General features: G+C 31.4%; 2 protein-coding genes across 7 annotated transcripts; one reads left to right on the top strand and one right to left on the bottom strand.

Moving 5' to 3' along the window:
• Window positions 1–12734: 12734 nt before the first annotated feature.
• Window positions 12735–28297, top strand: LOC113862863 (FHA domain-containing protein FHA2). 2 transcript variants are annotated; one of them, XM_027496122.1, is made up of 3 exons: window positions 12735–13494; window positions 21976–22133; window positions 27085–28297. In XM_027496122.1, the coding sequence occupies exons 1-3, from the start codon at window positions 12888–12890 to the stop codon at window positions 27292–27294; spliced, it is 975 nt and encodes a 324-aa protein (XP_027351923.1). In that variant the 5' UTR covers window positions 12735–12887; the 3' UTR covers window positions 27295–28297. The 2 variants fall into 2 exon arrangements, with proteins under 2 accessions (XP_027351923.1, XP_027351924.1); XM_027496123.1 differs by having other exon boundaries at window positions 12755–13464; window positions 27085–27462.
• Window positions 28298–41916: 13619 nt separating this feature from the next.
• LOC113862668 (ethylene-responsive transcription factor-like protein At4g13040) lies at window positions 41917–51804 on the bottom strand. Of its 5 annotated transcripts, none has more exons than XM_027495781.1 (8): window positions 51472–51804; window positions 50758–50927; window positions 50284–50421; window positions 50042–50172; window positions 48086–48170; window positions 43380–43563; window positions 42449–42570; window positions 41917–42364 (listed from the first exon to the last, which is right to left on the bottom strand). In XM_027495781.1, the coding sequence occupies exons 3-8, from the start codon at window positions 50324–50326 to the stop codon at window positions 42243–42245; spliced, it is 687 nt and encodes a 228-aa protein (XP_027351582.1). In that variant the 5' UTR covers window positions 50327–50421; window positions 50758–50927; window positions 51472–51804; the 3' UTR covers window positions 41917–42242. The 5 variants fall into 5 exon arrangements, with proteins under 5 accessions (XP_027351582.1, XP_027351583.1, XP_027351584.1 ...); XM_027495782.1 differs by having other exon boundaries at window positions 50284–50422; window positions 50864–50927; XM_027495783.1 differs by lacking the exon at window positions 50758–50927.
• Window positions 51805–72089: the final 20285 nt, after the last annotated feature.

Below are 72089 nucleotides of genomic sequence, written 5' to 3'. Positions count from 1 at the left end.
TTGTTTTATCAATAAATATCTACAGATTTGATTTGCTTTAAATTTTAGCAACAAAATTATTGGGGGGGAAATTATTAAATGAAATATTAGAGTCTGGAATTGAAGATGGCTTGTAGTCATACAGTCGATTGTCAAAAGCAAGGATGACATCAAACACGTACGATTAATTATCAAGAGTATCCATTATTTTGCATTATTTAACCCTTAATTTAGCTTGAATTTTACGTACTTTTCAATTTGAAATAAACTAAAATAGCAAAAATAATTAGAAATTTATAATCTTTGACGTGACAAATTAGTCTTGCTCTAACTTGTCAAATAAAATGACAAGCTTAACTTACATTATTTTTGATAAAATATTTTTGAGTTAACTGAATTTAATTTTTAAAAAAATCATATATTTACCAACAACAATAACAATCAAGTTTTATCTCATTAGGTGAAGTATGTTATGTGGATTATATGATTGTCGCTGAATTCAATCAAAAATTAAATTCTTAAAAATTTAAGTAATTAAAATGTCTTTTTTAATAATTTTGTTTAAGGATCTTTTGAGTTTTCTTTGACTCTTCTTTACTACACTAAGAGTCATGAATTCACTTTTTTTACTAGTATCTTTAAATGTCTTTTTTTGCACATAATTGAACCACTGATTTTTAGTTATATTTCTTTTGTAGATGTTAATATAATATTCTTTCGTATATTATCATTTTGTATTATATCATTTCTTGTGTGTCTACTTATTTACTTTACTATTCTTATTTTTGTCATTTTTACTTTTTTTTTTTCTCATGTTGTTCCTTTAAGACTTAACATTTATTACCATATAGGATAGGTGGTTGTATTGCAATATGATAAAACTTTCCTTTCAGCTTAGGGTATTTTACGATCACAAATAATTTCTAATACCTTTTTTTACTTTTACCACTCAGCTTGTATTTAGAGTAACATCTTCATTAATTCCTTCATCATTCTGTATAATTGATCCCAAGTACTTTAAACTAAAAACTTATGACATAATATCATCTTCAATTTTAACTTTTAATGCATGATCCTCATTGTTTTTTGCTTAACTTACAATACATGTATTTTACTTCTACTCAAGCGAAAATTCTTATATTCTAAAATTTTCCTTTATAACTCAAGTTTAGCATTAACCTATTCTTTTAAATCCTCAATAATCACTATATCATATGCAAAGAGCATGCACTAAGGGATAATCTTTTATATATCATTTGTAAGCACATATAAGACTAAATTAAACAAGTAAGGGCTTAAATAGAGCCCTGATGTAGACCTATTCCAATTAGAAACTCCTTATATACGCCTCTAGAAGTTCTTACACATGTAGTTACCCCTTTATACATGTCTTGTATAGCTCGAATATATGCTATATAGATCATTTTCTTTTCTAAAGTCTTCTGCAACACTTCTCTTGATATATGATCATATGTCTCTTTTTTTATCATCATCTTTCATAAAAGATACATAGCTTCTGTTATAGACCTTCCTAACATAAAATTAAATTAATTTTTTTATGATCTTAGTTTCCTCATGTTTTTTATATTCAGTCACTTTTTCTCACAACTTCATAGTGTGATCCATGAGTTTAATCCCTCTATAGTTTGCACAAATTTGGATATCACCCTTATTCTTGTATATAGGAGCCAAAATGCTCTTCCTCCACTCATTTGGTATATTTTTAGATTTCAAAATCTCATTAAAGAGCTTAGTGAGCCACTTCATTCCTTGTTTTCCTAAACTTTTCCAAACTTTTTTAGGGATATTATCAGGGTCAATCACTTTACCACTCTCCATCCTCTTAAGAATTTCTTTTACTTCTCCAACTCAAATCCTATAGTAATATGCCAAATTTAGATAATTTGCTTGTTCTTCTAATCTTGTTAAACTTCCATTTGCTCCTTGTCTCTCATTAAACAAGTTTATAGAAGTATTTCAACCATTTGTTTTTTATATCTTGATCTGAAAACAAAAATTTTCTTTCTTCATCTTTAATATATCTAACTTAATCCAAATCTTTATTTTTTTTATTTTTTTTACTTTTGACAAGTTTATAAATCTTCCTTTCATCATACTCTCTCCCAAGATCTTGATAGAACCCTTCAAAAGCTTTAGAAAATGCTTCCCTCATTGGTTTTCTTGTCTCATTTCTTGCCTTCCAATACCTTGCCTAATTTTTAGCACTATTACATATATGCAAAGACTTAAAACACATAATCTTCTCTCTAATATTCTCTTGCACACTTTCATTCTACCAAATGATTCTTTGTCCTTTGGTCTAAAACCTCTGGATTTGTCTAAAATTTTCTTAGCAACTTTCCTAACCTTTTTAACCATATTGTCCTAAATGATGTTAGCACTACCTTGTGTCACTTAGCTATCCTCTTCTACTATTTGCCTTTAAAAGTCCAATTGTTTCTCACTTTTAAGTAGCCACCTCTTAATTCTCAGAACACTAACTTATCAAATTCTCTATTTACCCGTCTTAAAATGAACATCAAGGACCAAGATCTAATGTTGTGTAGTAAGAGGCTCTCTCCTAAAGTTTAACAATTCTTACAAATACTTTGTTTAGATTCCTCGTAAGAAAAAAAATCGATTTGTAACCTTGAAATTTCACTCTTAAAAGTGATAAGATGTTTCACCTTCTTAAAATAAATGTTTATCTTAAAGTTGTAAGACATTGAGAAATCAAGACTAAATTGTCATTCCTCATTTAACTTTCCAAAACCAAAACAACCATAAACCCTAGTCAATTGTTTTGTTTCACAACCAACATGTCCATTAAAGTTTTCACCTAAGACCATTAAAATAGAACATATATATATATTCCAAAGCACAATTTCTTTGATGAAGAGATACGCTTTGAAGAAATAAACCAAAGTATGGATGACTGGACATTTCTAAAAATTCCACATGATACATTATATTTTCTTGAAAAATAAATCAAATAGAAAAATAGTTCTGATTACATAATCAAAACTATAAAAAGTAATATTTCTTTATGTCAAAATATAGGGGAAAATTTTCATCTATTATCAAAACACCCAGTAAATGATCACATTAGAAAATATAAATACTTGCACATTAGGTGTGTACAAGTAGTAATTAAACCCTTAATAGATATGGGAATAGATGTTGCAGCCTTAATGTCTCTTAGAGATATTAGACACAATAGGTTTAAAGATTCTCTAATAGGAACAATAAAAACTAGTCTTGGCCAAAGACTAGTTTATTTTAATTGTTACACAAATAAAATCGTGAGTTTAATTGATAAGAATATTGTAGAATCTTTATTTTTAAACATCCATTTTAATGGCCTTGACATGAAAAGAAGGTCAATTCTTGTAGCCTTAATTTATAGAATCCAATATAAGGTGATAAACTCTTGAACTTTAAGAGTCTTTCTTAAACCACAAAGAGGTTATGCCTTCTATTCCTAGACCTATTTCACAAATTCAAGAAATTAAACAAGATAATTTTGACAAAGTAAAAGAAATAACTTTTAATAGGAGAATCTCTTTCTCTTCTAAAATTAAAGCCTTAAGATAATCTGAATGTGCATCCGCTAGAAAATCACTTCTTAGTTCATTTGCGGTCTTTCCAACCTACAATACCAATAACGATAACTCATATTCCATTCCATATAAACCCTCAAGGTTTAGATATATCTTCTAGTATCCCTAGAACAACCTATCAAAATAATAATAATAATGAAGACTGACAATCTATCCAATCTTCAACTTATTTCTCTCTTAGTTATTCTTATGATATTGTTACATAAATTCATTATAGATAAAGAATCTTTTAGAAAAAAAAAATTTACTCGGAGGATTAGAAACCCGAGAGATAATGATTGTTCAAAAATTATAAGAAAATTAATAGCAAAAATATTTAAGAAATTTTATAAATTTGTAGAAAAGGTAGAAAAGAAAATTCCATTTTTTTATTAGTTTCATGTTTATACCATAAAAAATAATATTGATTATCCATGGCAAGTTGACATTACAAGTGGACCATCTACTAATGTTATTTCAGCTTGGCAAATTAAGGGGGATGAGATAGTTCAATCCAACCTATCTCCCACCACTCAATTTCAATTACCCAAAGTGAAAGATGATAGTAAAACCCTGTTATAGCTATACCTTTCAAAACAAAAAGTTTAGATGAAACAATACCTCCTGAAGATATTAAAGACCTTACGGAACAGACTAATTACACTAATAAACACCTTCAAATCTTAGAAAAGAAATTAATAAAGACAAAAAATTTTACAAAACCTAAAGATGATGAGTGTCAGATCGGTGTATTTTTGTATACTCATTATTCCATTTAAATTGTGTTCTGTATGCTTAAAGTGTATGACTTATTCATATATTGAAATATAAATATAAAGGTTATGTAATTGCCGGATAAGGAACAATATATTCATAAGTAATGTGTGATGATGTTGTTAAATGTAAAGTGCAGTGCAAGTCGGAGAATGATTGTTAGGTGTGTTGTGCATAGGATAATCTAGGGAGTATGGTTAAGAGTTGGTATTATCTCACTCGAGAGATAGATTGGAGTTCTGGGTGCAGGGTGTCTGGCTCAGGCGAGGGTAGTCTTGCTCAAGCGAGAATAAGTCGTGCAGAATTAGGCATTCTAGAGTGTTCGCGCTCAAGCGAAATCAATCTCGCTCAAGCTAGAAAAGATAAGATTACCCCAATTGTCTCCTCGCCCAAGCGAGAAGGGATCTCGCTCAGGAGATATGTGACCTTGCTCAGGCGAGAGGTGTTTGCTTAAGCGAGGAGTCGCAGGAAAAATGGATAGCTCTCTGGACCCAATCTCGCTCAGGCGAGATGCAGCTCGCTCAAGCGAGGTGTTTCTCACTTAAGCGAGAATAGCAGAAATTTGAGAGGTTTCACTGTCTAGTTTTCTTGCCCAGGCGAAGGTGAGCTCGCTCAAGCGAGGATTAGCTCACTCAAGCAAGAGCATGCGGGCTTAGAGGAGTATTTAAAGAGCCTTAGCGCTTAAAAATATTCATTTCTCACCAGACAGCTTTCCTCTCTCGTTTTCTCTCTGTTCTCTCACCATCTTACCTTAGAAAAATCTTCTCAAGGCCAAATTTCTTCTCGATAATAAGAATCGCTGTTTAGTGTGAATCTAGGTGAGATCTCGAGATCTTAACCTTTAACTCTGGGTTTTATTTATTAGGTTCCTCTTCTCTAAAGTCTCTAATTCTTAATAGTGGAAAAAATCTAAATCGCAAGCGTTATTTTTATACTTGAAGACTCACGTGAAGTTTGATCTGAGAAAAACTCATTCTAGGTAAGAAGAACTTAGCTAAGCTGGCTTATTTGCTTAATAAATGTTTAGTTATCTATGAATTTAGTTTTGTTTTAGCCGAAAATAAGTTGTCGTATGGACAGATACTAGGTTAGAACCCATATTATTATGGCTGAGTAGATTTCTCTGTTACTTAATGAGTAATTAGAATGCTATAATAAGACATGATATGCGGAAATGCTGTGATATATGTGCTGAGAATGTTAATGTATGCTGAAAAGTTTTATTAAATGTTGTGAGTTGATTAATTCATTCTGAAAACGTATATATGATTGTGTTGTTGAGGTAGGATGAAAGTATATACATTGTTGTATTGTTGAGACTGAGAATAAATTTAACCGTGTCGTATTATATTGATTTCATTGTGCTGCATCACATTCATTTTCATCATTCTATAGCTGAATAGGATGCTAAGATGTGCTGTGTTTGGACCCAAATACCAGAATAGGTCGCTTCCAGACCGAAAAATAGTTCTTCTAGATTACTTAGGCTGTGAAACCAGATGAAACTAATTCGTTGCATTTGCATTAGATGGGCTGAGAATAGACTGAATATGTTGCATCAATTGATTGAAGCTATTTTGCTGAATGCTGTGAAATATATGACTTGTTCAAATCATTTTATATATTCATACTCTACAATTATGATTATTAATTATATAAGTTCACCCTTGCATTTTCATTATGTTGATGTGTATGCTGCAATGATCGTAAGGTGGTACGTGAGTAGAAGGGACAGGTAATGCGTCTACTTCTCAAGCTAGAAGATATGGCTACGGGACGACAGGATTGACATTTTTGAAGAAATTATAGCATTAATTATTTTTGTCAGTCTAGGTTTTAGTAATAGGTCTAGACTGTTTGGCTATAACTTTTCAAGGAATGTAATTATTGTCCGAAAACTTGTATGTTGAACTCCTCGCTAAATAGCTGTCATAAATATATAAATATATGTAAATTTTTGGTATTATATGAAAATGCACTTGGGGCTTTGTTATTTTATAAATTTGGATGTTGTTCAATTTCTGAAAGTTTATACTCTTTTACTTATGTATGCACCATCTCATAAATTAATAAATGAATTAGGAAAGGTAATGTGGGGTGTTATTGATTCTTTACAAAAAAAAAAAAAAAAAGATCATGATAATGTGGTCACCTAATCCTAGACTCAATTAGAAAAACTCATTTTCAAACCATTTAAAATTAGTGTAAAAGCTAAAAAGAAAATTCTAGCAATTAGAAAACAATCTAAATCTATAGAAGAAACAAGAAATAATAATAGTGAACTATTAAGTAAAATTAGTAGTTTACTTAAAATTGTCCCAGACACTCCTTAACCTTCAGAAGAATCATCTTGATAAAAAACTAGGCAAGCATCAAAAGTAGTAAATGTTATTAGCAGAGATATGGCTCAAAATTTGAATCCTTCAGAAGAATCATCTTGATAAAAAAAAACTAGGCAAGCATCAAAAGTAGCAAAATGTTATTAGCAGAGATCTAGCTCAAAATTTGTATCAAGCATCTAAAAATGATTCAGTTTCTATCATAGAAATAAACTCAATAATTACTATAGGAAAAATTGGAGAACTATTTAAATTTTATTACCAAAAAACTATTGTTGCTCCCGATCTTTTACTAGAAGAAAGAAATGAGTATCATTTTAAAAGTTTTACGGCAAATAATATTTATGAATGGAATATAGATGTTCGAACAAAATATAATATTCTAAATACTCTCCAATACATGTCTATAGTAGCTACAACCTACCAAATAAGTCATGACTATTTTGAATAGACAATTGTTAACATACTTGCATGTTGCTGGTTTCTTCGGTTAACTTAAAGGTTAATGAGATAATTATTTTATTAAAGAAAAGAAAATACAGATCTATCAAGCTAATAAAATTGAAGTTAATAGAAAAATTAGAACAAATGAGGACTAACAAATCCTAAATGCAATCAATATATTAATTTTTAGAACAGCCCAACTTTTTATTGGAGATTTATTTTTATGAAAAAGATAAGTCTGCAAAATTATTATCCAACCTTAAGCCTAGAACTTAAGCAGATTTTAGGTGCTATAGAGATATCTTCTTACCTAAAAAGTATACACCAGGAAAGATAGCCAATAATTTTTTTTGAAAGAAATTCCACTCTTTCTAATTGACATGCGAACTTATGTTTGCATGTACTTAATATAGGGGATTGATCTGTGGGTTGTGTCAAAATCAGTGCTTTATTTTGAGTTGTATTTTAAGTGTCATTAGTATTGGTCTTTTCTACGTGTGCTTAGTTTTATCATGCTCGTTTATTTATTTTTCATTATTGTAGATTTTACTTAACAATAATGATATCCTTTAAATTGTATCGATGACAAATAAAGGATGATATTTATAAATTCCTTGAGTGGATGATGGAAATTGCTATACATGTGTTTATCTTGTAATTTAAAGACTAGGCGCTGAAACAGAATGTAGAAACAGATAATTGATGTGCATAGAAAAGTTGATTGCATCATGTGTATATATGTATCATATAACGTGTATATCGAGTACATGCATGTTGTGAACTTCTACTCTTTCATATAAAGAGAGTGTATTTATTGACCATGTGTATGTGATGTTATATGCCTTTTGAATTAGAAATAGGAGTGTTAAGATATGGATTCCAATAGAATTTTGCAAGTGTTGGAGCCTTGCAAGCAAAATGAAGAATCCATGGACTATGGATGTACATAATGCAAGAGTACATTTTTTTGTTTAGATGAATGAAACTATAAGGAAATAAAATAAATACAGACCCTACTAATAACTACATTAGGCAACACTAGATAATTACAGTGTTTTTCTTATTATTAATATATTTCTTAACTTAAATTAAAATATATTTACATTATATTTAGTAGATTAGTATATCCAAATGTAATATATATATATATATATATATATATATATAGTAAAATTTACATTATATTTAAACACATCAATAAAACTTATAAAGAACAAGTGCCGTGGAGAATTTACAGGAAGACCAAATCAAGATTACAGAAATAATATAGTAAAATTAGTTTTATACAAATGACTCAGGTGAAAATTATCATTCACATGTAATAGAATCTCTTAACAGATACAATTTATAAAGCACAATCACACAAAATCATAGTATATGCCAATGCAAAGGAGGGAGAAAGACATAAGTCATAATAACTTAAAAATATACTTTGGATCACCGATCACATGGACTAGTAGGGGTGGAGAAATGATTGTGAAGTTTCCCTTTTTCTATTTGTGTCACATGCATTGTCAATTGCTTATTAAAGGTAGAATAGGTGGTTGTGTTTTGAATTCTATTTAATTGATCATGACAAATATAAAAACTACATAAAACAACACGAGGCATAATTGTTTATATCTTTATTGCATAAAATTTATTACTTACAGGTTTAGCTTAAAGAAAACTTGAAGCCTTTAGCTTCTAGTATAATAGAACTAAGACTAATAAATGAGTGAATCATCTATTTGATATGTTAAGTGCCTGAACCTACACTTGCTCATTTTATATGCTTTTATTAGGCAAGCATATGTATTTATGAAAAGATGAATAACAGATTCTTGAATTATAGAATGTGTTTTTTTTATTAAATACCTTCTTCTTCAGCTCTGTATTTTCTTCTAATTTAAGAATGTTATAATATAAATTAATTTGTGTTTATGTCTTTGATCAATATTTACCCTCTTTTATTTAATTTTTATTTGGTTTTATACACATTGATGTTTACTTATTTTTAATATTCCTTTGTGATAGATTATAACTAATGTTGATAACAATGAGTCAAAACTTTGGCCTGACTCTATTGTTAAGGCTTTCATTGATATTATGGTTGATGAAACCACAAAAAAAACATGACAAATGGTGTGTTTCACTCTATAACATGGAATTCGATGACTATGAAGTTAAATTTCATAACAAATAGTAGGCTATGAACTATTTATCGTAAATTTTCTTTACTTTTGTAACAAATTAGATTTGGATGGAATGTCGAAACCAACATTGTCATTACAAGTGAAGTATGAAAAAATTATCTACGGGTATGAATTAATTTAATAGTTAATATTTTTATTTTTATTTATTTAGTGTTCAATAATTAATAGTGTATTGACTATTTGCTTATATTATTTTAGGTATATGATAAAGCTGCTCAATTTCAAAAGAAAGAATGTGACTATTATACGTTATTAAGAATGATATTCAATAGAAGTATTGCAACTAGAGTACTTCATCATTCATCTACCCAAGATCCACCAAATACTAATGAAGAAAATGAGCTTGAAAGTCAATACCTCAATAATGGAAGTTGTGTAAATGTTGATAACAATAACTCAGATGATAACACAATAGAAGTGGAGCACATCACACGTAGTGGAAAATGCAAAATTCAAGTAAAAGAGCACAAGTCTAGGACATTACAAAAGAGAGAGGCACTTGCAGCATGGACTGAAGCATCTAAAGCAAAAACTGAGAAGTATAAGGCTAGGAGTATGGAGGCTACTGCTTCACTTGTTACACCAGATCATTCTACTACTAAGTATGTGGCTACCCTTGAAGAGATTGAGAATTGAGGCTACTTCTTCACTTGTTACACCAGATCATTCTATTACTAAGTGTGGGGCTGCCCTCAAAGAGATTGAAGGCATACCATATGACATTTATGTAAAAGCCTTAGAAAAATTTAGGAAGCTTGATTGGAGGGAAATGTTTCTTACTATGTCTATTAATAGGAAACAAGCATGGTTATTTAGGCTTTTAAGGATAAAACTTTAGACATCTATGATTTAATGTGTGGTGAACATTTATTTGTGTATTTTTATGAAGTACTTTGAATTTTATGTTATGTTATTTCACTTTTATTATATAATTTTCATTGAATATCTTTTTTATCATTTTTATTTTGTGAAATTATATGACAAGTTATAATCATAATGGATATTGATAAAAGTGATGATTCTTCTTCTGAGTCAAGTGATTATGAGTTAGCTGAGTTTCTCTTAATTAATATGCTTTATGATAATGATCATAGATTTCTGAACAAAAGAAAGGTTCGAACATCTGCATTGAGTGGTTATGATTATACTCAAGAGTTATTAAATGGATATGGAGTAACTTGCTTTGAGTTACTTCAAATGAAGTAGGACTGCTTTGTTAAATTTTGTGATGAGTTAAGGGCAAAGAGTTACTTAAGTGACTCAAGGAATGTTCTTCTTGAAGAGAAGGTTGCTATGTTTTTATTTATAATTGGCCAGAATGTTTGCTATAGAGTTGCTTCAGATAGCTTTCAACATTCAATAGAAATAGTTTCTTGTTATTTTAAGCAAGTATTAAGAGTAGTGTGTTTGTTGAGAAAAAATCTACTAAAATAAGAATCTATAGAATTGCCAAGCAAGATTAGAAATGAGTCAAAATATTATCCTTAGTTCAAGGTATGTATGTAATACTTATTTGTTATTTTAATTAGTTCTCATTTTATTCTTTTATTCTATCTTGTTTTAATTTTTTATTTTGGGTTATTGTTATAGAACTGCATAGGTGCAATTGATGGCACTCATATAAGTGCACGAGTTTCTGCTAAAAAACAAATTGCATGTAGAGATAGAAAGACAACTATCACGCAGAATGTTATGTGTGCTTGTGATTTTAATATGATGTTTACATTTGTGTATTCTAGATGGGAAAGAAGTGCACATAATTCAAAAGTTTTTTTTTTGCGCACTTACCAACCCAAATGCAAATTTTCTATGACCATCTAAAGGTGAGTACTTATATTATAACTCAACTGTTTTTAATTAATGAAAAAATATTCATAAATATATATTCTATGTAATGTAAGTTTGTTCTATCTTATTGATGTTGGCTATCTATGTACGGGAGGTTTTCTTCCCTCTTAGGGAAGAAATGTATCATGCACATGAATATGGAGGCCAAGTCAGACAATTAAGGAGTCTTATAAAGTTATTCAACTACAGACACTCTTCTTTGAAAATAACAATCAAGCATTGCTTTGCAATCTTGAAAAACAAGTTTTTTATTTTAAAGTTGATGCCTCCATATAAACCTTTTAGGCAACAACTCATAGTAGCAGCATGTTGTGCTATTTATAATTACATATGGAAGTGAAATTTGAATGATGATTTATTCAGGATATGGAAAAAAAATGGATCTTATCAAAATTGAGCATGAGATCAGAGGTTCGAGTATATAAGAAACTAGCTCCAATGATTATAATTTAGTCGCTGAGATGACAATACTTAGGGATCATATTACAAATCATATGTGGATAGAATCTAACAACTAGTTAGTATTAATTTATACATATACAGTTGCAAATAATTATACATATGTTACATATTTATCCTTAATATACATATTCACTTGTTTTATTATATCAACGTTATTTACCTTTATTTTTTTTTGTGATATTACCTATTCATACTATTTATATTTTTTATTAAAAATTATTTTAATATTAAAATTAATCATTATTTTTTAATTTAATATTAATTTATTTGATGTGACAACTAGTTAATATTAGTTTATAATTATACAATTACAAATAGTTATATATATATTACATGATTTATTCTTAATATACATATTCACTTGTTTTATTGTATTAGAGTTATTTATTTTTTTGTGATATTATTTATTTATACTATTTATATTTTTTATTAAAAATTATTTTAATATTAAAGTTAATCATTAATTTTTAATTTAATATTAATTTATTTTGTACAAATACAATGTAGCAACTAATTAGTATTAGTTTATACATATACAATTACAAATAGTTATACATACATTGCAAGATTTATTTTTAATATACATACATTGCAAGATTTATCTATTTATATTATTTATTTTTTTATTAATAATTATTTTTTTAATTTGATATTAATTTATTTTATAATTTCATAATTTACAAAATGCTTAGTATTATAAGTATTATTTTAATTTAATATTAAATTTTGATATTTTAATAATTTTTTAATTCAATATTTTTAAATATAAAAATATATTTGATTAAATAAAAAATATTAAAATTAAATATATATATATATATATATTTATTTAATATAAAATACTAAATAAAAAAAATAAAACTAAATACATTTTATTTTTTTAGTTTTTAAGATTTATTTTTAAAAACAATTTTATCAAACAAGGTTTTTTATTTTTATCTTAAAAATAATTTTGAGAACTAAATTACCAAGTTCTCTTCTTAAAAACAGTTTTATAAAATTGTTTTAAAATATAATTTTTAAAAACTAAAAAATAAAACTAAATGAAACAGGACTGAATAAACTAAATTTGTAAGTTGTTTTTTTCTTTTCCCAAGCTTTCCTCCCAGCAGAGAGAATCAAATTAAAGTTTCATTCCATTCAGCAGTCCCCTTTCACGGGTTTGCCCTTTCTCTCTGGGATCGAAACCCTCTACCTCTGCTTCTCGCCAATTCCAATTCCTCTGGTTTCATTCTGGTTGTGCAGCCATGGGAACCGCGACAGCGGGTGGCGACGTGGAAGCAGGCTTCGCGAAGCTTCAAGGCGAGGACTTCGAATACTACATGCAGACCTACTCCATTGTCCTCGGCCGCAACTCCAAGAAATCTACCGTCGATGTCGACCTCTCCAGCCTCGGCGGTGGCATGAACATCTCGCGCCACCACGCCCGCATCTTCTACGACTTCGCACGACGCCGTTTCGCCCTCGAAGTCCTCGGCAAAAATGGTTGCCTCGTCGAGGGCGTTCTCCACCTTCCCGGTAACCCTCCGGTTAAGCTCGATTCCCAAGATCTCCTTCAAATCGGTGATAAAGAGTTTTACTTCCTCTTGCCGGTTCGTAGTATCTTGGGTGGACCTCTCGGCCCACGTCACTACCCTAACCATCCGGGCCCTGGGCCTGTTATGCCAGGCTCGCATTATAATTACCATTTGGCCCCTGGGTCTGGTTCCCTTGTGAAGAAGTCTAGGAGGGATTACTATGAGGAAGAGTTTGATGATGAGGATGATGTCGGTGGTGGTGGGAAGAGCATACGGAGGGATGGGTATGATGGTTATGGCTATTCTGGTGCCAAGTCTTCTCTGCCCGGACCTATGGGTTAGTGTTTTTGTGATTGTTGTAATTGCGTTTTTTTTGTTTATTGAAAGGATGAGGCTTTTGGAATTGAACCATGCTCGTAATGATATATCCACCGTTTAATTTTGTAGTGTGTACTTGTTTTGAGTTTAAATAATCTCTTGGATAGTATATATGACGCTGTATGCATACGGTTCACTGTGAATTCGAGTCTATAATGTTATATTACTCTTGGGAATTGTGTATTTGATTTTGAGTCTCGTTATGGTATTTGAATTTTGATAAATGGTTGTACTGTTTTGGTGTTGTTCAAGCGTTTTGCTATAGAATTTGCTTTATGAGCGTGTTGTCTTTTAGATTGTTTTAATTTTTGTTTTAAATCAACTCATTTGGTTTTGACTATGATTGATGAAGGCTGTTTCTTCGTTAACAGAAAATGCATATGAACTTTTGTCGCATTGACAAGGCTATTCTTTTGAAGTTTATTTAAGTTGAACGTAGACACTGTATGAGCCGAATCTTTGGTTTTCATCTTCATATAAGCTTAACAGATCTTGCTGATGTTGTTCTCGAATTTGGATTGTGATAAGTTTTACTGTATCATTTAGAAATTTCTATTGGCTGTAGCCTGTATGGGATTTATCTGCTTCTTTGGTGATTTGTTAATTGTTTTCTTGGATGTAGTGAGTGTGGTATGATATGTATATTGTTTCTGTTTACTATCTTGAGTTCCCCTCTAAATGCGTCCAATTTGTTAAAGGATGGTGCAACTTTTATGTCTCCACGGAGAGGGCATTTATGTCTGCTTGTTAGTGAATTCTTTACATGCAGTACATGAAAAAATAGTGAGGATGTGGAATATAAAGTTTAGCATGTACTTCTGGTGGTGTATACACTATGAATTTACCACATCATCTTCAATGTTTCTAGCACGGTGATACTCTGATAACATATTTTAGCCCCTCACCATTTGAAGCCATAATTGAACTTCACAGTTATGATATGAGTTTGAACTTGGGTTATGTCTGGCAATTTTCAATATTTTAAGGGCTACACTGCTAGGAATTAGATGTTGCTAAAATAAATATAAATGTCAATCTCTGGGGCATTACTAATTGAGGGATATGGTATGCCCAACCATATGGCTTAAAATGACTATCCCAAGTTGTATTTGGATATTTTTGGTTTACAATATACATGACACATTCTAAGCTTATGCTATCACTTTTTAGTCGAGCTGACAAAATGGCTTACCTGATGGATTGACCTAAAAATACCCAAAATATATAAGGGTTTGGGCATTAGAATTGGAGACCTGCCTTTTTAGTTTGACCTATTTAGGTCTGAAATCTGAATCCATGCAGGCTAGCCTGCAGCTTGCGTTGTTTTTTTTTTTTTTTTAAAGTGAATATGCTCTTTTTTTAGCTAACATTTACATTAAATTAAAATTATTAATTTATTTTATTTTAGAACTTATTAACATAATCTATATTAATTCTAGATTATGATAATGAGGATGATGACAATGTTGACAGTAAGGTCATTGCAATTGAAGATACAAAACTTCCTAAAGTAGGTTTAAATAATTGAGAAACTAGTTAGAATATTTGTTTTAAATGTGTTGAAATGTTGAATAGATATCTGATGTTTAAAATTTTAATGTGCTTAAAAATATTGTAAATGTACGTTAAATTATACTTTAATTTATGTTAAATTAGATTTTAATGTGCATAAGCTTGCTACCAACAAAAGTCTGGGCTTGGGTTATCATTTTAAAATCTCGAATTGTTTTCGGCCATTTTAGCCTGGCCTGCATTGGCCCACCACCGGATGTGGGTCGGTCGAGTAGGTAGCTTGAATTGACAACTCTACTTTTATTGTTTGATTTTCCTCCTCACTGTTTCATGTTAAGGTCCAAGACATACTCATTTTCATGTCATATGAGGATATTGCTGTATTTCAAACAATATTATTAATGGCGGAGGGCAAACAGCCAAAAAACTACCATAAAATTATGGTGGATGCCACGGCAGAAGCATGGTGGTCATAATAAATTTATATATATAACCTGCAGAATGTGATATAAAACCAAGAAGAGAAAAACGGTTTGAGAAATAAAAAAGAAGGAATGTCAAGGAAAGCTGATATAAAGAGGTTTAGACAATAAATTTCAGTATATAACAATAAAAGTCAAGGAAATAAACAAGTTTTAGCCTCTAACTCAATGCTTTTAAAGTATCAAAACATTGAAAGCCAAATAAAATTAGAACCGAATGAGGAGAGACTTATACAAAATAAATAAATAAAGAAAAGAACAAAGTAGCTGGAAACTGAAACCTATAGCAAAACAGAGCACATGGCAGCTAAGAACAAAAAAAGAAATGGACAATGAGAGAAGAACAACTTGCCGAACAATTGCAAAACATAAAAGAAGAAAAACAGAGCACTTGGCAAAAAATGTAGAACAAGGGTCAGAGAACAGTGGTTTGCCAAAAAACGAGAAATTGGCTGGATAACACCAGTAGTTCACGAAAAATGACCCAAGAGGGTAGTAGGTTGATGGGTCGCACAGTACTAAAGGGTCAGAGAAAAGGTGCAAAAATGCAGAGACTGGATTAATTCTTTTAAACCCATTTAAAGCTTTTTTTTAATTTCACCCAAAATATTTCCTGATACATGGTTTTGCAACGTTAACAATTTAGGACATTTTTGGGTTTTTCGTAAAATCTCACAATAGTAACTGACCAAGAAGTGTGCAAAAGCTGCAATTTCCACTGCTACAGTGTCCTCGAGGAAGGGCGGAGATGCTGAGAATGAAGAAGTGAGGACGAAGAAGAGAGAGAGAGAGGTGAGTTGCATGAAAGGAAGAAGAAATAAGTTTCTAGGGTTGAGTTTGCGTGTCACTTTGGAACGGGTTGGGTCAGAGCCCAACTCTTTTTTCCTCTAAAAAACCGCCATTTCTGCCATGGCGTCACCATCATAAACTGCTGTTTTCTGCCATGGTTGTGGCAGTTTGGGTGAAAACAGCCAGCAACATCCGCCATCGTGCGACCATGGCCGTTTTTTTTTAATAACTCTGACTTCAAATAATATTAAATGTCATATTTCTTATATATATATATATATATATATAACCAGTATCATATTTCAAAATAAATGTGCTACACTTGCCATTATTTGCTATAACCCTATAAGCCATCTATTGTTTCAAGTGTGTTTTCACTATAACAAATATGCTATAGCTTTTAAATAAATTGAATAGATATAAAGTGGTGAATGTGCAGATCATAGTCATAAACAGTGCAAGCTATTTTGTTATGCATGATTCTATGTGTTTTGCAAGCTTGTCAGATCTTGATGCTAGCTCAGAACTTGTGTCTCTGGGATCATGATGGCATTGTGTATTGTAATGTGAACTTGGTGCGATTGTGAGGTCCATCAATCCTATATGATGCACCAAATCTAACAGGAATCCTACCAAAATCCCAGAGAAAACCCACCAAAATTAACCCTCCATCTATTTTAGAGGGTGGCAGAAATTAACCCAGAAATAACCATTGCCTGAGACTGATACAAACTGTGACAAGCCTCAGCTGTAAGTCTGTACTTTGGTTTTGTCACTGCCAACTGAATGTTTGGACTATGAAGCTGCAACTTGGGCACTGTGAGGACTGGGTCCTGCTGCAGTCCCCTATTTCTGGGCATTGCATTTTTTTCTCTCAGTTTCTTGGTACTTTGGACTGGGTTGATTTTGGCAATGACAATATTTAGAATAAAGACACTAGTGCTGATAAGGACAATATTTTGGCAATGACATTCATTGTTTCTGTTGTTTTTGTCCAATTGCCACATTAAAAGTTTCCCCCGGATTTTCAAATATTCTATCATGAATTATAATTTATTTAATGTTAGTTGTAGTTTAAGATATTTTACCTATTTCTGTTTTACTCAATGTGTGTCTTACTGTTCATTAAATTTTTGTTATTAAGATAGGATCTTGCATTCCTTGTGACAATTTCTTGTTTCTAGTCTCCACATCCCCTGTTTGACAACTATGATGCTGATGAATTAATAATTACTTTTTTCACTATTTACTACTGTTGAGATGAGAGAAAACAAGAAGGCATGAGAGGAATTCCGTGTGTCTCAACTACACCACGGGATTTATATTTATATTGATAACGAGAATCGTAATCATTACTACAAAATTAAGGACAAATATACTGTTACCTAATTATTATAATTATATGGATACTATTTCCCTAACTAATATATTTAAATATATTTAACAGATATTTCCTAAATAATATATTTACATATATTTAACACTCTCTCAAGCTAGAGCATATAAATCATATGCACTGAGCTTATCACAAATATATTGAATACGAGATCTCCTTAAAGACTTTGTGAATACATCTGCCAGTTGATTATTTGAATTGACAAAATTTGTGGCGATAACTTCGGATAAGATCTTTTTATGAAGGAAGTGACAATCAATCTCAATATGCTTTGTTTGTTCGTAAAAGACTGGATTCGAAGCAATGTGTAAGGCTTCCTAGTTGTCACAAATGAGTATCATTTGTGTATCTTCTCTAAATTTTAATTCTTTAAGTAGTTATTTCAGCCATATAAGTTCACATGTGGCTGAAGCTATGGCTCGATATTCTGCTTCTGCACTAGAAAGAGAAACCACATTTTGCTTCTTACTTTTCGAGGTAATTAGATTACTTCCAATTAAAACACAATAGCCAAAGATGAATCTCCTATCATGAGAGTATGCATAACCTGCATCAGAATATCTAACAATTTTATCATGACCCTTGTCCTCAGATAGGGGACTTTTTCCTGGAGCACCTTTGATATACTTCAAGATATAAATCAATACATCCCAATGTCTTTCATAGGGAGCATTGAGAAACTGACTTAGCACACTAACAGCAAAAGAAATGTCGGGTTGAGTAACTAAGAGGTAATTTAGTTTACCAACCAATTCTCTATACTCTTTTGGGTCAACAAGAGGCTCCTCGTGACTTGGTAAAAGTTTAAAATTAAGATCCACAGGAGTATCTACAGATTTGGCCCCCATTAAACCTGTTTCCTCCAATATATCCTATGCATACTTCCTTTGAAAAATTACAATACCATGTTTGGATTGTGTCACCTCTATTCCCAAGAAATATCGAAGTTTTCTAAGGTCTTTTATCTGAAAGTGGTGACATAAGTGGTTTTTCAACTGTGTAATGCCATGATGGTCATTGCTAATGATAATAATATCGTCCACATACTCAACCAAGTAAATGCATCTTGTAGCTGAGTTGTGATAAAAAATTGAGTGATCAGCTTCACTTCGAATCATTCTAAACTGTTGGATAACAATGCTGAATCTACTAAACCAAGCTCTTGGAGATTGTTTAAGACCATACAAGGATTTTTGAAGGTCACCAACTAATCCTGAAGACTCTCCCTGAGCAACAAAACCAGGATTGGATGTCCAAAAGTTGTAGTTTCTAAAGAATTGGATGTCCTAACCTAGCATGCGAAATAAGAGGGGAATCCATTGCCAAACCAGCATGTGTGAGCGGTTGGAGTTGATAAAGTCCATGCGATTCACAGCCGATGCCAATCATCTGCTCCATCATCCGATCTTGGAGAAAAACAATCTTAAGTAAAGGAGACAACACAATTAAGTGTGCAAGTGAGTCGACTTATAGATAAAAGATTAAAAAGAGACTCAAGAACATATAAGACATTGTCGATAGATAATGATGGAAGAAGAGAGACACTGCCAACACCTTGAGATTGTATTTGAGACCCATTGGCCATAGTAACAAAAGGTAAGTACCCAAATGTAGAGAGGGAGGAAAATAGGGATTTGTTACCGGTAATATGATCAGTGATACCTGAATCAAGCACAAAAGAGATGAGGAATGAGAATTACCAATAAAAGAATTACCCATATACACAACAAAAGCAGTGGAATCAAAAGCCTGACGATTCGCATACCAACAAAGGAAATCATTGAAGAGTGTTGGTGAGATGTTGAGAGAAGCAAAGTTGCCATGGGTCAACCTAGAAGAGAGAGAAACACAACCAAACAGTGGTAAAACAAGTTAAACAGCAGCGGCGGTAGTGAGAAGCCAGGGAAAGAAAAAAAGCACGTCGAAAGTCACCAGCGGTGTGAACAGGGACGGCCAAAAAAGTCGCTGGAAAGAACAGCTGCGGCCGGAAAAGTCGCCAGACAGTGAACAGTGGCTGCTGGAAAGAAAACAGAAATCGGAGACACACGGTTTCTTAAAAAAATTACACCTTTGAGTAGTGGGCCCACAACGAATTAGGGTTTCTTCCTTGTTAGACTCTTGATACCATGTTGAGATGGGAGAAAACAAGAAGGCATGAGAGGAATTCTGTGTCTCAACTACACCATGGGATGTATATTTATATTGACAATGAGAATTGTAATCATAGCTACAAAATTAAGGAAAAATATACGGTTATCTAATTACTATAATTATATTGATACTATTTTCCTAAATAATATATTTAAATATATTTAACAGATACTATCTCCCTAAATAATATATTTACATATATTTAACAACTACTTTTATGGATAAATTATCATGAGTCCCTTTTCTTGTGCCTGTTGAATCTGCTTAACTGACCAGTAGTACTGTTATTGAAAATGATAGGCAATTAGCCAGTCATTTTTGTTTTTCATGGATGTGCTCATCATGAGTTTGATTTATATGGAATATAAATCCTTCGATGTTAATGTATAATCATTATAGTAGCTTAATTTTCAAATATTTAATTTTTTGTAATAAAAATGGATATGTATGCTATATTACTTTGCATTTATACATTCAAGTGCATGTATTGATAAGATCTTATTGTTGTTGTATATTAAAATTTGTGTTTTCTATTCCTGTGCTTCTGCTCCCTCCGTTGTTTTGGTTGCTGTAAATTGTCATGTATGATTGTCACAAGTTTGGCAATACTTGTTCCAATGAAAAATGGCAAAACACAGAGACTTTATTTTGTTACAATAAAGTTTCCATTTGCAGCCTTACATTTTCACTCCAGGCAAGCATAGCCTTGGTTCTGTTGATTGCTTTTAAAGATAAAATAGACTAGCACAGTGTTGCCTGAAGAGTTCTGATGTTTTGTTAACTGTGGCATGAATAGTATGGTATGTGGATGCAATCATGGAATGTCCGTAACGGTAACAATGCTATTTTGGGTATTTTCATTCCCAAATTCAACAAATATGGCTCTCTCCTTTTATCTGATTTTGCAAGGAGAAAAGAGGAAGGAGGGTCTTTAAAGCTGCAATTGGACCTTTGGGGTCCACCAGCGAAGGGGACAAAAACTGACAATGAATAATATCAGTATAGCACAAAGTAAAAACATTCGTAAATTAATGTAAACTGGGTTAGGAAGTGATATTTGAAGTCTACCTGGTTATTGGGAAAGAAAAAAATTATAATAAATCAAAGGATATTATGTGTTTTTTTTTTATTTATAAAATTATATTAATAATGGACCAATTAATATTTTAAAACATACCATAAACCCAGCTACCGTACCAAATCTGTTTACCCCTAACATACCACATATTTGCCATGGTTACATACTGTGTTCGCATGTTGAAGAGTATATCATACCAAGTAACTAAGGGCCATATTCTTAACCGATATAGGACCTTAACACTGACTGTGCTTTATAGTTAAATTATAATAGATTCCTTGTTTCTGACTCATTAACTATTTGTTGAATAACTTGAACCTTGTTTCCTTGCTTGTGATCAATTTGGCACTTATTATTTTGTAGTTGACAGATTCTGTCGTGCAAGATTAAATGCATGTAGGCTGTATTTAATATTCATATGTGTCTGTTTTCCTTTACTTCTTCTAAGTAAGGTATTGGCTAAAGCAGTAAAACTATAACTAAATCTGTAAGTTAAAATAAATGAGTTTGAGTTCTACTAAAAAATAACCAGCATAAAGAACATGTAAGGAGGTGGAAAAGTTATTGTATCTGCTTGAAACTCGTAAATACTAGTTGATGCTTCTGTTATGAATCATTTTTAATTTGGATTTATTTAAATGATTTATTCCCATTTAACGCTCTGATGAGAATACCACTGACAGAAAAAAAAGTTTAGTATTTGAAAATTGAAATCATTAAAACATGGGAGTTGTTTTTTCTTTTCAATAAAAGAATATATTAAAAGCAAGACATAGTTGAAGTGTTGAACAAAAGGAGGATAAACATTCCTGCCATAAAAGGAAAGAAAATACAAAATAGAAGACAGCCAATTTCGTTCAGATATACCAAAAAGCTGCCCAAATTAATAATAGGACACCCATGCATTGTATCTAACTTGTGTCTTAATTGATGTCACCTCAATTTTGTATGCTTTGGGATTGGATCTAAATTCTATTCTACATGAATAGTCTCAGGATTTGTAATGTCATTTTAATGCTTTGGTTCATGCAGATAAGAAATCTGAAGGCAGATCTCGAGTGGATCGAGATGCTGATAATCTTCAGCTTCAGCAGTTGGAAGAAAAGGATGTAGTATCATCTGTAGCTACTGTTCTCTCTGATCTCTGTGGTCCCGGAGAGTGGATGCCCATGGAGAAACTTCATGCAGAGGTTAGTTCTGATCATTATGGTTTAAGTTGCTTTTGCTACAGAACTTCCTTTTATGAATTAATTTACTTGCAAAAGTAGGGGAACCTTTTTTTATCCATTTTAGTTGTCACCTGAATTTTATACTAAAGGTTATATGTTGAAGAACCCATTAGTGCTTTGGAGTATAACAACTCAGTCTTTGATATTCAAAGTGAATTACACTAAAGAGAGAGTGGAGCCAGGATATTTAGTGCAACTACTAACTAGCAATTTTCTATTGCTACAAATTAACCTTAACTCTTAGGTTGTTTGGAATCATACAAAATTGGAAATGATTTTATTTGATTTACAAATCAATTTTCATGTTTGCAACTTGTCACAAAAATATGAAATCTGGATTGTAAATTTGTGATTAGAACAGAACCTTGGGAGACGTACACCACAAAAGCTAGTCTTTGCAATTGGAGATCCCAAGGCCTAAAGCCCATTCTAAAATCCCATACTTCCAATGTGGCATTGAAGTCCCATACCTTGTAATTGGATGCTAACATCTCACCACACTTTGCAGCCTCTTCACCAATGTGGATTGGCTGTGTAGTAGCCCTCTGGAGTGAAACTGTACAGTACTTGTGTCACTATTTGTGCCACTTGTTTGCAATTGAGATATATGGTGAAATGCTCTTATACCAAGTTGATAGAGCTGGCAAAAAATGTGTTTTATTAATTGGGAAATAGAAGCTGAGCTCCTTTCAACTGAGGAAATTTCACTGAAGACACAGAATAAAGAGAAAAAAAAAAAAAAAAACTGAAAACCCATACTGTCACCAAGCCAGTGCTGCTACTCCCAATACCTCACTCTGAATTTTCCCTATCCCTCGCGGCCTCTGCTTCTCTCACTTATTTAATGTTATTCCCCCTCTTCTCCCGTGAATTCTTGAACCACCACCCTCATTCCCCCATGCCACCATCCCCGTTTGGTTATGATTCTCTCTCTTTGCCGATAGAATTTTCTACCTGCTGACACTTGGTTATTTTTTTTCCTCTCATACCGCCAATGTTGTCAAAATCTCTATCTTAATCCCAAGATCGTGCAATCCTACAATCTTTCTCCCATCCCACAATCTTAATCTCAAATAGGATTGAAAGTCGGCAAGATTGTGTAGGATCCCGATTTTTCTCCTTCGGATTGAGGATCGATGATCTGATCTTCGCTACGCAGGTTTCCAGATCAGATTTTCGCAACCCAGTTTTTAGACACGTTTCCAAGGCAGTTTTTAACCCGATTTTGGACTTCTAATATCTTGTTCTTGTGCGATGACAACTCACAAAGTTTTCTCTCTTCTTCTATTTGGAAACAACCTTTGCACTACTGCTGTTTGCAGATTTGGGTTTGGTTTCTGCAACCTCTGTTTGTGCTATTTCTATGTTCATTTTCTGCAACCTAGGTGCTGCTGCCTGCGTTTTTCGTTTCTCTTCTTTTTGTCATTGGTTCTATACTTCTTTTGAGGTTCTCTTGTTGGCGTTGGGTGTTGTGGCTCGACATTCTGCAATACTTTGTGATTGCACTTGTATTTTATTTCTTATTTGATTTGTATTAGATCTTAAGTCTAGGAATTTTAAGTTTAGTTTTAGTTAAAATTATGTGATTTAGAGGTTATTTTTTTTGTTATTTTTTATGTTTATGTATATGTTTAAGCATAGTTTTGAATGATTTAGTAGGATTTTACGATCACATGATTTACGATCTTGGACCCCCCCTCCTCCTGATCCTATGTAGGATCCCAATTTTGACAACATTGCATACACCAACAGGTCTCCACTCTTGGGCCTATTTTCTTCTATATGACAAGTTTATCAGATTGTTTTTACTTTTTAATGACATTTATTATGAAATTTTATGTTTTGATTGATTATTTTTAAAAGATTTCATTCAATATTATAACAATATTTTAAATAAATATTGAGGAGATTTATTGAAAGAGATCTCATGGTAAATAATATCTTTTTGAGAATTTAGTTTTGACTGAGCTCAATGTTATTTGATCAATGTAGTTGACATGACTTAATGGGATAGGCTTTGTTGCTGGTGTATATTTTTGTTTTTTTTCAAATAAACTACTAACCTCCACTATCTATTATCTATATTTACTATAAAATTAACTGTTATAATTATTGAACGTGTGAGAGGGCATAGAATGCCCTCTTGATTTATAAGGCACTGTAAAAATTACCAAATTATATATTCATCATTAAAACATAATAAACCCAACAACTGTTTACCCTTGGAAGAACTAAATGGCCTAACAAATATGGGAAAAATGTGAACTACAACAATAAAACTGAAAACAAATCCAACTAAATGTGAGTGGATTTATATCTTTCCACGACTAAAATAAAAATGGATTTCCAATTCCAAACAAAGATTTCATTAACAAACAAAATTCCTAAACCATTGAGAAAAGTAAAAATTTATGCCCTAAATTTTAAATGTTGGTTTGGGGATATTTTGGGGTTTTCATGTCATAACTAAATGTCAAAAGGGTTTTTGATAAAAGTCAAAATCTGTTCCTCTTCTGATTTTTGCACTCTCTTTTCTCTGCTCCTCTATTAATGTGTGAATCATCAGGCCATTGGTCTTTGATGACTTTTCGGCCACATCCCAGTCTTTTCCGGTCAACTCTTGGTGTGTTCCACTGTTCTGGCAAACCCATGCTCTGTCCACTGATTTTGCTTTTCTGGTCAAATGCCCTGTTTTCCCTTTTGTTCTCACTGTTTTTTTTTTTTTACCTTGTCTGAATGCTCTCCTTGTTTAAATATTTTTATTCTCTCAAGTCTGAGGGTTTTTTGTCATCTGTATCCCTAATACCCGAACTCATTATTTTGTGTAAGCCCTCTCCTTACATGAATGTTTTCTTTAAGAATTATGACTTCTAATTGTCAATTGTGAATATGTCATGAATTTTGAGTATTATATATATATATATATATAGTCTGTATAAAAAGTTCAGAATAGCAGCTGTCCTATTATGCACTTTACTGATATCATAGTAGTCAATTCTAGATAGCAGCATGGAGTGGTCGACCCCAAAAACACTATAGTGGGGATATTGGATAGCGAGATGACCGCTGTTTGGAAGTTTGAAATACATCTAATATAAATTATACTACACATATATATGTTGAAAACATACAAAATTAATAATCAAATTAAAGTCATATAGAAGGGTCCAGAGAAAGGAAAACAAAACGGAACAAAGAAGAAAATCATGACGAAGAATAAAAACTGAAAATGGAGTGGTTAGTCATTGGAAAAATAGCTCTAACACAGATGGTCTTGCTAGAAAATGTCTCTGTATCGCCAGAAAATGTTGTCACTTTGGAAATTGCTTAGGTTTTGTCGGAGATGAGGAAGATGATCGGAAATCAGCCTAAAATAGTGACCCACCAGAAAACGACGTCAGATATGGAGGATGAAGCAGAACGATGAGAGGACGAAGCGAGCACTACACTAGGGTTTGATTTTGATTTGTCAGAGATGGAGGACAAGCACAGAAAACAGCAATGTAAAAGGGGGGCAAAATCCCATATTATCCCCCTTAAATGCATCCCAATGTTCAGAAAGGGAAGACAAACTTGACTTTTTTCCTTGTGTGATTTAGCTGCCGTGATTTCTCCCTGTTGTGGCTGTGATTCGCGGCATGACATCCGCTACTAAACTGCAATGCGACAAGCTTGGAATCTGCTCTGCAATAGTGGGCAATAGCGGGGCTATTGACTACTAAATTGCTATAGCATTTTCAGGGTTTACCACTACTCGCTGCTATCTGAAATTGATATATGGCACAGTTGTTTGGACTATGCAATTAAGCATTCTTCAGGCTAGGTACCCTGTTATGTCAGCATTTGTATTGCCATGTTTCTTCGTATCACAGTTTTCATGTAACAGTCAGGTGTTTTGTGAGTGCTTTCAATCATGGGAGTCAAAATTGTGATGTTACTTGTAAGATTGCAGCCTGAGCAATCCCTATCATGCTCTGGATTGTGATCTGGTGAGATTGTGTGGATTTGCTGCATTTAAACGAAAAATGTAGCAAGATCATGTGATCCACTGAGCTGGACCAAAAAGCAGGTTTTGGTTTTACCTTTGAATTTTCACCTCAACCCTAAATGACATTTTAGCTCTTCCAACCGTATTTTCTGCATTTCCTTTTGAACGGAACATCTCCATCTCTCCTCTTCTTTGCCTGCATTTCCCATCTTTTCTGGTGTCATCAATCTCCACTAGTGCAGCGATGCTCTTTCTTTCTCTGGTTCAATGCTATGCAGGATCAGAACGTTGATTTTGTACACTGTTTCCTGTATTTCTGGGTGTTTGGTTTGCTAGGTTTTGGGTGGTGAAGGAGGAGTTTCCATCTTGTGGGTGTTGATTCTACTGCTGTTCTTCTATCTGTCTGTTCTTTTATACGTTAGTGTTTTCCTTCTATGGACAGCATCCTCTGTTTCTGTTGTCTTGTCACTAGTCAAAAACTTGGTGTTCTGTACCTGGGAGTTGTTACTACTTTAGCTTAAGTTGTGTCATATATGTTTTATATAACCTTGTTATATTATTTCAATTTAAATTTATTTAATTGTTTGTAGTGATTTGAAGTTATTTTTCTTATGTATGTTTTCAATTTTTAGTTTACCCCTCATACGTGAAAACGGCATGGCGGCACTATTGATGCTTGATAACATTCAAATAGGTGTAAAGCCAAGCCAGAATGTGGAAAATAGTGAAGGGAATGCCTCTGGGTAGTTATAGAGTAGTACAAACTTAAAACATCCACTAGTTGTTGTTGAGTAGGTAGACTGGAATGGCACCATATTACCCTAATATAAGCTTAAAATCCATCATGATGCATATAAAATGCGTTTGGTAAGATACAGAAACCTACCCATATAATTCTGAATTCATAACTTTATTATTGTTTAGTTGTTGGAGCAATATAGCACTGTTTGGCACCACAGTAGAGTAAGGAGATATCTAACGTCAGAAGATTGGCCTGGTCCTGAATCTAAAGGGAAGCCTTGGTATGGCTTGCTTATGCTATTAAGGAAGTACCCTGAACATTTTGTCATCAATACAAGGTCCAAGGGCAGAGTCACCCTGGAGTTTGTTTCTCTTGTCTCTCTTCTATCGTGAACTCATCATCAGTAAAGCCCCTGCCTCCCAGAAAAACAAGAAACGGAAAGGAAAGAACATCAGCAGTTGTAGCTTTTCCTATAGCTGTGAATGAACAGAACTACGTTGTCAACTTGGACATTCTATTGTGATATCTGGTTTAGCACCAAACCTGTATAAAATTACACTTAATGCTACTCTTTTTTGGGTTCAATGTTACTTCTTTTTCGGTAAATACTTAGTTACTTCTGATATTGGGTAAACGTCACTTTTTCAAACATCTATTTACATAAAGTCAAGGCACTTGGCAAGTCCTTTTCGACTCCTCTCCCTTGTCTTATAACAAGGTGAATGTAAAACAAAAAAACATGAATTGGAGCGGATAATTTGAAAAAAAAAAACAATGAGTTTGTCGTTTCTGGTTTATTCACCCAGATGAAATTGTAGGAGTTAAAAAGCTGGTTAAATGTGAGCAAAATTTGTATTAAACGGGAAAACTGAGGAATAAAAAAAAACTATTTTATTACTAGGAAATTTTAAAAATAATTCAATTGAAATAATTTGTTTTGAATTAACAAAGATTTAATATTGATATCAAAGTAAAGGGAAAATGGTATTATCAACATTCAAACTGGTTGAGTGTGTTTATTAATTTTATTTAAAAGTAAGTTTAAAGTGATCTAATTTTTGTTCAAAATTATAATATATATAAGGATTTTTTTAGTGTAATTTTCAATTAACTTATATTTAACTGTTAGTAAAATAATAAATTATACTTGTTAGGTAAATGAAAGATGTAATAAACATAATTTTATAGCATTTTAACGTGAATTCAAACAAGTGCTTAGATACATGCCGCGTAAGGTTTTCCTTGCAAGTGTTTTGGTATTCCTGTATTGCTTGCTGGGCCAGGCTCTTTGGTGTTTTGGATTCTCAGAGTTTGGAAATGCAAGGCCGCAAAACGATAGGCACAAAAACAGTGTAAAAGAAAAAGCTCCCTCCCCAGTCGCCCAATCACCCTCTCCCAAAGACCTAAAAAAAATAAAAAAGTAAAAAATCGACATAAAAAATTAGATTAGAAAATGTCGGGCTAAATTTTTAAGATCTTTAAATGTGCGAATCACATATTTCGTAGTTTCCGAATATGTGATTCGATATTAAAACCTATTTTGCGTTATTATAAACCTAAAACATATTTTATCTGTATCTTTTCATTTGAGGCATATAAAAACAACAAATTAATACAAATTGTTTAACTGTAGCTGAACAATCATTAGTTAGTCATCGTGTAACTGTCGTGATAACCTTTCAAGAAGTTAGTTAAAATACAAATTGTTTGTAGATAGGATTTTCATTGCTTGAGAATTACGTGGTAATCTGAGAGTCAACAAAATTTTCCATATTTTGATCCTTTAAACGAAAAGGAAAGAGAAATCAACTATCTTTAATATCTTACACCCCTGTACAACAATAGATTTATGAATATGCTCCACAACGCCAATATTATCAATGTCTATACTCAAATTCAAAGAATAAAAATAAAATCAATGTGTTAAGATTAGTCTATAATGATTGTTTAAATGATTTAGGAGGGGAAGGAGAGTTTAACTATTGCAAGAGAAGGGTATTAGAGGATTTAATATGTAAATGACATTATTATCTTTTTATATTTTTTACTTATATATTTTTATTTAAAAAATATAAACTAATATTTTTTCTCTCTAAAAAGTAATATTTTTTTAATTTTTTTGAAAAAATTTTACTCTAAAAGCAAATATTTTTTTGAAAAAATATATTTTTTAATTTTTTATTTTCTTGCTATTTAGCTCTAAACTATGTTAAATATTTAATTTATCAAATAGAAATATAAATGATAAACTCACTATATGAATCACTAAAACTTTTTAAAATAGGAAAATTCAAAAAAAAAGAGTTAAGAAGGTTTTAAAATTTTAAAAAATACTTTAAACCTTTTCCTTCATATTTAATTACCTTCAAAACAATAGTAAGTGATTACTAACTTTTCTCTTCTTCTCCCCTCCTCAACATGAATTCAAACAGAGCATAAAGAGACAATGACATATAGCATTACTTGTCATTTTAACTAAGTGACTTCACCCACATATTTCTCAAGAAATTGTGTGCTCCCTATGTCCATTAAGAACATAATTTCTTACTTTTTGATTGTACCTCTAATTTGTAGTGTTCTCCTTTTAAAGTATATGGTGATATGTGCATTGCTTGATCATCTAGTAGTAGCTCTATAACAGGAGAGAAAGGGTAAATAGCGAATTATAAATAATATATGAGCCTACCCAATTGTATTGGTTGAGAGTGCATTGTGTTAGTTACTCTTCAGCTACAGCTACGTATAGAGAAAATAAAAGAATAATTAGAATAATCATTCATTTTTGTCTTGTACCTCAGTTCTGAATAATAGAATTTTGAATCCTTTCTTCTTATTAGGTTTCCCTATTCATTCTCATAGTTCTTTGATTTTGTGAAATTTCTAATGCTATTATGACAACCATATCAACTTGTATCAGCTTGGACCTTCCATGGCAGAATCGACGAGGAGCTAAACAACGATGAAAGTGTGGAAGATCGTGTGGAATCCCGACTCGCCCACCACATGGAGAATCATTTGATGGAGGTCGCAAGTACAATGCAGCAAACCCTCAGTGAATCGTTTGATGCAAACGATGCAAGAATTACTCCAGAAATCGTCAACCTGTGGCGCTAATTCACAAGGGCATAGGAGCACACAAAAAGGGAAGAAATATTGTTACATCCTTAATTTCTATTCAATTTATATAATAAATTATGATAAAATAAAAAAAATAAAATAAAATATTCATAAAAACAAGTTATATAAAAATATGATAAAATTAAAAACTTTTGTAAATAAATCCTTTCACAAAATTTTATAAAAATATTAAAAATAACAAATAATAAATTGTATTTTAATAATTAAATTTATACTGCAACTTATAACATCTTTATTTTATTTTTATTCACAAATTTTAATATAACTTAATTAAAATAAGTAACATTTTAGATGAATTAGGAAATGTGTATATTAATTTAAATCTTAAAACAATAGAAATTATTAAAATTATAATACTTTACGGATAAATCTCACTCATAACATAGAAATGTATCTTCACAATTTAAATTTAACATTAAAAAAATAAGATTGAGAGAATTAACTAAATATTATAAATTAATTTAAATTATTATTTACAGTAAACTTTATCAAACTTTTTAAGTATTTAAATTTGACGATAAATTATTTACATACCAAAATCAATTTTTAACTAGGACTTAATCAAAATTACTACAACCTTAATACAATTTGAATTTTAACAGAGCATATTTTCTCTTGCAACACCAAAAGAATATGATCCTAAAATGGATCAACATTCATTTCAATTCTTGAAAATGGTTGTAAATGTGAATATTCAGTGCCTCACTAAATCTTTTATTTTATAAATAAAACAAGTAATATAGAAACATTTTTAAATACAATATACATCAAAATAATATTAGTTTTCAGATTATATTAATGAATTTATAGCAGATAAGACCATGTCATTCGTACATTCTTACATCAATCAATATGTTACAATACGTGAGTTCTAATCATATTAATCTATGCATTATAATTACGCTTATCGATGTATTACAATACCTGTAGTATAATCACATCAATCAATCTATTACAACACATGTATTATAATCACAAGATCATTGTATTATAACACAAATATCATAATTACATATTCATTACCCTTGGAATCCCTTGAGATCTTCATAGTATAAATAGTTGCTAGTTAACCGTAGCAATACGGATACAACGTATTACCAACTCGGCCCCCTTTCAGCAAAAATATGGTCATGAATATAAGTCAGGAAATTAGTGTGAGACATGTGATGCTTTTATTTTCATCAATTTGTGTGCAATTTAAAGGGAATCATTCATCACCCTACATTTCTTCAAGTTTTTCCAAAATCTATTCCGTCTTCCACACTCCCAGTGTATCTCTATCACTATTTGCACATATTTTCATCAGTTTTCCATGATATACCATTTTCTCAACAATTATATTTTCATGGTTTTCTTTCACATTCAATCATTTTCAAATATTCTCAAATATTCACACCAACAATCATTCCAATTTTCTCTTACATACGATCAATTTCACATTCACAATAATACACAATCATAATAATGTTTCATTGAATTGTAATTAAATAATTAAACAATTTTGCTAAAGGTTGAACACCTCTAGACTTAGCTCCAATCTAAAACATATTGGAATTAAATCACGATAGTTACATTGCCAAAGATCACACTCTTTTGGTCTTTAATAAAAATAATTTATCCTAAAGTTTAGTTCTTTCTCCAGTACATATTGGTCAAGATAATAATTTATAATTTCAACTGTACATACATAGTAATCAATAGAAAAATTGTAAGAACTTCTTAAAAACATGTTTTATTCATAAATTTTATGATGAAATTTTGTTTGGGTAGTTCCAGAAGCAAATAGTAGGTTTTCATGCCCAAGAATCTATTTTTAACATTGTAGTTTTAGGAAATCATTAAAGCTCTAAGTGACGACAGAAAGGTTTAGTGATTAGTGTTTTAAAAATCGGTTATGGCTGCACCATGGCAGAATGGCATGGTGCTGCTGACGGAGGCCATTACGGCTATGGCGTGGCGTCGTAGAAATGCATGGCGGTACCATGGCGGCCGTTATGAGCATGGCGGTAACGGCTGGCCATGGCAGAAATGGTGGATATGTCATTTTTTTTGGTTAAAAATAGGGTTTTTTTTTGCAATTTTGGACTAGACCTGACCCGGTTCAGATACCCAACCCTAAATCTAGGTTTTTTCCTTTCTTCTCTTTACAATCTCACTCTCCCTCTCTCTGCAATCTCACTCTGCTCTCTGTTCATCTCTTTTCTCTTTGCTCTCTATCGAGACTTCACTCTCTCTTTGCGACATCTCTCTCTGCTCTCGTTGAGATCTTTCTCTGCTAAGATCTCTTTGTCTTGGGCTCCTTGGGTTTTTGTTTTTGTGCAGTTCTGTCTCTATTTTTGGTGATTGCACCTGCATCTCCAGCGACTCTAACCTTCATTTTCAGCAACTGCACCTCCATCTCCAATGACTCCATTTTTTTCAGTAGCTATTTTTTTCATTTTTCCTCTCAATTTTTTCTTTATTTCTCTCATTTAAGTTTTACCCTTTCCATCTTTCAATTTCTGCCTCTCCCACATCTCTATTTTTTCTTTGATTTTCCTAAAAAAAAAAAATTCTCTTTATTTTTTTGCTACCCTTAACATGGCTTAACATGATTCTTCATCAAATTGTTCAAGAACTTCTAATTGTTCTAACCCAGGATGGAAATATGTTCATTTGGTGAAAGATGGAGATATAAACAATATTGTATGTAACTTTTGTGAAAAAGTTATGAGTGCTGGAAGCACTAGAGTGAAACAACATTTAATTAGAAAGAAGAGTAACATGAAAGCTTATCCTAAGTGTCCAGAAGAAGTTAGAAAAGAGATTGAGACATATCAAAAGAAAAAAAAGAGTCAAAATAATTTTGAGATGCCAAATGTGAGAAGCTTTGAATGTATAAGCTATGATGAAAGTGAGGATGAAGAGGAAACCCAAACCCGTAACATTGCCATTGGAAATCAGAAAGGGCAAATGGACTTGTTTTGTAGAAATCCAGAAAGTGCCATTGGGAAAAGAAAAAAGAAAAATTAAGACAAATAAATATAAGAGAATGATGTGAGAAAGAAGTTAAGGCATAGCTCAATTTTGGTATCAAGCTGGCCTTTACTTTAACTTTGTTAAACTGAAGAGCTTTCAAGAAATGCTCACAGTTGTTGGTGCCTTTGGTCCAAATTTTTCAGCTCCAAGTTATCATCATATTCGAGTTCCACGTCTTAAGAAAGAGCTAGAATATACTGATTCTTTTATGAAAGATCATAAGGAGCAATAGAGTAAACATGGTTGTTCTATCATGTTAGATGCATAGATGGATTGAAAGCAAAGATGTTTGATTAATTTTTTAGTCATTTCTCTTGCTGAGACTATGTTTATGAGGTCTATTGATGGATCTAATTTTGTACAGACTGGTGAAAAATTATTTGAGATGCTTGATGCTTTTGTGGAGGATATTGGAGAAGATAAAGTTGTGCAAGTGATAATGGATAATAGGAGCAATTATGTCTTGGCTGGTAAGATGTTAGAAACAAAAAGACATCTTTATTAGACTCTTTGTGCAGCTCATTGCATAGATCTTATACTTGAAGATGTTGAAAAACTTCCCTTGATAAAGAAGACAATTCAAAGGGGAATATCTATTGTTGACTTTATCTACAATCATTCAAGTACCTTGAGTTTGTTGAGAAATTTTACAAACAAGAGGAAATTGGTGAGGCATGCAGTTACTAGATTTGCAACTTCTTTTTTATCATTAGAAAGGCTTCATTAAGAAAAAGCAAATCTTAGAAAGATGTTTACTTCTAAGGAGTGGTATAAAAACAAATTGTCAAAGGAAGTTAGAGGGAAGCAAGCAACAAAAATTCTATTAAATCCTGTATTTTGGAATAATGTGGTATATACTTTGAAAATCATGACTCCTCTTGTTCGGATGTTACATTTAGTTGATGGGGAAAAAAGACTAGCCATTGGATATATTTATGAAGCAATGGAGAAAGGTAAAGAAGCTATTATGAAATCATTCAAAAATAATAAAAGCAAATATAAAGATGTGTTTGAAATCATTAATAAGAGATAGACTTGTCAGCTTCATCGTCCATTACATGCAGCTAGTCACATTTTAAACCTAGAGTTCTTTTATGACAACCCTCAAATAGAATTTGATTTGGAAGTTATAAATGGGTTGTATGATTGTATTGAGAGGATAATGCCAAGTCGGGATGTGCAACAATGCATACTACTTGAATTACCAATTTATAAGAGTGGTGATGGTCTCTTTGGATCCGACTTTCCAAAATCACAAAGAAAAAGCATGCTTTTGGTAATTCATCAAAGTCTTCAACATTTTAATTTTAGGTTATAATTCATCTTTAGAGTTATAATTTATCTTTCATTTTATAGTTCAATGGTGAAGAATGTATGGACATTCAGCTCCATATTTGTAGCAACTAGTTATCAAAATTTTGAACTTGACATGTAGTGCATCCGGATGTGAACGCAACTGGAGTGTTTTTGAGCAATTAATTTCTCATCTCTCAAGCCTACTACTTTCTTATAAAAATTAGAAAGAAACAAATTAATATTTTTTTAAATAAACTCACATTTCAGATTCATTCAAAGAAGAGGAATAGGCTTGATCACAAAAAATTACATGACTTGGTTTATGTGAAATATAACCAACAACTCAAAGAACGTTACAGTCTTAAAGATATAATTGATCCAATTACACTTAATGACATTGATGAGTGTAATGAGTGATTGGTTGGAGAAATGGATGATGATGCTCATGACGAGGATGGTGAAAATGATTTAGTTTTTTTTATAGTAACAACACTTTAAATTGGACAACCGTTTATGAAACTTCTAGAATTGGAGAGCCTACAACATATACTAGATGTCATTCTAAGAAAAGAAAGAGTCCATCAAGTGGTATCACTATCAAAGCTACAAAAGTTTCCAAGATCAAGGCATGTTCAACAGCAAAAGGAAAAGAGAAATGGTTCTTGAAGATGATGATGAAGAATTAGAAGATAAAGAGATGTCAGAAGAAACAGAAGATGAATTAGAAATTAATCTTCCATAATCTGAGGGAGAAGAGGAGGAGGGATATGTCTTAGCGGATGAGAAAGAGGATGATTATGTTGGAATTGAAGAAGAGGACTAAATTGATAATCTTTGTTTTTATTGTTAACTTGACATTTGATAATTGTATATTTTGTATTGAATTATACTTTGGGTTATAGGTTATGCTACATATATTTTGAGTTAATTATTTTCTATCATTATCTATGATCTATAGTATTTTTTTATAATTTTATTATATCCGTCATAACCTGCTACGGCGGCCGCCATAACTTTATGGCAATTTTTTTTGTTTCTGCCATGAGCCGCCATCTGTCATTGATAACATTGTCAATGATTGACTACTACAAAGAATTCAATGCAGTGATTTCAAGATTAGATTTATCTGAATAATACATGTTGAGTTGCTTTTTGGGCATATTGAAATATGATACTCAGATGCCTGTTCAAATGTTCCAACCTCTATTAATTAGGAGATCATTTGCTTTGGCTAAGATGTATGAAGCAGCCAATATTAGTGGTACCACTACCACTTCTGTTAGTAAATCTGCCATGGTTTCAATATCTTTGAAACTTTTAATTGCTACCAAACCTGTAGGAAATTTTGAAGTGTTGAATGATAGAAAACCACCCCTAAGGCAAAGCAGGAATCTCACATCAACTTTTATGAATGAAAGGAGGGCTAAGGGCCTCTGTTATTTTTGTGATGAACCTTACTCCCCAGAGCATGAATTGACTCATAACAAATTACATGAGTGATGGAAGTGGATGAGTTAGATGAATAGCTTGTTAATTCTCTTACTGATGCTGTTGCAAAACTTGATATTGGGGATCTATAGATTTCTGTCCATGATCTTACTGGTGTAGCAAATTTTAAGACAATGAGAGTCACTGGCTTTCACAGGAAAAGGCCTTTGCATATCCTAATTAATAGTGGCAGTACCCATAATTTTTTAAATATTCAAGTTGTTAAGAAACTTGGGTGTAAGATTGATGAGGTTGAACCACTAAATGTGATGATTTTAATTGTTATGAAAAGTTGATGATATATGTTTAGGTTGGATCTAGATAATTATGTTATATATCATAATATATGTGTGTTGCATGGACTTAGTCTGAAAGTATTTTACTAAACACCATCTTTTTATCTAAATAATGATAATAAGACGAAAGGAAGTGTATGATTGGTACAAAGTGACGAAAAGAATTAATGTAAATAGTTAAAAAGATATATTGGGGGTATAGAATTCAGAGATGATTAGAAAATCTAGGAGAAATGTAGGGTAGTTGAACGACATTCGCACTCGTCTAAGAGCGAATGCATCACATGATCTCACACTCGTTTCTTGACTATATCTTTGCTAAAGGGCCTGTTATTGTATACGTTGTATCCATGTGTAAGGAATAACTGACGACTATTTACCCATCTATATAAGACCTCATGAAATTTTAGAGGTATTAAATATTTGTGATCACAGTGTATACAAAAGTACGTATTTTAGAGAGAACAATGTAGTGATTTGTAATTTAGTATATATGATTTTGTATAAATTGTTGATGAATTTGTTTATGTATCTGGGATGGCAATGTTTCCTTTGATTTGTGAATGAAATTTATGTTATGATGTAATTGCATTATGTTTAATGGTGAGATAAAAGCTCATCCTTACTAAACATTTTAGGAAATAAGGATGATTGAATCAGGAAGAGTAATTAGATTAGTAGACTACCTTGTAAATTGTAGACTAAACTATATATTTATGACAGATCAACAGTTCTGTTATTTTAAAATTGTTATAGAGTGTGATAATGGACAGTGTGATATTTTTCTTTAAAAATGAATTTAAAATATAGTATCCCTTTTGACTACCTTGTAAATAATAGGATATGCCACACTTTTAATATTTATGTTTATAGAGGAACAATCAAGACTTCAACCACTGTGAATTATGTATATACCTTCCTTGATTACGACCTACATGGAAGACCAACCCGTGTTAGCGAGTAACGAGTGTTGAAGTTAAGGTTGATTCTGGAGATCTTGGAGGGGATGAGGGTCTGATTCCAGATGAGCTGGTTGAGATAGAGGGCTAACACAATGATGATGACTAGGACTAAGTCCTCAGTGTTTTGGGTATAGATAGAGACTACTCTTAGGACTTAGTCTTTTGATATTGTAATTATGTAATCTAAGTCCCAATCTAATTTGATAATATTTGTAAATATTAAACTTGTGTTTGTAATGAAAATTCAACTATGTACATTACTCCTTTACTAATTATTGTGTAAATGTAATTATTAAGAGTATAATTTACATTCTGTTATTTCTAATATCTTTGCAAAATTTCATGAATAAACTTATCAACAAGAAAGTTTTAATTTTATCATATTTTCATATCATACCACATATTTTACAATAAATTCATTTTTTATTTCCTTTATATCATCATAAATCATATATTTTTAAATAAGAGATTAAGAATGTCACACAAACAATAAGAAAATAACCAAGTTTGCATCTTGTCAAGATGGGAGAAAAAAGAAAAATATGATTTTGGGTATTTGATTATGGAAAATTATAATTGTTAAGATTCCAAAATTAGCTAGGAATAGAGTTAGAATAATCTTTATAAGAGCTTGAATAATCCTCATCTTATAGTTATATTTTAAGAGTGAGTTGGGCCAAATTTCTTAACATGGTATTAGATCCTATCTAGTCTTGTTAGGCCACCACAGATGTCTAGTCCTATAAATTTCACACATCATGTTATATTTGTCATTTGTTTGGTGGATTCAAATGAAAAATTGAGATTCAAATAAAAAGTAACTTAAAGATGTTAAGAAAAGGTAAATATTCTTAATTTTTCTTCAATTAAGATTTATTAATCTTTGTCTAATGTCTTTGATATAAAGAAATGCCTAATGGTCTTGTAGGTGACCTTTGCATTTATTTGTAGTTATGAACCTATATGAAAAATTATAGATGAAAGGTGGGATAACAAACTCCATAGACTTCTACATACTACATATTACCTTAATCTCAATGTTCATTATGATCCTGAGTTTAGAAATGGTGATTTTGAGGTTAAACAAGACTTATATAATTGTTTGGCAAGGATAGTAAATGAACTAATTGTGAGGAATAAGATTCATAATCAATTTCTTAAATTTTATTATGTTCAAGCTTATTTTGGTCTTAATGATATAAAGTCGAATAGAAAGATGGTGCTTTTTGGAATATGGTAGGACTTCTACGAGGATGGATGTCTAGAGCTAAAAGGGTTTGCAATTTGTGTTCTTTATCTTAACTTGTAACTCTTCTAGATGTAAGCAAAATTAGAGTTCATTTGAAATAGTAAATGAAATTCTGATTTTCTTGGGTATAATTTCTAACTCTTTTTTTTTGTTTTTGTTTTTTAGAATATTGACTAATAAGTTGATTTTGGATATTATGCTATTTATTTCTAGGTTCATACAAAGAGAAGAGATTGATTGCATAAAACAAGATGAATGACTTGATTTATGTGCTGTACAACACAAAGTTAAGTACTAAACAAATAAAAAGAAATATTATCCTTCCTTTTGATGATATTCAATATGATGGACGATAAATGAATAACAAGTAGAAGACATTGTTGAACTTGAATAACAATTTTTAGAAGATAAAGGTAGCAATGTTGAAGAAGTTGAAAATTCAAGCAATCCAACTTTAGATGGTATAGAAGACTTGGTCCTTGATCCAAATATTGAGGAACCTCTTTCATTAGAGTAAGAAGAAAATTATGATGATGATAGTGGTATGATGTTGGTGGGGATGAAGATGTTGAAGGGCCAAAGATTTGAAGATCATGACTTGTTTGCTCTTTAGTTATCCGCCCCATAAATTTGTGTACTATGACCTTAAGATTTGAACATTTAGTCTTAGATGTGGGATTTTAACTTGTTTTATAACTTTGACATTGTATGGTTTTACAATTTGAATTTGTTTTTTATTTTCTTAATATTTTTTTCATGAAGTAAACTCTTATGAGTCAAGTTTACAAGCACTCCATGAGTTTACTTAAACTCTCAAGTTTAAGAACTTTGCTAGAGGCCCTAATTACTTGGTGTGGTATAGTTAAATCATGGAAACAGGTTAGGAATGAAGTTTCTTGAAATATTAGGAATGAAAAAATAGTTAATTTTTTGTATTGATATTTGGATCCCTAAGATAAATGGATTAATTGACTATTCTTCCGACTTTCTTACTTGGGGTTAGAATTATCTGAGAGTCTTTTATAAAGAATGAAAGTTACGATTGGGTAAGTTTAAGAACTCTTTTCCCCCTTTACATATCTTAGAATATTGATCCTATTATTTCTCATAGGTTTGATGAAGAGGATTCAATTACACGAAGATGGAACCAATATGGTTTGTTCTTCTTAAAACCAGCTTATGAACTTACATCTAATTTTTTCTTTGAAAATATTTTGACCATTTTTAAGAATTTTGTAAAATGGATAGTTCCCCCCAAATATTAAGGTTTTTATTTAGAGAGTTGCCCATGATTCTTTACTAACTAATTCTGGAAAAGAATAAGAAATATATCTGGTTATGATTCCTATCCTTATTGTAATGTTGTCTCCAAATCTATAATTCATGTTTTAAGGAAAGGGACTAGATTCATGTTCAAGATATTTGGCTTCCTTTAATTGATAAGAAGCATTAGCTGAAATTTTCAAGCAATGGTTTAAGCAATTAGCTTAATATAAATTTATCTGGTCAGTTAATTGTGACTTGAGTATTTTCTATGGTATTGCTATTTGGTTTCTTTGGAAGGATTACGATAGCCTTGTTTTAAATGGTTTTTCTAACATTCATGATAATCTTCTGTAGCATATTCAAAACTATAGTAGAATTGCTAAAGATACTTTGAAATCCATCTGATTTAGTTAAACTTAACATTGATGGTTCTATTCTTGTAGGATACGGAAATTCATTTCATGGGGCCTTATCAGAAACTCAAAGGGAGAATTTATTAAAGGCATTGCATGCAATTCGGGTAGTTGTTCTTCGCTTAAGGTTGAATCATAGGATCTTCTTCATGGGATTAGAGTGTTGATTAATCTTTAAGTGGAGAAAGTAGTTGTTGAGATGGATTATCAATCTATAGTGGCTATGGTTAACATCTGTCTACCTCTAAATCATCACTACTACTCTTTGATCATCAACATTAGAAGATTGTTGAACCAATAATGAATTTTATTTATTTTATAGGTTATTGATGAAAGGTAGTAAAAAACTAAGTCGTAAACACAACCCACAATGAAGCAGACAAAATGTTACTTTGATTAGTGTCTTTGAAGAAGCCAACAAAGTAGCAGATTTATTGGCTAATTTAGGTCACCTTGCTTATCTTTGAATTAAAGGAAGATATTTACGGGGTTTAATTATAGTATTTTTCTAAAAAGAATTAAAAATTATTATAGAATATTAAAATTTAATGAAAGAACTTCAATCTTAGTCGTAAGGAATAAATAATAAATATATTAATTTAAAAGTATCAAATTAATACAAAATTAAATAAAAAAAAATTACACTTCTTATATCTCCGAATGTCGCCTTATTTTTCGGTAGATATCAATTTAATACTTTGACTTTATATTTTAAAAAAAATTAATAATTTAATATACACATAATATACCTCATAAATTCCATTCAAGTGAGAGGAAGTTTTCTTTTTCTAAATTTTGTTTGACGACACTAACAAGATCACTTCCAACAAATCCTCAATTGTCTTTCTCCAAAACATAGGTTGAGAGAACTGTAATTTCAAAATATTTATTGTAACTGTTTTAAAATAATTTTTGTATAAAATACTTTTTATTTGTTAATTAAACTAATAATAATAATATTTAAATAAATAGTAATAAATAATAGTAATAACAATAAACACATAAAAGTCACATTAAACACTTGTCAATTTTTTCTCTCCATAATATATTGTACAAGAGGTTAAAGCATAATTATAATGAATAAGGATCAAACATAATTATAATATTTCACAAAATGCTTCCAGAAAACAATTGACAATAATATTAATCTCTGATTCAGACCAAAAAACATAATTATAATCCCAATTGCAGAAGCTACAACGTGTTAGTCTAAGGTAAAATAAGGATCAAACATAATTATAATATTTCGGCTGATGCTTCCAGAAAAAAATAACAATAATATTAATCTCTGATTCAGACCAAAAATCATAGTTATAATCCCAATTGCAGAAGCTACAACGTGTTGGTCTATGGCTATGTCCAGCATCGACTGTATTCATTCTGATTTTACTAATCCGATGTCTTTAGAGTTGATATTTTCATTGTTTAATCTTTATTCTCATGTTATTTAGTATTCACTAATGGCCTCGTAAAATGTTATTTACTAGTGACCTATTATTTTCTAATTAGATTCTTAAACTTATAAATCATTTTTAATTAATTTCCTAACCAAAGTTTTGTTAAAATTCCATTGTGATTTTGTTAAATACAAAATCCTAATTTAAATAATTCAAAGACTTGCTAAATCATTAAACTTGTGACTTAGTGTCTGAATAATTAAAAAAAAATTAAAGTTTATATATATAACAAAATCTTAACAGAAATTTAGTTCAAAACCCAATTAAAAATAATTTAAAAGCACAAGAACCTAGCTATAAACTTTCAAAAATATAAAAACCAATTTAAACATTTTCAAATAGTTTAGGGACCTACAAACTAATCTAACCTTATTTAAACATCATAAATGTGGACAATGTGAAAGGTGAAAAACAGTTTACTTAATTGGTCGAGAAAAATTCATTTAGACATTCCCTAAAAGTGGAAATGAAGCGAAGCATCTTAACTTCCACTGAGTGGAAGAAGAATATAGCATTGCATTAGTTTGATAGACTAATAATGAGTTCAACAGCTGATAGTTGACACATCTGACAATGGATGTACTCCTTATTGGGTTAAGATGTAGTAGCAACTTAAATATCTTAAGGATAATCAATGCTATCAACTTCTGACATTACATTGCATTTTTCTACAATAAAAATTGAATCTAACATGTAGAGTTGAAGTGTTAGGACTAGAGGTTTTTCATCTTCATTCTTGGTTCATGAACCATAATTTTCAAGAAACTGATGCTTCGTGCTCAGCATCTTCACTCAGTACTTGCTTACTCTCCCAATCATCTTTGTGCAGTGGCATGTTATGACTATTATGTGGTCCAGGACTAAGCCTTCTCTTGTGTTCTACAAAATTTTGTATGCAATTGTTAAAATTTAAGGAAAAAGAAACCTAGGAAAACATAGGAAATGGTTCACTAAGAGCATTACTTTTACGTGTGATCGCTTGCCGAGTCATGGCCAAGAATTCATCCCATTTGAATTTACTCAGTTCCCGCTTCTCTTCCTCGGGAAGCTCAAAATTGGGTTCTCTCCCACACATGAAAGCAGCCCTAAAGATTAACAAATATACAATTCATTGTTAAGTAGGTCATTGTTAACACAATAGAGTAAATGAGAACTTGACCATTTTATATTTTCTTCGAGCATTAACATATTTCTATACTAGCTAGCTTGCATAATGGATGTTGCTAGAGAATAGAAAAGTCAATGTAAACTTGACAACATACATAGATCATATTCAAAGCAGCTAGATGATCTTTCATGATAGTAATAATATACATGCGTGTGTAGAAATGTAAATGCATTCGCCATGCAATGCTATTCATATCCGCCCATGCACATTCAAGTGATTGACAAAAAGATAGAAAACTGTGTACCACGTACATATAATCAAAATAATATATGTAGTAGTTCCCTACTTTCCAAGAAATAGAATTAAAGATTTCTTCAAATTGTTCAACATGAAACACTGAAGAATGTTCATCCGGAGGAAGTGTTCTTACCTCGAACCAAACACACTGAAGGAAAACAGATAACCAAGAAAGTAGATTCTCAAGATTCAAAGTAGGTATTTTAAGGGTACAGAATTCAATTCAGTGAAATTGTAGTAACTATAGCTCCAAAAAATATGATTATGAAGGGAGAAAATGATTATATGCTTGGATATGGAAGAAAGAAGAAACAAACAAGCCCAAACTGTGCGAAGTATAAGGTTGTAGGCACTCAAACAATGACAATAGAACCAGGTATATTGGCAACTTATCAATCACAGCTGATAGGCCTGTATATTCTCACTATGACTTTGAGGTATCAAAAGGGACTACTGTTGGTTCTTATATTCTATAATTCAAAGCACTACCTGTCATACAGGTGAGCAGCTTCTTCTTGTGACCCAACAGTCCCTAGGTGGATCTGTTTCTTGTCCACTTTTATTGCTGCCTGCCACTTCATATTTTTAAAGTAGACACCTCTCATTACGCAAGACTCTTGATTGTGCAAATTCTTTCTTCTATGTCGCTTTCTGCGTTTAATAGGAGGTCCTGCTAAATGCAGGGAAAAAGAGGTAAACAGACAATAAAGACACAAGTAAAAAGGCAACAGAAAATGTAATGTATCCTATAACAAAAATGAGAAAAGTATAATACAAGAGTTATTTGGTTGAGAAAATGTTTTCTATCTTCATTTGTAGTTTTCATTAATAGTTACAAAAATGTTACCTTGTTTTTACTTTATTAACTGTTTTCAAACATTTGTCCAAGAAATGGTGAAATAGCATTTTGTTATCTTCATTATTTCCATAGACGTCTTTGAAATCAAGAAGCAAAGTGAAAAAATGTGACACTTTTGTAATTATTATTTAAAACAAGAAATGAAAAACAGAAAAGATTATATTCTCTCAAACTAAACAAGCCCTAAATGAGTGTTCATTGAAATTAAATATGCTTGTGATCAAACTAAATTTCCACCATGAACCTTCTTGATGTTCAGTTTCTTTCTAGGAATTTTTCCATTATCTCCAGCATGATAGCAAGGATCATGCCCTCCATGTAAAATAGACAGGGAACACAAAGTCCAGGGTCACATGCCAGCAGGTCATAACCAGTACTGCTTTAGTTAGTCATGCATACTGAATATGCAGTACAGGATGTACATTAGAGAGGATTACTCATGCTTTGTTGTTGATTATCATTATTAGGACTTGCGTAAAATGGCAGTCTTCATTTCATATTCCAGAAACAAGGACACTTAACCCAACCCAAACCATCAAGGTACACCACCTTAATGTTCCTATGTTGGAAGATAATGGGAGGTGCGCTCTTGTGCGCCCCGTCTAGGGCCAATCTCTTCCCAAAGGTGTTTGAGACTTGATTCATGACTATGTGCCATAGAACAAGTGATTCCCTTTAAGATAAATGGAAATTAGGGAGAAATCACTTTGAAGCTTAGCTAAAAAAGTATAAATATAGCAACAAAAGGAAAGACCTTCCCCAGAGAGGTTACCCCTAAAACGAAAAGAAAGGAAATTAACAAAGGTCAAAATCATCAAGAGTAGAAAACAATACATTAATACTTAACCTGTAATCTTACAATTTAAGCTTTTATATAGGCCTCATTTGGATAAACTTTCAGTAAATACTTATAGGATATAAAATAAGGAAGTGAAATGAGTTAAATCCCTCTCATTAGATAAAATCAACTTATGTTTCTCCACCTTGTTAAAAGTTCTCTCATTTATCTTCTCTAAAATTTAAGATATATAAGTTATTTTTAACTTATGAAAGAAGTTTTATTCATTTTACTTTTTCATTTCTTTACCTATAAATACTTATTGAAAAGTTTATTGAAACTAGGTCATGATGAAATTTGTAGCTAAGGCCAGTTGAGGTTAAACTCTTGGTGTTGCCCATAAAAACAATGCCCAAGGCCATCACTCACTGTTTAAAAAGTGTATACAATCAGCTCAGCTCAAGCAAAGGAGTTAAAGGAACAAACTAAAGACAAGAACTTTGAAGTAGTTTTAGTCACTTTAAAGGAAATGAGTTACAACAGTTACAAAGGAAAGGAAATGTAATACAAAAAAAGTATAGAGAAAGATCCTAACAAGTAGCACTTGGCTTGGGGTTTGGATCCGACACCTTAATAGACTTATCTCAAGCTAGTTGCTTAAATGGTTGAGCATAACTACACAGATATTTGCATCCATCACAGATATCACCGGGGAGATGCCTATTGTGATGAGTCGGGTTGAGAACTTGGAGTTGGACAACAGAATTTTTAAAAGATTGTCCAATCACCTATCTCATGTCATCGTCACAGGCATCTTCAATATTATTGATTCTAGCTTCTAAGTATGCCCTCACTTTTTCTTTTCCTTAGCCTTGGCTTTGACCTATCTATTTTCCTCCTCCAACTTAGCAATCCAAAGTTTCCCTGCTTAAATTTTCTTGCAAGGATCCTGGCAATGAACTTTCTCTGCAGTGAGTTTGGCATCAACCTCAATCCTGGCCTTAATTTGAGCAAGAGAAGGGATGAAGCGTTCCACTGCTACTATATTTGGTCATCTATCTAAGCGAGCTAGTTGGATTCAGCCAATTTTTCTTTGGTACTCTCCGACTAAACAAATTCCTTGAGTGCCTCTCTTATAGAGGAGGTGTACAGTAAAATATCTCAGTATCAAGTCATGTGAAAAATAAAGAGGTATAACCCCATTTTCCTCCTCTACGCTTCCTTCACAAAACCTTCCTCCCCACAAGTCTTACTCATAAAAGGGGAATTAAGTCTTTCCTCATTCTTGAGAAGGAAAGCGAAAACAAATGCACAAAATCCCCAAGGAAAAGTCTAGGTTTTTAACTTGATTTATAGAAGTTGAAAAGCAATGAACCACAATTCATCAATGTTGTTGCAGAGAACTAGGAAGCAAAAAGGCAAAGTCAAAGATTTTGAAATAGAAGAGTGACTAAAAAAGATAGTTAACAACCAAAGCCCACTTTTATACAGAAAAACTAGGGCACTAATGTCTTTTGTCATCAAAACACATAAATCATAATAGTAAATGAGTAATGACGACGTGTATAGCTCAAAAAATATGGGCTATTAACACCATGCCACGCATCCGACTACCATCACCAGAAGAGCAGAAAAGACTTTTGCATGCCCAAAACTACAATGTACAAATAATGTGTCATCCAAGGCCATAAACTTTTTAAGTTCTCAAGACATCAGAGGAAGCACATCATAAGCCTAGGATTGAAGAGTATATTACAATATCCACAAATGCCTCACAAACATTCTAATCCTTGACTGCAGAAGAAAATAGCAACTTTGGAACATAACACTCAGACGAGGTTAATCGCAAAAAGCACTTAACTTAGCACATTGGTTCACTAATGCACGTGTTGAGGCCTGAGGGACTCCTAATTTAAGACAATCCAATTAGGTTCAACATCCTATCTCCATCTTTCTAGGGTAATCATCCCTTCCTCCAAATTGGGCCAAATGCATGTTTAATAGGCATACATGTCCGTGCATTTAGCACTTCATACACACTCAACACAAGAGAATTGCCACAGGTCACATTTATGATCTCAGAAAAATTAGAATCTTCCCCAGTTATGCTACACTAGCATATAACACAACACTACTCCAGTACCATGCTTGTGCATTACCCACTTTCAAGCACTATATAACCAACAACATGCAATTTGACAGATTTAATTGATTCCTACTGTCACTCTGCTGGAATAAACATTAACTTGAGTGTCAGAATGTCTTTATAAGTACATCACCCTTACCACCATCAACCTAGCATTCAAGCTCTACAGTAGTCATTCTCTGAACTTCAATAGGTCTATCCTCTTTGGGCTCATAAAAAAAACACTAGATCATATGGTATACCAAATCAACACATTTCATTTAAGTTAATATACTCATTATAATTAATGAAATGATTATGAAATAGATCAATGAAGCAATTGTTAATGAACAATTAAATATGATTTAATAAGTATATTCAGATATTTAGTTAGAATATAGGAAAACATTCAAACATTTCTACGAATAACATCCAATTAGGTAAGCATTGCTTCAAGATATATAATCAGATTAGCGACTGGACCAAATATACCAAATAAGAAAAAAAGAACATATATGATATACGATTATATTAAGAAAACAATAGCACAATGCCTTCTCACATAATCCTGTGTATTCTATGAATACAGTTTTTAATTACCAAATAGGTCCTTCCCCTGTGACTTCTAAATTTTATAATGGAAGTATAGGGAACAAATTTTCCATAAAACCCTTTTATCTCCAAGAAAATTGATTAGGTAAACAGACTTGAACAGGTATGTTTATTCTCAGGTGATTCCATTAAGACTAAGATTTTTCCTCCATTGTCTACCCTTATTTTCCTATCATGAGTTTATCATTATGTCAACTCTTTTTGGTGTATAAGTCCTTTCAGGGTGTTAAATTTTCATGCAGTTGTAGTCCATAAAGAATAAAAATAATGGAATACATTATGTTAAACAAAAATAATGATAAATAACTCAAGAAATGGAAAAATAAAATAAAAGGTCATTCCTGTAGTAGTAGTATGTTTGGAATTAAATATTTTAGGTGTCGATGTGGTTTAAAAATACAATTTTATCCAAGTTGATTAAAAATATCTACCAATTCAAATTTGTTTGAAATTGAATGGATTTGATTTTATTTTAGTTCCAATTGTTGGAATTGATTTTTTTTTCCCCATATTAGCTAAGACATTTAACTTATTTTAAGGGAAATAAAGTAAGTTACTAATATAAAGTCAATTTAATTCATCTTTAATATGTTCCAAACATGAAATTTGATTTCTAAATCAATTATAATTCTATTCTTTTTACGATGAGTTGAAAACATGAGAATTGATTTCTAATTCAAATCAATTAAAATCACATCGAATCATTTCAAATTAATAATAGCAATCATATCCTAAAGGAAATATCATTTTACTAGGTCAGCTTAGTCATTATAAACTAAACCAAACATAAACAGAAAATGGGGAAAAAATTAACCACAAACCTGTAATTTGTTGAATAAGCTGCTCTTTCGATGAGCTTGAGCCAGAAACATTTGATGATCCTGGTTCTTCATGCACAACAGTATTCTGTTCAAGATATAAAAGTTCAGTATAAGTTCTTGGCTATCAAAGATGTATATAACAGATAGACTACAAAGGATATAACTTTATAATTTTATCAACTTGGTAAGCATCTATTTTTATCACATTTATACCATAAATGCTAATTAATCAACCTATGGATATGGCAATCAGTCTAAAATCTACATGATTCTATTAATGAAAGATGAAGCCCAGTGGCATCAATAGATCAATGTAGCGTAGCCCCCACACCAAAATGGATAAGACTTGGTGGCAGTGATGGTTGTTGCACCATATCCAAGCAAAAGCAGATTACAACACCAGGATAATTATCCCAGGGAGAAATGGGAATGCTTATGCAACCAGAAATGGGGATGCTAGATTCTTGATTCTAAAAGAAAGACAAAGCAGTAAGAATATATCTTTCTTTCTTTTAGTGAATGCTTTTTCAGTCACAAGGAACATTGATTCTGCTAACTATAGACTTGTCACCTAGGATGCAGTTATCTTTCCTGAAAACCAGAGGGGTCAACTTAGACTCACATCCTTACATTTTGTTTTATTATTATTTTCAAATTCATATCAGCACATGTTGTCTACTTTATCTCATATGTAATACACTTGGAACATATATCTGCTACCATCTATGCTCTTCTTCCCTTGTTCTATAAACAAAGAAATTATAAAGAAAAAAAGGGGGGGGGGGGGGTAATACAAAATCAGGATAAGAAATCCTCAAAAACTACACCGAAAATGAAAGGAAACAAAAGAACAATGGACAAAAAACATATAACACAGGATGTCAATCTCTCTGTATATCTAACAAAGACACTCCCTAAAATGACCATTATAAGAACACCACCAAGAAACTAAGCATACTACTTGATCCCATATGAATATGAGAGGCAACAATCAACAAGTAAAAATTCTAGCATTTCTTTCCAGCCAGATACACTGAACAACCGGAAATTGAGAACAGAGCCAAAGCCTCTAAGAATCTCTATTGGTGCCAAATCCTCCATAATTAACAGACAAGAACTTCTGAAGATCCTTGGGTAAAACCCAATCTTCACCAAAAGCACCAAAAAAACAATTTTCCAGAGAAGGGAAACTGCAGACCAATGCAGAAACAAATGCAAATCATTTTCAGAACCCAATCAGCACATAACACAATAACTAGGAGACCAAGCAGTTAGAGGTCTTCAAATTTGAAATAAATCATTGTTGTTCTTCTACAACAGTTCAAGCAAAAGGTTGACCTTTGAGGGAGTAATTGATTTACAAATTGGCTTACCTAAAGGAGAAGGATCACTGCTGCAAGATGAAGTCAGAAACTGTAAGTAGGATTTTTAGCAAATAAATCCGAGGCATTAAGACCACTGATAAAAAGCTTCTAATATATTCAGCCGGTTGGACTAAAGAAAAAATATGCATGAGGATCACTTTTACAACTTCCTCTTCAAGAGATTTTTCATTCTTTTCTTTTCCTTTGAGAATCTACTTAAATGCCTAAATCAACCAACTCCAATGATAGTTACTGAGTATGAATCTGAGGGCTCTTTGGGCTAAGCCATGAAGACTGAGTTAAGCAGGTAAAAGCAAGAATATGACACTGAAGCCAAATAGATAAAGCAGAAGTATTAGGACAGGAAGCAGACTTGTAAATTGTGCAGGAGTCTTTAATCTTTAATGTAAATAAACTGAAATTTGCAGCAATGCAACAAAAATAAATAAAAGTCCATCATCATGCAATGCTAAATAAAAGAAGCCCTAAACACACATCAAGACCAACACCCTCATAAGTAACTTTGCATAAAAAATTGAGCTTCATAAAAAGCATGTATATAATTATTTATTACTAGTAATAATGGTCATACACTGTCGAGGATGCTTGCATCATCAGAAATTACAGGCTGTTCTCGCTTCGGTTTAGCTTGCTGGTTTAAATTTTCTGAACCCGACAGATTCTCACAATATAAAGGAAGTGGAGTGACAAAGGAACTGTTTCCTGCAATAGGAAAAATATATTGGAAATTTATGTTAAGTTTAAGAATAAATTCACATTTCATAATAGTAGACTCCATAACAAACAGATAAAAACATGTTTACCAACATTTACCTGAGCATAGTCCCAAAAGTCTTCGCCTTCTCAAGCTTACCATTGTTAGTTAGTTCCAATTTTCTCACCAAGTCATCAGAGCACAGTGATTAACGTCCTATTATACCAACTTTTTCCTTCAATTTAACGGTAGAGTAGCTATAACACACACACACAAAACAAAAAAGAACAGTTTCAGGCAGATGAGAAAGCTTAGACCTATAAGGGAAGAATAAAGTTCCAGAATCAGTTCAATATTGTAAAGCCGAATAATGTCATGTCAAATATCCAAATATTTAGTATAAAGTCAACAAGAGAAAAAATTTCAGCCAATATATAAAGGACAAAAAGCATCATAGATATACATGACTATTTATACTACAAAAAGAAATGGTCTCTTCCCAGTTCTAGGACCAGAATACTTAGATAATCAACAGAAGTTATCAGTAAAGAAGGAAAACATTGATTAAACATTCAGAACTAGATCACAAATACAAGATTTGGCAAAAAGTTGGTCCTGCTTTGACTTTTATGCAGCGCGAACAAAGTGATCCTGCACTTCGAGCGTAGACCACCTTAGCCAAACTCATCCATAAACAAACAGACACAAATGTAAAGAAACCTTAATCATGATACAATTTCAACCACTGTCGCCCACGACAAACCTATATAAACAATCATTCAAATCGGCAATCCAAATTGATCATAGCAGAAAATATCATCAACCCCTTCAAAACTGAAAGATGATAAACTATTTTTAAAAAAGAAAACAACTATTTAAAAAAAAAAATAAAGATGATAACATGGTTTGCATAAGGAAATCCCTCAGAATATCAAATGGAATCAAATTTTGGAAACAAAAATCACGCACATAAGCCAAGTCTTTCTCCTTGGGTTGAAGTCAACCCCATCAACCTACCACCTTTCTTGGAAGGGGGTGGTAACAAAGGAGACAGACCCATTTGACCACACACAACACAAACCAAATACGCACATTTAGAGAAAATTCAAGACACCCACAAAAGCCAACAAGAGAAAGACCAAGTCTTTGGCCTCTAAAGTAGTCAACTCAAAATGCCCCTGACCAGAAAACTCATCACACACAAAAGATGAAAGAGTGAATGACCCTTCACAAATACATGAACAAAAGGGACAAAAAAAAGCCACAAAGAAAGAGGAAGAACAAGCCATTGTTGTTGGCAACGGTACCTGAAAAATGAAAAGGGAGAGATAAGGTGGCAACACAGGAGAGAGAAGAGAAGTGGGGTGGTGAGAAATCTGAGGCAAAAGGCAAGAGAAGGGGAATTATGGGAATTTTGGGGAATACAAGGTGGTGAGTGTGGTATGAGATAATGTGTGTGTTGTGTTGTGTTGTGGCTCATGCATCTACCACCTTTTGTTTTTGTTTTTGTTTTTATTTTTCTCCCTCTCTCCCCTTGTGTTGTGATGTGTGTGTCTTGTGTGCATAAAAGTGAAGGGTGGTGGAAGGGGTGGTATGGTATGATGGTTGTAGAGAGAGAAAGTCTTGTAGAGAGAGAAATAGAGAGTTGAAAAAGAGAATGGGAACGTAACTACTAGCTGCTGAGTACTTTATTAGAGTTGAATGTCAATGCTGCCCTTTAAAGACCCAACAAATGCCACATAGGTTAGTTACATTAGAGACATTGTTGCTTTACCATATTGCCCTGACACCTATTTCTATTATTGTACAATAATTCACTGTGTTTGTACTGTGGTGGGTGTTTGGTGCTTCCACACTTTACTCCACGGAGGAATACTTGTCAATGAAGTTAAAAGAAATCGAACTGCAGATTAAAATTTAAATATGAAAATCAAATTTGTCTATAATTTATAAGATTCGAACCTTTTAAACTTACGTTACGTGCATTGCGTAAAATTTTCATCATAAAAGCTTTAGAATATCAACTATTTAAATTTATGAAAAATAGATAATTTAGTCCACGAATATTTGTTTGAAAACTTTTATTTATAAAAAGAATAATTTTATCAATAAGTCAACAATTTTAGACAATACCATCTTATTAATTAGAGTGGGTCAAGTAAAGTTAGTTTTTACGTTAAGCATATTTGACCTGTTTTCTAAACCTAATATTTGCTTTATATGAATCCTTTTTTAGGTTTAGTTTGATCATTTTAAAATCATAATCAAACAAATAATTTAAAAAAATATTTTATAGTGATATTTTTAGAATAATTCAGTAAACATTTTTAAATAGGTTAATAAGCTTAAAGTTTTATATATGTTAACATATTTAAATTTTAAAATAAGTCAATAAATATAAAAAAATTTAAATTATTATAAAATAATTAAATATAATTAATAATATTAAATATTTTTATATTTTTAATTTAGATAAAGAAACTAAAACAATATTATTATACTATTTATATTAAATTAATATAACTATATTACATATTTAGAAGGAAGGAGAGATTAGTTGTCCAGAGTAGTCTTACTCGGTTGAGACTCAATTATGATGTTTAATTCTTTTTTGATTGACTTAAAATGTAAATATTTTAGTTATATTAGTTTTTAAAAAAAATATTTAAAAAAATATTAGACTTAACATGAATAAAATCATAAATCCTCAAATAATTTTAATGTATTTTAATCTTGGTTAAATTGTTTTTTCCTTTTTCACATAACTTATGTGTTTGTTCTATTTTAGTTCTCTAATTTTTAATTGCACAATTCTAGTCTTCTTATATTCTTAATTAAAGAATTTCCTCCTTTTGTTAAGTTGACATCTAATATTTAACAATAAATGTATGATCTTCTTCTTTTTTCCTTGATTGGAATCCATTATTGTCAATGGTGTTCCTCCTCTCTTCCAACTTAGACTGGATCATTGGCAATAGAGCTCTTCTTCTCCCTTTTCTCTTAGTCAAACTTTATTTTATTTCATACCAAGTAGCTAGTCATACACACACCACCCCTTCCAATGCCTAAATCCTTCACCAGTCAAAATACTTAATAGTTCACACCTTCAATTTTCCTTCCCAACAAGTAAGTCTTCCTAATGACATCAAGAACTTATCTGCCATCAATGACCTCCATACATTCTATCTATGTCACTGCATTGCCCCATGAGCCCATGGAAAAGCTCATGAAGCAAGACCTACTCGATTACATTATTGCAGTTTTCTCTATCCTTAGGTTAATAATCACTTGGTCCAACTTCTTTTATTTGCAGAATCACTAAGGAGAAATCAGAAAGGGTTACAAAGATAAACTTGAAGTTAATTCTACTTGCGTTAGAATTGTGCTATTTGCTTGTTAACTTCCTTTCCGTTTCAGATTTCATGTTGAAGAAATGGGCAGAGGAGAATAATAGTAGAAATAGAGAAAGTGAGAAAGAGGAGAGAAGGATGATTGGTAGCAACCACAATTTCTGATTAAAAGGAGAGCAAGAAGAGTTACCATTAAAAGTTGGACAAAAATTCAACGAAAAGATGAAATTTGTTTAATTAAAAAATATAGAAAAAATAAAATCACACAATTAAAAATTAGGGACTAAAATAGACAAACATAAAAGTTGAGGAACAAAAAGACAATTTAGTCTTTTATCTTTATTTGTAAGTTAATATATAAATTTTAATTAAAACAACAAAATAATATTGTTTGATAATAAAAGAATAAGATATATTTGATTTAATTTATTTAAAAATATATTTATTTATTTTTGTTAATTTCTTTAAAAAATGAATAAAAATAATTATTTACTAATCATGCACTAAATATATTCATTTAAATGAATAGTTTTGAGGGAATGCTTTTGGTGCATCAAAGCGACTGATCCTTTGGGTCAGAATAAGAAAAATTTTTACTAAGGATTTCATTCATATTTTTATTAAAAAATATTTAGAATTTTTTTTGAAAATAGATAACATAAATATTTAATTTTATCTTATTCAATCTTATTAAGATTTTTTTTTTATTTTATCATTATCAAATCAATTACCTTATTTTATTATTATCTCTTAGAATAGTTATTGTATTTTTTTATCTTACAATAATACTTTTTAATTAGATAAGATTTTGATTCGTATATATAAGAATTGATACTCTAGGTTTTATGTACATATCAATGCATTGCAATATACCTTAGTAAATAACAATTCTATGGTATCTTTCTTCCTCTATTTATACTTAAATACCTTTTCTTTATATATTATGTAAAATCAATAATATATTATATTTATTAAGAAGCAACACCATAGTTTGAGATTACTCCATCACAATTAATCTTTGATCGAACCAACGGGAAGACACATCCACTTCTGCTCAGATATTAATTCTGAATTTGAGATTCGATACTGAGACTCCAATTCACTTGATAAGGAATTAACAAAGGACAAGGAGGAAACTCTATTCTTGATTTGCCACTACTAGTTGGTCAATTGGAATGTTGGCATTTAGGAAGAGAAATTGGTTTCTTCTATGCTACAGAGAGTCAAAAGCTACTACAAAATCGATTTTCCAGCCTTCCTAAGCAGGATCTGATTTTAAGAAATTACACAGTAACCAATTATGGAGGTCAGCAGAAAAGAAAAGCGCATCAACTTTTGAACCCAGCAACTAAGTCCAAACTGATTTTGCAAACGAACAGTCTCTCAATATGTGTATAGTATTTTCTGTGCCTATCACGCAAATACTACAAGTTGAGATGTTGCTTAAACCAAGCTTCACCCTGAGATCATTTGTGAGCAAGCTATTATGGACTATCCGCCAGAGAAGAGTGCGAATACGTTCAAGGCCTTTCCAACACCATATACCTTAAACACTTGCTGAGGAGGTGGATATTGCATGAACCCAATCACCTCATAAGTAGACTTTAAAGAGAAATGGTCATCATTTGATAGATTCCAAATCACTCAGTCCTTTCCAGCTTGAATATGAGGAGGAGTTACCTTTAAAACACACCTAAGTACTTAACTGGGGAGGCAACTCTATAAATGATCCAGCTCACATTTTCCTTGCGCATTCACATAGTCTCCCACTTTCTTTGGTAATTCTTCGCCTGGAACAAAAGACATTGCTGACTGGATCAGTGGTTCTGACCCTGGCATCCATCTATCAAACTAGAAGTTCACATTAGCTTCATCACCAACTATCTATCTTGTAACATCCTTATTTTTATATTTATTATTTTAGTATTATATATTGATTATATGTGAAGTTATTTGAATTATAGAGAGTTTAAATGATATAAGCTGCAGGATATCTCGCTGTGGCGAGAAAGAGCGTTCAGAATCAAGCTCTCTCGTTGTAGGGAAAAGCTCTTACTATAACTAGAATGACATATAACAAAGAGAAATTTTGTCTGATTTTTTTGCTACAGCAAGGAAAGGGCTCAATGTAGCAAGAGATAGATAGTTGTAGCAAGAATATCACGAGTGAAAGGGTATTTAAGTATTTTCAATTTAGAAAACTTGAATTACAATCCAATTTTTGACCTCTTCCCTGTTCTCTGTGCTTTTTAACCTTCTCTTCTCAGAAATCTCTACTAAACTTTGATTTTCTTCTGAATTTGAGCTTAGAAATTCACTCAATCAACTCCAAGTAAGTTCATGGAGCGTAGTTCTCTCATTTTTGTTTATTTTCTATGTTTCTCCCTTCTCAAAATGCTCTCTTTTGTGACATGTAGAAAAAGTTAAGACCTTTCACAAAAAAACTCTCATAAACCTTCTTTCAAAACTTCATTTTAAGGTAAGGAAAGTTTTATTTGCCATTTTAAGCATAATAAATATTTTGTACCCATGAGAGGACTTTGTGTATGTGTTCTTGTATGATTTTTATGATTGAATGACATTGGATTATTGTGAAAGTATATTTGGTTGATTTTTGGTGTTAATGATATATTTTGATAGTATAAGTGTTAGGAATTTAGCCTGAAAGTGTTTTACTAAGCACGATCTTTTACTTGAGTGGTGAATTTGGTACAAAAAGGAGTATGGGATAAGTGTTAAAAGCTGAATGGATCTAATGTGAATAGTTACAAAGATACACTAGAGGTATAGAGTCTAAAGACGAGAAATTTGGAGGAAACATAGGGTGATGAGCGACATTCACGCATATGTACACACTTTTTCTAAGAGCGAATGCGTCACATGGCCTCACACTCGTTTCCTGACTAGACTCTTGTCTATACCTTTGCTAAGGAACCCATTATTGTTTATGTTGTATCAGTATGCATGGGCTAACTGACGATTATTTACATAGTTGTGTAAGACCTCAAGAACTACTAGAGGCATTATATATTTGTGATTACAATGCATTGTGATCACAAATATGAAAAAAGAGGAATATAATAACTTGTGATGGAATATATGCATATGTGATACCTTGATTTAAGATTGATATTATTATGTTCCCTTATGTTTCATGATTATGATTGTGCTGCGATGTTAGTCTTTAAAATAATATTATGTTTAAATGATAAGATAAATGCTCATCTTTACTAAATATTTTAGGAAACCAAGATGACAATGCCTCAGGAAAGAATTAGGCTAATAGATAGTTCTATACACAATAGACTAAACTATGTATTTAATAAGTATCAGAGAATATGCTATTTTAAGTTTGTTGTCCATGTTGATGATATATCTAGGAATGTTATTATATTAGAGATGGATCTATTTTATAATATTCCCTTTGATTTTTCTGTAAGTAGAATACACTATACTTTATGCATCTATATCTATAGAGGCACGGATAGGACCCCAACAGACATTTCTGTTTACATATTATGACCATGACCATCTTGAAAGACAAACCTGAGTTACCGGTGAGCAGGTTAGAGGTGTTGAGGTTTCAGTTGACTTAGGAGATTTATATCTCAGATCAGATGATGACCTCGATTCCAAGGATTTAGAGGAGATAGAGAGATGGCATGAGGATGACTAGTATTGGATCCTCAGTGTTGAGATGTATTTAGAGGCTGCATTTATTGTCTGCATTTATTGTCAATCTCATCACATATACTACGTGGTAACCTAACCATTTGCGTGGTGTACGATGGAAAAGCAGCAAGAACCGATTTGATTAAACTTAACCTACCAGCAAAAGAAATGTTCTTAGCTTTCCAGTTGCTAAGTCTTTGGTTGACCGTGGCAATAATTCCATAGTAAGTTTCTCAATTTACTCTTGAATGATGCAAAGGAATACCTAGATACTTACCCAGATTGTCAGCTATTTGAAAACCAAATGATAAGCTAATTTCATTTCTCACATTTCTAGCCACATTTTTGGAGAAGAAGATCGTTGTCTTATCCTGACTAATCTTTTGGCCTGAGTTATTATAGAAAAGACTCAAATAGGATTGTATAACTTCAACTTGATCCATGCTGGCCTCCGCAAACAAAACTAAATCATCTGCAAAGGCTAGGTGAGATAATGTAGGTCCTTCATGAGATAATCAAACAGTCTTCCACAATTTGAGTTACGGAGATTTTAATAAGATGAAATAGCCTCTCAATGCACAGCACAAACAAATTTGGAGATATAGGATCACCCTGCCTCACCACACAAGAAGGAGAAAAGGACTTCAACACCTCTCCATTCCAGAGTATTCGTAACCTGGTTGAAGATATACAGCTCCATATAAGTTCAATGGTTTTTTGTGGCAAACCAATATCTTCCAATGTCTCTTTGATAAATAGCCAATTTAATCTATCATGTGCCTTTTCAAGGTCTATCTTGATAGCAATCCAGCCAACCTTTCCAGTTTTAGACTTCATAGAATGGATGACTTATTGAGCCATGATGATGTTATCCTTGCTATTCTGATAGGGAACAAAACTGCATTCATTTGGATGGACTAGCTTGTCCATGAAACCCCTAATTCGGTGTGCCAACATCTTGGTTATGATTTTGTAAGAAGCATTACATAAACCAATAGAACGCATATGTTTAAGTTGAGTCATCTGTTCCATTTTGGGAATTAGCGTGATAAAACTTTCATTGATTTTAGAAATCCCCTATGGATGAGTGACAATGTCCCGAATACAATTACATAACTCTAGTCCCACTCAATTCCACTGGGACTGATAAAATATGGCCTGAAGGCCATCCAAGTCTGGAGCTTTAAACCCACTTATACTTTTAACGGTGGCTAATATTTTCTCATTGCTTATCTCCCTTTCAAGATCCTTAATTTTAGTACTCGAGAGAGAGGGAAGCATATTAGTAACACAAAAGAGAACATGACCTCCAAGTTCATGGAAGAGATCTTCATAGAACCTAGTAACCAATTATTCCAACTCTTGTTGGTTGCTAATCCACTCTCTATCCTCGTTCAATAGTCTTGTTATTCGATTTTTCTTACAATAAATTACCGTTGAGCCATGGAAAAATTGAGTATTAAGATTCCCTATAGTCAGCCACTTGCATCGAGATTTTTGAAACCAAATGACCTCCTCTTGCTAGAGAATTGTCTCCTACTCCTGCCATAGTTCAGTTTGTAGCTACTCCAAGAACCTATTAGGACCAGAATACAATTTTTGTGAAATATCATGTGAATGACAAAGAAGTCTTCTCTTTTGTTGAAATACATTGCCAAATACAAATTTGTTCTATTCTATGAATGTTGCCTGAACATGCTTAATCATCTCGTTCCAACCCCTATTTGAACCCTATGAATTCATAACAACTTCCTGAAAATTATCATGTGTTAGTCCTAGTACAACAGCCAACTCTAGGAAATGACATTTTCAGTAAAACAAGTACATGATCCAACTTCAGGGGATTGAGGTGAGTGACCTCGGCTTTTGGAAAATCAACTCTCCAAACATAGGAAGCCAAAACTTTATCCAATCTTTCAAACAAGGAGCCTAGTCGCCAGGTATAAGAAGACCATTGAAAGCCCATATGTATAAGGTTGCACTGTTGAACAAACTCTCAAAAAGCATTATCTCCTTGATAACTTCTATTACCAGAACCATTACTTCTTTCATAAACTCTCAATACAGCATTGAAATCCCTCATGAGGGCCCATGGTCAGTCTAACCCATTAGCCAGATTGCATAAATCCCTCCACAAACCTATACGAAATTGAGGATGTGGACTTGCATATACAAAAGTACAAAATCAATAAGAAGCTCCTTTGTTAACCCTGACATGCAGACACTGAGTTGATTAGGGCACTATTTCTAAACTCCATTTTTGAGAGTCCCAGAAACACCAAATCCCTCCAGTATGTCTGCGAGCATCAACAATGTGAAACTTGTCAAAGCTTTATCCGTCGAGCAACCTGTGTAGCTCTCAAGCCACTAGTGTGTGTTTCAAAATGTTGTACCTTTAGATGAGTTCTCAGAATTATCACCTTGGTAAGTTCCCTCTGCAAAATGTTGTCGTAACGCCACCGCAAAAGCATGGGTTTCATCATCAGGCACATGCACTTGCGTGGTTACATGTTGCCAATCCAACATGGGGCTTTTGTGCAAGGTTTTCGAAGAAGCCTCTTTAGGTCCTTGTAAAACGTTCATGGTATTCTCCTTCTGATCTATTACTAAGATATATTGATTCTGTTTCAATGATGAATTAATTAATGATGTGGGACCCACTTGTGTATTTGTAGCATGAGTATCCATATTAGATACGTTGGCAGTCAGCCTCGTTGGCATAACCTTTTTGTTCCCATACAACACCTGAGAAGAGGAGTTGCCCCGTTGTCTTTGGAGATTTTTGCCTCCCAACTGGTTGCGATCCTATATTGAGTTCGTGCCTTCTGCATATATCTACCAAAATGCGTACCTTCTGCATGCAAATCTTCCACTTTGCTTATTGCAATTTGATTTTGTGAAATTTTTGCATTATTCTTAGGAGAGATATTTTTACCCGATTTCCTTTCGTGTTTCATTATCATCCAAGGCCATACATCACCTCCGAATTCAGAGCAGATTCAGTTGTTCTCACTGCATCTTTAGTAACTGTCGCTGTACCTTCCATCTCCGGTTCCACGGCCACTGCGTCCTTGGTAAGAGCCATTGTATGAGTCTTGTTTTTGCCATTTTCCACCTAATGAGCAGATTCCATCTTCATGTCAGCACCTCCTATCGATGCGGCTTGCAACTCGATTGCTTTCTCCATACATTGGCTCTGACAATGCCCATATTTCCCACAAGAAAAGCATATCGAATGGAGTCCTTCATACTCCAAATTCAGTATATGACCCAAAATATCAATCTTAGACACAAGTTTCTTATTGAAGTTGATTTCCACATAGATTCTTGCAAACCTACCTCTTGTATGGATGGACGTTAACTTATCCACTTTAAGCATAGTCCCCAATTTACTTCCCACCCTCCATAGGATTCGGTCATGGTATAACTCAATAGGCAAACCAATAATTCAGATCCATGCCATAATCTTTCTAAATTTAGTAGCTGTAACAGTGAAAAATGGCCTCCAATGCTGAACAATAATGTAGTGATCTGCAATTCTCCAAGGACCCTCATATAGCACATGGTGATAGTCTTCCTTCTCCTTGAGCTGTACCAAAAAGTATTCATTAGGCATGTCAATTATCCTCACTGCACCATTCTAGGTCCAGTCACATTGAATCTTGGATTCTAGTGCTTTGAAGGAGACACATTTGCCCAAGACATTGACGATCAATGCATTCTTCCAGGGTGTGCACACCATTCTTTAAACTCTTCTTGAGAGACTTGGATCTTAGGACATGGGTCAATATCATCTTCTACATCATCTACCATAACCTTTTCTTCCCATAATTTGTCATCATAATTCTCCATCTCTTTCAACAAACAATTATAATCAGAAAATACTCTGCCACCACTTGTAGAGAGCAAATTGTCACATATGATTTTTCATATCAGGTTGTTGCGTCTCCTTGCCGTTATCCTCTGTCATCACCTTGTCACCTAGATCACCATCTATCTTCGTTTTAACCTTTTTGGTGCTTTGTTGACTTGAACTATCATGGTCACTCTTATGAACCCAAACAAAACTCATCATCGTTTATTTTTTTGTAATAGTTAAATTGATTTTTTTGTAAGGATAAGTGATTGTAAATTATTTTGTTAATCAATTTTTTCTATCATCTATAATTGAGAGAGTTTGGTACCTTTCTTACACGTGAAATATTTGTCACCGTTAATTTTGTGTTAATAGATAGTAGAGTAAGCAGTTTAATTTAAAAAGACGTTAATACTCTCCTAATCTTTAGAATATTAAAGAAATCACAATCGTTAATTTAAAAAGGATATAGAATACCTTCTCAAGTTTATGGGTACTGCAGTAATCATCATTATAAATAGGTAATATATATCTATATAATTAGTTAACTATTTCAATTGGCAAATTAAGAGGCTATTTTATTTTATAAATATTTTTTTTAATTGTAAAATTGTTACCTTGGTTTTATTTATTCTTTGATTTTAAATATTTATAACCTTTTTTATTTTTATTATGTCCTATAAATTATTGAAAATCAAAAATAAAATAAAAATAAGGTGACACATTGGTAAGCAAAAATAAAAAAAAATAGAAAAGACTTTATAAAATAAAGTGTCTCTGAGTTACAATGATTATGTTAGTTAAAGAGAAACATTCAATGTCATAATTAATTGAATCAAACTATAAATATTTGTATTTCTTGATTAATCAATAATATTTTCCATTCTCACTTAATATATATGATATTAATAAACATTTGCGTTTCTGAATAACTTTTATGTTTTTCATAGTTAATGTCTTTCTTTTGCAACATACTTATGGATTATTTTTATTAGTTCATTTTGCCTACAAATTTGATTTCATATTTTCTTGATCATTGAGTAACACAAAGACAATAATTATAGTTTTTAATCTAGTTTCATGAAAATAGATTTGTTTGCCAAAAATAAATATAGTTTTCTTGATGGCTCCATTCTCATTCTTACTAAGTTTTATTCCAATTATCTTACAAGGAAATGGAATAACAATGTGGTTGCCTCTTGGATCTTCAATTTAGTGTCAAAAGACATTATGTACGATTTGGAACAATCTCTAAAAAGGTTTCAATAGAATAATGACTCTCCTATTTTTATGCTCAAAAAATAAATTCTTGCTCTACAACACAACACCATTTCTATCAGCTAATACTTTACAAAGCTGAAAATGTTATGGAAAGAGTTAGGTCAGTTTCAATTCTTAATTCTAATAATTACAATAGTATTCAATCAATTCTTGATTACATACACATGTATTATGCGATAAGTCTTTTAGTGGGAGCTCGTGAATCCTTGTCTCAAGTTTAATGATAGATTCTAATCATGGATCTAATCTTCCTACCCTATGAATCAAGTCTTTTCCAAAATGTTGCAAGAAAAAAAAGGTTGGGCAATCGAACAATATTTACTAAGAGACTATTAGTGATTTGATGTACTTCTTTAGTCTTAAATTAATAAAAAAAAAATCATTTTTCTCAAAAAAACCTATACCTGGTAATGATTAAAGGACATTGGTTCCAAGCTATAATAGCTTCCAATAGATCTTAATTTGCAATACCCTTATTCAAAGGGTGAATCTATGCATGAACTATCATTATATTACATACTCATTAATCGCTTTATGTATCTTAAAATCTATCAAATAAATAACTTCTATGTTATGCACAAATTGAGACAAGATATATTATTTATTTTTCCAAAAATAACTTATAATTTATATCTAAACCTCACATCGCCTGTTTGAATCTTGAGTACCATTTATAACAATACTTAATAGGTAATATGAGACAAGATATATTATTTTCCTCCAAATCAAACCTCAAATTGTTAACTTTTACTTATACTGATTAGAATGGTTACCTTTCTAACCCAAGAGTCTATTACTAAATTTATTATCTTCTTTGTTAACTCATTAGTTAGTTAAAAGTTAAAAAAGTAAACCATTATATTTAACTCTTTAAGTGAGGAAAAATATAGAGTTTTAATATGTGTCATGAGTAGAGTTAGGTATATGGACTAAAACCTATAGGTTGATTCATTTAACTCATTATTTATGTTTTAGGAATTGAAAAAAGTAAGAGTCTATTAAAAAAAAATTAACTAACTCATTTAACCTATAAGTAACAAGTTTTGGTCTATTAGTAAACAAGTTAGCCCATAAACTATTTTTCTTCTACAATCCTAAAAATTAAATATAATTTTTTATCTTAAAATTTGTTATGTATATGCGTGCTTGTGTGGTAGTTTGTCTCCCTCATCTTTAACCTCTAATGTGTAAATTCTTTCATTTTTTTAAAAATTTATATTGTATTGTTTGCTTGGTTGAATCTTATATGTTTTCAATTGGATTGTTTTAGTTCTAAATAGTTAAACAGATTACTTCTTCTGCTTCTAGGGTTTAAAAAATGTTTATTTGAATTATTCTTAACATGAAGTTATTAGTAAAAGCTATGAAAATGACTAAAGTAAACCTAAATAAAAAATTAAGAGACTAAGACAACTTTATCTTTCGTTTGAGATAATTTTGATATATTATTATGAGAAATAATTGACAAACAATGGTTCAATGTAAGGCTTGTGAGAGCTCATTTACAAGTGATGATAGTTATTTCAACTTACTACATCACATAAACAAGTGTGAGACAATGCACAAAAATAAAAAATAAAAAATTTAAGGTTAGTAAATTTATGCTTGACCATGTTGAAAATTTAAAAAATAAAAAAATTGATCAATGACAATCATAAAAAAAATGGCTTATGATTCTCTTTTATAAAGTAGAACAAGGTTAAAGAATTACTAAATACTTGATCATGAATTTAAGGCATTTTATAGGCATGTTGTGACATTTAATGTGATTAACATGTATGAGTGTGAAAAGAAAAAATTAAATAAGTGTTCGAAGTAGAATATTCTTAACATTTGATTATAGACTTCTTGTAGTTTGTACCATAAAACATTATTTCCATTAACTATGCACTTTATGAAATAAAAATTGAAAGTTTAATAACAAATTTATAAAATATTCTCATTTTCTACTCTAGATTCTAAGTGTGATTAGCATAAAATAGTATATGGTTTCTTGAAAAATCAGGATTTGAACTCATTTTCATTAGTATGATTTTTTTTTCTCAAGCCTAGCGATAATGATATACCTTACTTCACCCAATTAGATAAGATTTATGTTGCAAAATAATGGTTTATTACATGGTAGGTGGATTTTATATATATATATATATATATATATATATATATATATATATATATATGTATGTATGTATATATTGTGCTAATATATTAAACCTAATAGTTTAATAGGGTTTAAAATTTACTAATGATACTTTACATAAAATTAGAGAAAACATTACATATGATAAACTACATGAATAAATGTTCTTAAAAGTACGTCTAAATAAAGTTGGTAATGGTGCTATCATGATTGATTTGCACTTAGATGTCACTACTTAGTGAAACTCTACTTTTATAATGCTTTAAAGCATATTTATATGTAAGAGAGATTTTATTAACCTTATATTTGACGATAAAAATTATAAGTTTGGCCTTACTAATAAAAAATGGCTAGAGAAGAAAAGATGTGTGATTTTATGAGTTCATTTTACTTATCACAAATTTAATATCCAATTCATTCACCTTATCCAACATCTAATTTATATATTTTATGCTAGTGTGCAGGATTGAATGTTTGTTATTTGAAAATATGTACAATGAAAATGATGTTATTAAAAATATAAAAACAAAATGAAGTTTGACCAATATAAGAGTGAATATAATATTTATGTTTGCACTTTGGAAATGTTTTTTATCCTTGTTTCAAATTTATACTTTTAGAGTTTTGTTATTTAAATCTTGATCTTTATTCAATAGCTTTCTAAAAAAATTGTTGAAAGTTGTGAAACACAAATTGTATACTCTATTTAATAACATAATATAGACTATTATAATATATATATATATATATATATATATATATATATATTATTCAATCTTAATTTCTTTGATTTACTTGTTGATAAACTTCAATTGGATACTTATTTGGTCAAGAAAAAGTTTCTTTCACAATATCACCCATTTCTTTAATATTTTGCAAAATTGAAAGGAAAATAAACATAAACTTTTGAATCTTATTTTGATGACTTGTTATTTTTTAAGCATTTAAATAATAATTATGGCATCTAACTTAGCATTTAGTGTTAGTTCTTCTATTCTTAATAATTATTCTAATTTTTTACTTTTTCAAAATGTGCAACCTTAATTTATTAAAACTTATGTTAAAATCATAGGTATCAAATAAGTATAACAAATATAAAAGAAATAAGAAAAAAATTAAATCAAATCTATACAATATAAATAAGAAATAAACATATTACTTATGTAACAACACTCCTTAAGCTAGTGAATAGATGTTTGCTAAGTAAATATTCATTTTAGTTTTTTAAATTGTAAATTGACCATCTTAGTATCTAACTTCACAAAATATCCACATTATTTCATTATTTTATAAAACAACATTCATTTTAGTCTTTTTTATATAAAATAAAAATTAAAAAATAAATTAAAAAGAATTAAAACAAGTGAAATTTAAAACATTAAGAACTAAAGTGATATTTTTATAATTTTAGGGATTACATTGATCAATATTTACAATTTTTAGAACTAGATTAGGTATTTGTTTTATGTCTATGATTCCTAACTTGTGAATAAAATTTCATAATTACTTTGTATATATTTTCTTAATTAAGATATTTCACAACTATCATCAAAAAGTATCATATGTTGTCATTATAAGACAATGTCTAATTTTTTCATAATGAAATTGCCAGTCTAACATGTTTTATTCTATCATGTTGAATTAGATTATGAGCAATGTTGATTCTTAATTAAGACATATGTCAATTATATTAAGTGCAAGTTTCTCTAAAGTAAGACTAATTGATATAGATTTCTTTTAAATAGTGTCAAATAAAGATGTCAAATTTTGCACAAGTAAAGAGACAAAATGCTGACAAAAGCATTTACCTAAATCTCAACCTCCAAATTAATTCTCCCTTTGAAATTGAGAATCATAGTAAAAAGATTTAGTTTCATAGAAGGTGACATCTATAGATACAAACACACAAGAACTTGAAGGATCATACATTGTAACCTTTTATTCATATCCACATCTATTTAACATTTCATTTCATTCTCATGCTTACCAAATAATATAACCTGCCTAATTTATTAGCAACTCTACTTGTCCTCCCTATGATAAGATTCTAGAAAAAATAATAAAAATAAATGATGTATATTTTAATTTGTTAAGTTTTCAAATAAAATAAGATTGTTAGAGAGTTAAGGAAGACATTACACATTTTTTAGAGATGGTAAAGGATAAAGAAAATGTTCTCGCTTATGGCAATCAAGATAATAGACCTATTAGCAATTGTAATATGTTGTTTATCAAATGAGATGGAGTAAGTAAGAAAACAAGAAGAATGGGTGGCATAAGATTTATGGCAACAGGTATTATCTAGAAATCTTTTATGCGTAATTGTTTGGATAATTTTTTTTTGTAATTAAACTTATCCACTTATCTAATAGATTTTTGGGGTTGGATTAATACTCTCTTGCGAATTTAAAAAGATCTTTGTATTGATTTATGAAATTAAGAAGCATCAAAAGGTGTAAAATGGAAAAAATAATTGGAATTACAAAGTAGAAATGACTTGAGAAAATGTTACACTAGATTGAATAGCACAAAATAAATACACACATGAAATGTGAACTTGAATTATAATATTGAAACTATACATACTCAATGTTCCTTATAATGATGTCAAAGACAATCATAATGCATCAATCTAGAAGGCGTGTTATGAGGATATGGTTGAGTAATGTATTTTTTAACTTGAATCTTGTATCTTTGCTTTACCTCTTTCCAAATTTGGCTAAAGAATCTCTGTTGTAGTATTTATAATTTACTATAAAATAATGAGCTAGTCAGATTTCTCCCTACTAAAATGGTAAAATAGTAAAAAAGCCTAAAAAGAATCATTCCCTAAAAAAATAGATTCTAAAATCCTATTTATAAATTACATAATTAAATTACTAAACATAACATGTTGAATGTGCCGTTGTGAGCTAACCCCGTGATCTACACTATGTTGAGTAACTATTGACGTCTACCTAGCTACATGTTTTATAATTAGGGGTGTGAATTTGGATCTTACTCGTGGGTCAACCCAGTTAACCAACTAAATTAGGAGGGCCAAGTTATGGTAGCCATATCCAATAACCTGTATATATAACTCCCTGCATAACTCATCGAAAAAGAGGTTGGGGCATATTTAGGCTAGGTTGGCCTATCGGGCTCCTCTTTGAAGAAAATTATGGATTATTTGGATGAACTACACCTAAGTTGGGTTGGACTTAGACCCATTAGAAGAAATCGTAGTCCCTATTTAGCTATCCATAATTTAATTCCCTTTCCTCTATGATAGGTGTCAAATCCAACAAATTGTCCCACTTTTTAAAAGATTTGTAAATAGAGAGTCAAATCTATTGGAATTTACTTCTTTTAGAAAAAGTAAAAATGGAGTTGTGTAAGAATTGAATTAGAATAAAGTAATAAACAAATAAAAGATTAAGAGATTCAATGGATAAATGTTTAGCCCAAGGAGTATTTTTTGGATTAATTCTTTGAACTAATCATCAATGTACAACATAATTCCTTTATCCTTTGATAAATTGGTTATAATTACTAACAAGCTCTATCAATCAATCTCAACTTACTTTTTTGATAACGAAAATAAGCTCATAAATTATTTTTCTTATCAATAAGCGACCTTTGAAGTGCTCTCTATGAATTTAATCTACTTATAACATTAAAATTCATAAAAACCCAATTGTAGCCAATAAACTCACAAGCTTAGTTTATTTAGACTAGATTATATGCCCACATAACAATTGGCTAAATAATTTATATTGAGGCATGTTATATTACTATTTGTTATTGAAACTCTTAGACAATTATAGATTTGAAGTGTCAATTAGTGATATTCTACTTTATTAACTCTCCAATAGGCATTTTTGCATCAATCAATAAAATAGAAATAAATGAATGTTTTGAAAGCATACAAATATCAAAGAACAAAGAAAGAAAGAATTCAAACAAATCTCATAATTCTTAAAGAATCAAACCTCAATTATTCTTGAACTAAAAAAAGGAGTTAAGTTACCTTAAGTACCTTAAGTTTTCATAAGAAACACAAGGTAAAAATAAAGGAGAAGAGATATTACAATTTGTAAACCTAAGACTAATCTCATCATCCCTTAACAACTTTCCTTTTGTTATATATCTACTAAATCATCTAATTATGGAAATTGTGAACAAGATAATGAGCATAAGAATATTAAAATAGGGAAATAAAGAGATAAGATTCTAACAATCTAATCTATATACCTAAACAAAACATATATATAATTTAGCGCATCCTTTAAAACATAATAACTCACAATCCTCTAATTGACTTAACATGCGAAAGCAAATCCTGCTCTGCTCATCATGGGTAATGGTGTGGGCATACCCCTACTTTAATAGCTCTTGCAAAATGGTATAGTCATATCACGACTTGATTTCCTAAATTTACTTGAAATCGTTGTATTATTCCTCTTCTTTTGTCCAACACTTTAGCCTATCATATAAAACAAAAAATATAATATTAAGACCTAAATTTTGAGTATTTAATCAATTTATTTAACAAGAATTAGCACAAAAGTATGTACAAAAGATATGATATCATCCTAACAGAATCCTAAATTTCTAACTTGCTTCCTTCCTTCACCCTTCTCAAGCTTAGATCACTACTACAGGCTTGTAGCCTCCCAACACATAGAGTCGTACCCTAGTGCCTCCCTCCTTCATCAGCAGCCTCTCCACACCACTCGCTGTTTATTAAGAGCTTAGTGATATTAAGTAGTTTTTATAGTGTAGATTTGAGATAACATTATTATTAGATTCTTTCATGCTGTGCATTTTTTTTTTTTTTACTTTCTTTTGCTCCTTGACATTCATATTTTTTTGTTTTAAGATATTGTTTTGTTAGAGCAATGGAATAATTTGCAATGAATATTTACTTCTGTTTCGTTGATTTAAGCATTACAACTCATGCTAGCATTTCTCTTTTGATAGGTTTGTATGTTTTCTATAACTTGTTAAATGTTGTACTGCATTTCTAGCATTGAAGTTAATGATTATTTTTATGAAGTTAATGTTAATGATTTGTACATTGATTTTAACCAAGTGTTGTAGTTTTGGAAAAAGACCCATTAGTTGTTGTAAAGTTTATTAGTTTTCTGATCAATTTGATGTTCTCACAATTTTTTTGCATTTTTTTTTATTTTTTTACCATTTTTATAATTTTTGTCGATTAATTTTATATAGGATGACGGGCCAACCGTGGCTTACCTCTAAAGGTAGGCTACACTTTCTTGTTCAAAATAAAAAATAGATTAGTTAGACCTGACTTATTTTTCGGCTAGTTGAGAACAGGTCGAGTCGAAGTGGGGTGAGTTGGCTCGGATTAACAACCTTATCTATAATGTGTATACAATGGTAACTAAAGTTGACTGACAATAATTATTGCATAAATAGAAGTAATTGTTATTATCTACTTGACCAAATTGACAAGCTTCTTTTAGTTAATGGATCACCTATTGGGTTCAACCATTTTATAGAGATAAATGGACTTCATTTATTAATTCAATGGTGAATATGAATCTATCTTCTACAAGAGGATTACCAATCAATTATTTATGAAGCTACCTTTATAGGAAGATATTCAACTGTGAATATGAATCTATCTTCTACAAGAGAATCACCCATTGATTATTTATGAAAATAAATGGACTTGAATGATTCGACGGTGAATATGAATAAATCCTTTATAAGAATATCACTTGTCGACCAATTAGTCTATGTGTATCATTGCTTCGTATATAAAAATTTCAAGACCAACAATGTGGTCAAAATTGTAAAGGTCTTTGACAGTGACATCTAGGATTTAGTCGACTATACATTTAGAAGTGTGACTCAACACCATACATTGAATAAAATAAGACCTAACAATGTAGAATTGTAGAGGTCTTTCTTGATGTAATATAAGATTTGATCGATCATACACCAAGGTATGATTCGATTAATGTATCATACATTAAATAAAATAAGACCTAATAGTGTAAAATTATAGATATCTTTGTTAGTGATATTTAGGATTTGATCGATCATACACTTAGAGATGTGACTTAACAAATGCACCATCTCATGTCAACCATATATTTTCACCTTAAGGCATACTTTTAACGACATAAAACTTGTGTCAGTCATTTATCTCTTAATTTTAAACTTGTGTTTCCTATGGTCAATATGTTCTATGAATGTTGTGGTAAAAAATACCATATTGACTAGTATTTTGGTTCAATTTTAACGACCTCCAAAATTAATAACAAAAACATTAAAGGAGAAAAACTTGGAATACAATCTAGAAAGCAAGCGCTAGATGACTTACTAAAAAAAATCATAAGGGTTTAGAAATGTCACACTTCATCCCTAATGATGATAACTACAACCAATAGAGCCAGCAGAAAAGAAAGGGTAAGAGAATATGATTTTGGTAGTTTTGGTACAAGTGTTGGCAAGCTCCAACATTGGCAAGATGGCCCATGGCTTGCATACATGCAAGTATTACCAATGATAGAGTTCTAACTCAAGAAGGTTAGGAAATGTTGAATGTACAACACTAAACAATTTGTTTACGGTAAAAGTGTAAGAGAGGATAACTCTGAAGGTCACAACTTGGTAGGTGGTGGTCCTAATATAGATATTGTAACATCCTATTTTTGTTATTTATTAATTTTGTATTTTGTGTTAATTGTTAATACTTGTTACTTGAAATTAGGAAAGTTTTAGGTATGTGAATTGCAGGATTTCTCGCTGTAGCGAGAAATGAGCGTCTAGAATTAAGCTCTCTGATGCTCTCTCGTTGTAGCGAGGATGTTCTTGCTATAACAAGGATGCTCTCGCTGTAACTAGAATGACAGATAGTAAAGGAAAAAAAAAGTGTCTAATTTTTTTGCTACAACGAGAGGTCTTGTTGTAGCAAGAATGACTCGTTGTAGCGAGAATATCGCAAGTTGAGTGGTACTTAAGGGTTTCCAAGTTGAGAAGCTTGAATTATAATCCAAGTTACGACTCTTCTTCATTCTCTCACCTCTTTAGAAAACCTTGAAAAAGCTCAACCTTTCTTCGATCAAAGCATGGGAGTTCACTTTCCTTACTCTTTGTTAAGTTTTTAAAGCTTGGTTTTACATTCCTTTGGTTATTTTCTTGTTTTTCCTCCTCTAAATAGGATCTCTTGTGATATTTAGGAAGAACCCAGCTTTTTGAACAAGATCCCTCATAAACGCTTCACTAAAATTCAATTTCAAGGTAAGCAGAGCTCTATCTTGTTACTAAGAAAGTGGTATGTTTGTGTTCATGAAAATGTTGTGATGAAATGCATGATTTTGAGTATATGTTAGATGAGAACATGTTTTTGTTATGTTTGAAGCATGTTTAGTGATGTTTGATGATGTGTTTGATCTTTGATTTGAATGTATATGCATGTATGTTGTGGACTAAGTCCGAGGGTGACCAACCTTCGACAATGATTGATTGATGTGTGATGTAATAAGGAACTAGAGCAAACTAGAGAGATAAAAGGATGAATAATATGTGAACAGAAAATAATGAGTTTGGGGCATAATGACTAATGAGTAGAGTAAATCTATAATGAGAAATATAGAAATGAGATGAAAA

Source organism: Abrus precatorius, unplaced genomic scaffold (assembly GCF_003935025.1).
Source record: "Abrus precatorius isolate BTA unplaced genomic scaffold, Abrus_2018 Scaffold3, whole genome shotgun sequence".
Classification (NCBI taxonomy): domain Eukaryota; kingdom Viridiplantae; phylum Streptophyta; class Magnoliopsida; order Fabales; family Fabaceae; genus Abrus; species Abrus precatorius.
Note: the sequence above shows the minus strand (reverse complement) of the source record. Positions and strands in the feature narration are given on the sequence as shown.

What these genes read in the sequence shown, in the direction of transcription:
- LOC113862863 (XM_027496122.1), top strand. Translation starts at nt 12,888, where the DNA reads ATGGGAACCGCGACAGCGGGTGGCGACGTGGAAGCAGGCTTCGCGAAG. An exon ending in TTCTCTGCCCGGACCTATGG is followed by an intron (nt 13,495 to 21,975) that starts GTTAGTGTTTTT and finishes TGGTTCATGCAG; the next exon opens with ATAAGAAATCTGAAGGCAGA. An exon ending in TGGAGAAACTTCATGCAGAG is followed by an intron (nt 22,134 to 27,084) that starts GTTAGTTCTGAT and finishes ATTATTGTTTAG; the next exon opens with TTGTTGGAGCAATATAGCAC.
- LOC113862668 (XM_027495781.1), bottom strand. Translation starts at nt 50,326, where the DNA reads ATGGTAAGCTTGAGAAGGCGAAGACTTTTGGGACTATGCTCAG. An exon ending in ACTTTTGGGACTATGCTCAG is followed by an intron (nt 50,173 to 50,283) that starts GTAAATGTTGGT and finishes TTCCTATTGCAG; the next exon opens with GAAACAGTTCCTTTGTCACT. An exon ending in GCTTATTCAACAAATTACAG is followed by an intron (nt 43,564 to 48,085) that starts GTTTGTGGTTAA and finishes CCCTGCATTTAG; the next exon opens with CAGGACCTCCTATTAAACGC.